Source organism: Ipomoea nil, unplaced genomic scaffold (genome assembly GCF_001879475.1).
Source record: "Ipomoea nil cultivar Tokyo-kokei standard unplaced genomic scaffold, Asagao_1.1 scaffold1509, whole genome shotgun sequence".
Lineage (NCBI taxonomy): Eukaryota > Viridiplantae > Streptophyta > Magnoliopsida > Solanales > Convolvulaceae > Ipomoea > Ipomoea nil.
In genome coordinates, this window is record NW_017617937.1 from 511,302 (window position 1) to 581,524 (window position 70,223).

The window sequence follows — 70,223 nt, forward strand, 5'->3', positions numbered from 1 at the left end:
GTGATTAGTTCGTGATGGTGGGTGCATGTTTAATATATCAATTAACAAGTAATTAATATTTAGGGGCCGTTTGGTTCACGGAATGTCAGATTACCTTAGGGAATGTTAGATTGCTGGGAATGTTAGATTACTGGGAATGTTAGATTCCTGTGTTTGGTTAAAATTGGGGTATGTAATATAATCATGTTTGGTTTAGGGTTATCTTTTATACACACTATAATATCCTTAACATATTTTCATATATTTTAATAAATTTAAAAATTAAAATAAATAAATAAGATAACGGTATCATATATAATTACATGATTTTAAAATATTAACTCTAAAATTTTGAACTTGAGAAACAAAATTATTTTATATGCTAACATAACATAATAAAAATTAAAAAATATATAATTACAAATATATATATATATATATATATATATATATATATATATATATATATATATAATAAACTAACATAACCAAAGTTATCTTACATTACCTAAGATTTTGAAGGGAATCACATTCCCTTCAAAATCCTATGTGGAAGGAATGTGACATTCCTTGGGAATGTTACATTCCCTAAGATAATATGAACCAAACACTGTTATGTGAACTTTGGAATGTTACATTCCCTTGGTTATGTTATATAACCTGAACCAAACGCCCCCTTAAGGTTATGTTTTATAATTAATATATAAGGTTATGTTAATACGTGTGTATAAATACGGCACGTAATCATGAAGATATATATCAAGTGTGTCAAATCCTTGTCCAAGGATCTCTCAAAGGATCCACACTTTTTCTTCAAGTCTACATCCCATGGTCCTTTTGAGCCACCCAAGACAAGCTATCAGCTTTCAGCCCAAAGTTTAAAAAGTTTGGGAGAAGAAAAGTTAAAAAAGTTTTAAGTGAGGTGGAAAAAGAAATAATGACAATATTAATTGGCCTGAGATATATTTTCTTACAACCCCACCCTCCCCCTCTTAGAAATAGGTTCTTTAAGGGGTTAAACTAGTCGATCTTTTAATACATAAATTTTAATTGGTTAGTTGAGATGTGTTAATGATCTAAAACACATAAAGATTAAACACTAATTCATTATTTTTGTATCTGATTTCATGTTGTGTTAATAAGTCATGTCACGAATTACCAGGTTTAAGTCAAGTACTCATTTGAAGAAGTAAAGAAATATGAACCTTTAAATTAAAAGATTTTTGGTTGGTACATAAAAAATTTATGATTGTAACTACATTTAATTTTAACTGTAAAAATTGATAGGTACATAAAAAATAAGGATATTTTAAATACGTAGTCTACGATGATATGACATGGTGCGTGAGGTGGTAAAGTTGTACAAGTAACAAGATACATGAATTGTCTGTCTACATACGATGATACGATGAGATTTGTAATAATCCTTTTTTTTTTTTTTGGAAAAAGATTTGTAATTCTAGATAGCTTAGCTAGTACAGTAGTTCCACTACATTATATATATTGAAAGGGTTGTTTGAAATGTGTGTCGCTGGAGTACAAAACTTATTACATATGTAGTGCACGTGTGGTTAGGTTTGGTCAAAGATGATTCATTGAGCTGTGTGAAGGAACATGCATGGGTAACTGCGATTAGATTAGACATAAAAGACATCATGCGAAAACAACCTACTACGTACTACTACGTACTGCTGCTAGCCTATCTAGGCTGTAGCCTACTAGGCAGTGTCACGAGTGGTCGAAGCATTTGCTGTTCTTAGCTACACTTTCATCCCCATCTCACTCGTGGGCATCTGTCATTTCTCACCTTGTCTAGCCTGCTGGATCCAATACTATTCGAGCATCCTCGATAGTAGTGATTTGTTGTGGTTTTTGAGGTGCAAATTAAGAGAAAGAGAAAGTTAGAAAAGAGAAGAAGAAAAAAACGAAAAAAAATAATAATTAAAAAGTAGGTCTGATGCCAGAAGAAGAAAAAAAAAAAAAAAACTAGAGCAGCGGGTGCGTGGCTGGACACGGTCTGTGCAGATCATGCAAGCAATACCATTCTGGCCGAAATAGAGCAACGGGTGCGCCTCTCCTTTCCCTTTTCTCTTTCCTGGCAGGCCCCACAAAATACCATTCTGGCCTGAAGATCCTAACTCTTCTCTCTTCTCCCTCTCTCCTCCCCACATAAGTCATGTTCTCCTCAAAAATTGGGAAAAAAATCACAGACAAAGATGCTCTTAATGAGTGTAGAAAAGTGGTAAATTTACAAGGGTTAAAAAGGTAGTAACTCTATAGTAAAATTTTAACAATTTTTGTTTTTTTTTTTAATGTTTAATAGTTGATACGAAGTAAATCACACCTGAGGAGTAGATGACATCAAGAAAATATGGACAAAAATTGAACTCATGATCTTTTGATACGATAATCATGTTCTACTCACTTTGTTATCTCTTTCGATACAATTTTTAAATGTTTGAACATTTAATATACAGAAGTAGTTTTTTTTTATTAGTTTTAAGGAAAATAATTTTTTTTGTAGAACCCTAGCCTTATTTGGGTGTGGTGCTTGATCCACACTCAAGAGGTTATTTGGGTGTGTTATCATTACCTAAGAAGAAAGAACAAGGGACCCAATATCACAAGGCCAACACTTCAAGAAATTATTTTAACTCATTCCATAAGGAGTCTAGAGTTATCAAACTTGGAGATCAAGATGGAATCTTATATATAATGCACGAAAATTCTTAAGGGTAACTACTCTCATCGTTCGATAATATTTTTTCCTAATAAATTATATACTTGTATGTTTTCTTTGCATTTCATATCATGAGTTTCTTGTATTATATTTTATTCAGACTACCATCTTTGAGCGGGGCACTGGTAGATATATAATATTAGATATACATATATTATTTTAAAAAAACTTTTAAATTTCATTTCAAATTATTTGACATTAGTGTTTCTGTATTCTACTCATGTATTAAATTTAAAATTTGATTATAAAAATTTATGTTAACTCCATATATGGTATAGAACCATTTCTTTTACTATATATCCTAGACCTATAAAATAATAGGACTGCCCATGATTTTATTGTAACCCGTTTTCATGCTACCTAGATGGTACATCCAAAGGCTATGTGTGTGCTAGCTTATGTATTCACATGGTTACCAAGAAAAAGTGTTGTAGTGATGGAGTTGAGATTGTGTAGTTAGGTGAATTGAGCCACATGCATGATATAAAAATTAGGGTTGAAAATGAAAAGGGAGCTAGCTAGGGTTTACTTTTGATTAGCTCCAATGGGGTTGTGTGCATGTGCATATTGTTCATAAATTAGGGACCTTTTCTTCCCCCAGAAACTTTTGTTGATCCATAAATCAATACCTTAATCATTAAAGATCAAACATCACCTTGTTAGAAAAATGAATAATTGTAGTACTTGCATCTCTAGGTACTTCATTGTCTTTTCCTTTTTTATCAATCAATATCATCATCCATACATGACCCCCTACCCCCTACCCCTAGGCCCTACCCCCATTCCCACCTCAAGCATTTTTTTATTTTTATTTTTTTAAGTAAGAGGCCCCGAAGAAAGGGGCGGTGGCAAGTGCGTAGAGCATGATTCTTATACCAAAATGTCACGATCGAGTTGATTTTTGCAAACATCGTTTTGGTCAAACCTATCGCATATGGCCTTCCTAATGCACGGTACCACTCTTGTATGGTTTGCGAACTATTACAAGGGAGTGGAGTTTATTCAGTGCACACTGATTTACAATGATGGCTAGTTTCTCTTGTCACCCAAAAAAAAATATTGAGGAAGAGCTCAATTTAATGAATACCTCATGATATATTTGCATTGTAAATTGGTTAACCCCAAAAGAAAAGAATCAAATTATTAACACGTAAATAGAATATTAAGGAAATGAAATTAGGAGATGAATGTTGGCATGTTGCATTACTCTAGTTCAATTTCTATTTGCAATATTAATATTTTGTTTACCAATATTTATGATTAGTTCCTATGAGAAGCTAATTGCGCTGTAGATTAGAGGTCTATGCATTATGATCACTCTCATCATGGTCTTAATATTTTTGAGAATCCTCCTAGAGGGCTTAGGCTCGATTCTTTATACTAATATTATGGGCATTTCTTTGCCCACATTCTTGTAGGGCTTTTTTTTTTTTTTTTTTTTTTTTTTTTGCCATATCCTTTGTATTAAAAAAAAAAAATCAAGATCTCATTGTATTTTATTTAAAATGTAATAACGACACCTAGTAATTAAGAAAGTTCACAAAGTGTCATTAGCATAGTTCATTTCCATAGTGTTAGGATAATTAAAAGGTTAGGATCTGATTCTTGTTCAAACATTAATTTTAAACATGAATTCAAACCTCAATTACACAAAATATATTTAAATAAATTTGGAGTGTGGTGGATGTGGGTTTATACGGGTTGGTCTGTGGATGGGAGAAACCTCCATCCCCGCCTGTCTAAAAAAGGAGCTAAAGGGGCCTAACTCGCTGGCCCATTTTGACAACTCTAACATGACTACATACAAGTGCACTTCCTAACCCTAGAATGAACGGTCTAAATGTGCACTTCTCAACCCCATAATGGTCTACATATGCACTTCCTTCTATACGCGACCTAGTGTATTTCCCAACCTGAAGAGTTTGTATATTTACTTATCGACCTCCTTATTAGTAGACTTGTCAACCTTAATATCAATGTACTTTCCAACCATCATTACTAGATAGGTCAACTGCATTGTCACCTCATCAACTTATGTGTGTCGTGATTGACACGAGTGGCCAATCGAAGAACGTACGCCAGTTATGTAAGTATTGTCTCATTGCCACTTAGTATAAATAGAGAACTCTCCATAATGGAGTGGGGGGGGGGGGGGGGGGGGGGGGGAGCCTCCCAACTTGGTGTGGTCAGACCCCTAGTGGGTTTCCTGGCCTCATTACTCTCCCTCAGTTAGCTTATGATCTCATTATTGCCCTTGTATTTAAGTTGTATTTTACTAGTACTGAGTAGATAAGTCGGAATGTGTACTATTCAACAAGACAATAGTTATGCTGTGCAACTGTGTGCACCATGCGATTGCAAAACGACGTCGTTTTGACTAAAAACGCGCGTCCCATTTAAAAAAAAAAATTCAGTTTCGATTCCCCTCAACAACATTATTGTGGATATATAGTTATGAATTTGTGGATATATAGTTATGAATTTATGGATATTTAGTTCATTCATTATTGTGGATATTTAGTTCCTTCATTGTGGATGTTTACTTCATTCATTGTGGATATTTAGTTCATTCATTGTGGATATTTAGTTCATCCATTCTGGATTTTGTGTTATTCATTCACTGTGGATATATAGTTATGAATTTGTGGATATATAGTTATGAACTTGTGGATATATAGTTATGAATTTGTGAATATATAATTCAAATTATGTAAAAAAAAAAAAAAATGCTATTGCCGGAAATCGAACCTGATTTTTTTTTTAAAGTGGAACGCGCGTGTTTAGTCAAAACGACGTCGTTTTTGCAACCATGTGCCACACGGTTACACAACATAATTTGCGTCAACAAAAATAGTGGATTTTGGCATAGCCCAATTTAGAAAGACTTGTGATTTTTTTTTTTTTTTTTTGGGTTTTCATGTAAAATGTCTTATCTCGTCATTCTTTATACTACCATTTAGTTTCACCATGTAGGCTAATCGGAGTCAATTTACGCTATCAATAAATTTATAAGCTTTAATTTGCTAGCAGCTACGTGATGCAATACTCGAATTTGGTGTTATTGTGAACACTAGTGTACAAGCATCTGGAATCCTTGATTAGTTGATTCTGATTAGTTGAGAGAGATACTACATTTTACCTTATCCACTAGTCTCTAAGAATCTTTAAGTTTGTGATTGAAGTTTGAATCTACAATATTTCTTAAAGAAACTAATTAAATTCCTTTTCACATTGTAGAAGTCATTATAACAACCACAATATAAATTTCATATAATTTAAGTTCAATTTTTTTTAGTTTTTTTAGTTTTTTTTTTTTTTTTTTTTTTTTTTTTTTTTTTTTTTTTTTTTTTTTTTTACAAAAACCATAACATGACGTTTGGTTGGAAGGACAAAATTAAGTGGACAAAGAATTGCAATTCCGTGAAGAAAAAAAAGGTGTAAATTTAAATTATATTGTTTGGTAGCTAGGCAGGAATAGAATGACTAGAAATTGAAAAGAAAAAATTAAATAAAGACTAATGTACTCTTAAATAATAATAATAATAATAATAATAATAATAATAATAATAATAATAATAATAATAATAATAATAATAATAATAATGCTGTCAAGCACCTTGTGCTCAGATGACATATAGTGATTTTTCTCATGTGTGAGATCATGAGATCGAGCCTTGTTGACTCTTTGTGCAAGAATTGTAATTCTACAAAATTACAATTTTCTCTAACTAAAATCATGGAATATAAATTCCATGGGGAAACACCCCTAAATAATAACATCAAATCAAATAAACAAAAGAGGGCAAGGTGAACAAATGACTTGACCAACGAATTTTTTTAAATATTAAACAAGGACTAGGGGTTATGATTTCCCAAGCATTTTTTTTAAACATTATTTATGAGAATCAATTGATCTTGTGTCAATAATTTCTATGATGTTATCACATTGTTGAACCGCCATATTTGAATGTGTGAAGTGATGATTGGTTTGCATGAATAGTGTAAAACTCTATGATAATTAAGTATTTTTCTTGATTATTTAAGTCAATTAAGCCATTTTTTTCTACATGAGAAGAAAAAAATGTTTAGATGGTCAAAAAGGCTATTTGATAGTGGAAACAATAGGGCCTAAGTTTTTTTGTTGTAATAGATAATTCACATCGATATACAGTTCAAACTTATTAACAAATTCATAATATAGTTCTTTTATATGCAATGAATAATCCTTGAGGCAGAGTTTAACTTATAGGTTAACTAATTCAAAATGGAGTTCTTTTGTATGCAATAAAGAGCTTTGGGACACTGTTCAAACAGTTGACAAGGTGCTCAGAGAGTTGGTGTTGGCAATAATCTTTTGTATATTATGACCAGGTTGAAACTAGAGCCGTCAAAATGGGTTTTGCTTGCTATCCCGTTTCGTTCCGTCCTCTACTTAGGTAGGGGGTGGGTTTCGAAAATATAAGTTTCTTAAAGAGCATTTTTTTTTTTGTCCGCCCCACCCCACCAGTCCGTATTGACAGCTCTAGTTGAAACACAGCTCAAACTAATTGATCATTCCAATATAGAAATAATAACTATGTTTTGCCGACAATCGTAATATGTAAGGAAAAGTATGAAATCAACTCGACCTAAAGGTATCCGAAAAAGTATGGAATCAACCAGAGGGATCTAGATAGTATCAAATATAGTCTAGCTAGCATGTACTCTGCAAAATTGAGCATAACATGTTGTACTCACACACAAAGTTAAGATCATATCACACCCAGTTCCTATTTACTACATGTACTCCCAAATCTTACTCTTTCAATTTTACTCTTTGATATGGCGTGCTTTAATAAGTTAATTTTTTTATGTGGATCTCAATACAAACGTTTACATCAAAATTTTGTGTGTAGAAGTAAAAAAATTCAAGAGTATAAAATGGGAGTAAACATGCATTTTTGTATTGCACCTATGCATAGTCTGTCCATTCCGGTCCTGGTGCCCACATGGACACCCTCCCCCCCACTGGCTCCACCACGCCATGGACCTTAGCAAAACCAGCAATCCTGAGACGTTTGACTCTCTCTCTCTATATATATCTATATAAACAAACAACAGCCAACCCCAAAGCATTTCCATTTCTCTGCAGTGAGGTGAAAAGCCTTGAAAAGCGAAAACACCATACAATAATATAATGGCGTTCTTCATGGCTATTGCTCTGCTGATTCTTGGCCTCTGCATCCTCAACACAGCTTTGCTGAAATGGAACGATGTGAAGTACAGGATGATGAAAAGCTTGCCTCCTGGAACCATGGGTTGGCCTGTTTTTGGAGAAACCACAGAGTTCTTGAAACAGGGCCCCAACTTCATGAAAAACCAGAGAGCAAGGTGACTGTCTAACTGGTTGTCTGGTTTGGTCATTTTTTGTTTGTTGGGTATTCTTGAAATTCCTGAAAGATTTAATCTTTATTGTTCTTTTAACGTTGTTGTTTCAGATATGGGTGTTTTTTCAAATCCCACATCCTGGGTTGTCCCACCATTGTTTCAATGGATCCAGAGATGAACAGATATATTCTGGGAAACGAAGCCAAAGGGCTTGTCCCTGGCTACCCACAATCCATGCTTGACATTTTGGGGAAATGCAATATCGCAGCTGTTCATGGCTCTGCTCATAAGTACATGAGAGGGGCACTCTTATCTCTCATCAGCCCTACCATGATCAGAGATCAGCTCTTGCCTAAAATTGATGAGTTCATGAGATCCTACGTCAGCACCTGGGATGGACATGTCATTGACATCCAACAAAACACCAATAAGGTTTCTACACATCATCATCATTGTTATTCATTCTTGTACTCCAAACAACAAACCTTAAACCCCCCATCCTATCCTGTTTCTTCTCTGTTCTAATCCATTTCTGCTGCAGATGGCTTTTCTGTCAGCTCTGAAGCAAATTGCTGGGATTGAATCCACCTCCATAGCTCAAGAATTCATGCCTGAGTTCTTTAACCTTGTTCTGGGGACCCTTTCCCTCCCTATAAACCTTCCCAACACAAACTATCGCCGTGGGTTTCAGGTAAAAACTGTCAAATGTTTGACAAATCAAGAATTCTCTATGTCTCGGACAACTCCAGCCAAGTTTGTCAAACCACTCTAAGTGGAAGTGTCATTGGCATTCTTGGTCCCCATGACTATAATGACACTATCAGGATTTATCCATAACTTTCAAACCGTGTAATCTCGGTCCACGACTATTGTATTTTTTGCAAAAATGGTCCTTTCATCCCGCTATTGACGGAAATTGTTTTTACTCCAATGAGAAATTGACAGAAAATGGGCCAAAAGGACTATTTTTGCAAATAAAAAATAAAAAAAAAATTAATAGTACTAGACCGAGATTGCAAGATTTGAAAGTCATGAATCAATCCTGATAATACCACTATAGTCCTGAGACCAAAAGTGCGAAAAACTCAACCAGTGAGCTATGAACAACTTAGGGGTGTTTAACCTTTGTGGTATTTTGCTGGCTCAAGTTACAAAACGATGTTTACTGGGTGCACACCATCAAACGATGGTTGTGGGTTTCTCTCGTCACCCAAAAATAAGAATTATCTGTGTCTGTTTGTCTGCCCAGATATTAATCACCACTGTTGTGTGTGACAGGCAAGGAAGAACATTGTGTGCTTACTGAAAAAACTCATAGAAGAGAGGAGAGCTTCAGGGGAAAAACAACAAGACATGCTGGGATTCTTGATGAATGAAGATGAAAACCGATATAAACTAACGGATGATGAAATGGTTGATCTCATCATAACAATCTTGTACTCTGGGTACGAGACTGTTTCCACCACTTGTATGATGGCTGTAAAGTACCTCCATGATCATCCTAGAGCTCTAGAAGAGCTAAGGGTAGGCCTAAAAACGCAGTCTTTTAGCAGATGATTACATAAATTTGATCAATTTTAGTTTGTCTGATTCAATGCAAAATTCTGCAGAAAGAGCATATGGAGATCAGAGCAAAGAAGGGTCAGAATGATCCCATCAACTACAATGACTACAAATCCATGCGATTCACACGTGCTGTAAGTATAAACATGAATCAAATGGACAACCTAGTCAAGTTGGTCAGACCGCTAACTTAGTAACCCCAAGATTACAAGTTTCGACTTTTTTGTCCTTTTATCCGCCTCTGCCCAATAATTCTCCCTATGTTCTGACTTTCTTGGCCCTACAATTCCCCTTAAGTTCAGACTTTCTAGGCCCTTTATCAGCCTCCGCCAGGTAAATCCCTTCTAAGGGACTTATACACCTCGGGAAACTGGTCGAGATAGATGACAGCACCTTTTTCCCATATTCCTTACTGGGAGGAAAGCTTTGACTCGAAACGCTCTGATACACTTATTAAATCAAGCCCTTAAGAATGTGCAACTTTATTTCTTTATAGACTGTCATCACATTTTTTAGAGACAGTATATTGGATTTGACCTATTAAAGTCATCCCCCAAAAATCTCCCTAGCCACCAATTGATTAATTGACCTCCACCCACCACTTTGCCTCTTTGTGATCTTTTGCTGGTCAGATCACAAAACAGGTTTATACAGTACTCACTTTCAGATAGTGATTGAGGTTTCCTTCAGTCACTTATATATATATAAACCATGAATTAAACACAAATTTAATGTAGGAAAAGAACATCCTAGTAATTCAGGTGTTTGCAGGTGATCTTTGAGACATCTCGGCTGGCAACAATAGTGAATGGGGTGCTGAGGAAGACAACTCGGGATATGGAACTCAATGGTGCGTATGATTTCTGCACATTACAGACTGCAATCTTTTAAGTTATTTATTGGAGGGAGGGCCATGGTTTCTGACTTTATGGTGACAAATTTCTTTGTAGTGAATATAAATATGGGGCATAGGATATATAGTATATGATATGATGTGATTATGATGATGATGATGATAATGGGGATGCAGTTTAGAATGTAGAGATGATCCCCCACAATGAACCATCTGCTGTCAATTATCCACATGGCATACCTACCATTCCAGCCTAGATGTCACATTCATCACCTATCTCTTGCCAAAATCAAATTATTCTATCTGTAGTTTGGGAAAAGAGATGGGAAAGCTCAACTCACTCTCCCCCCTTGTCCCCTTGTGTCTTTCTGTCCAAAAGTTGAGACCCCCCACCCCCCTCAAGTGTGTGAGGGTCATAATAAAACCACATATTCGATATAGTTAAATTAATTGACCAATCAAAAAATTAATAGCTCTATTTTATTGGCAGTTGTAAAATGCAGAGTTTGGGAAACATTTTGGAAACCCTAGACGGACTCTAGGGTAAGAGTAAACACTTTGGGAACCTAGGAACTTGGAAATCGACCTACGATAGGCATTTTATCGTAGGTACTCATGTACGAGCACTTTGTGAACTTGTAGTCAGACTCTGGAACAATGACCTTGTTTTGGAGACTGGTGTACAAGTACTTCGAGAACCTATAGACTGGCCTACGTTAGGGGTCTTATTGTGGGCACTCAATTATAGGCTCTTTGAAAACTTATAAACTAACTTTGGGGCAGGGGACTTGTTATGGACACCGATGTACAAGCACTTTGAGAACTTGTAAACCGACTTTAGAAAAAGGGCAGTGGGACCTTTGGGGTTGGTTTGATGATAAAACCACACCCAACCTAATAATAGTTATGTGTGCAAGAAAGGAAAAACACAAAAAAGTGGGACAAAACCAAACAATTGTGTATAGCTCCCACATGAGCCATCCTGCTTTTCCTAAAGCATTTTATATTGTTTTTGTTGCAGGTTATATTATACCAAAAGGATGGAGAATATATGTGTATACAAGAGAGGTTAATTATGATCCAAGACTCTACCCTGATCCATATTCTTTCAATCCATGGAGATGGCTGGTTAGTACTGTTGTCTGGAAAGCTCAGAGTTTGATCAAACCAATAAAAATAATTATGCATCAAACTAATTACAGTTTTGTGGTGGTAAATGCAGGATAAAGGCTTAGAGAACCAAAATAACTTTCTGGTTTTTGGAGGAGGCACTAGGCAGTGTCCTGGAAAGGAACTTGGAATTGCAGAAATCTCAACATTCCTTCACTATTTTGTAACTAGATACAGGTTGCCCAACAAACAAATTTTCGTTAGAATTAATGACCATTTTGATCCATTGACTATGCTGCCTTGACTATTAATTTTGACCAATTAATTTCTCAATTATTAATTTCGTAACTGATTTGGTCCTCCGTAATTACCAAATTGGTCCTCAACCAGTTTGACGGAGGATCAAATCAGTTATGAAATCAATAATTGAGGATTTAATTGGTCAAAATTAATAGTTGATGGATTTGATAATTACGGCATAGTTGAGGGACGAGAACGGTCATTAATTCTTTTCGTTATTATAAATGGTTTTATTTATAATTGGTTTTATTTATAATTATTGGTTGTGGAATGCAGATGGGAAGAAGTGGGGGGAGAGAAGCTGATAAAGTTTCCAAGAGTTGAAGCACCAAATGGGCTACACATCAGAGTTTCATCCTACTATTAACCATCACTCAATAAATGTACAGCACAAAATTGGCATTTTTTTTTTAAAAAAAAAAAATGGAAGAGCCAACATAGATTTTCCAGCTAACACAACTACAAATTTGTAACCCATTTTTGCAGGAAATCCATTCTGTTATTCTACCAAATTTCCCATTTCAAATTTCTATTGTGTCAAAATAATCCTCATTAGCAAAAACTCGATCACCAATTTCATAAAGTAGTGCCGTTGTCAAAAATTAAATCAAGTCCCCCACATGACAAACGGCAAGTGTGATGATTTGTAACTTACTAGGAGAGGAAGAAACATGATTTTACAGCAACTCACCAACTGTAACCTACTAAAACAAACAAATTTTAACCTTCCTCCTGGATTCAAAAATTTCGACAAGTAGAGGTTTCTGATCTTTGCATATTTCATAGTAATGGGAGTGGGATGGTTCCCCCTCCATGAGGAAACACACAAGATTAAAAACATTCATCAAAATTAAAGCCAATTTGGCAAAGCTACGAGGATGTTTAGGTGGCGGCAGGTTCCTTGTTTATGAATCTGGGGTGGCGGCATCTTCTGTCTTCTTACGCTTGCTTGCAGATTCTTCACCGTCTTCGTGGTTGCTAAATCCATTCACTGCCTCTTGACCCAAAATCGACACGTGTTTGCTGGTTATCTGGCGTCCTGCCCTAAGTTTTGGACCCCAGTGCCGTTCAGGATTGGGAAGGAAACGCGCAACCTTCTTGGCCTGTACCTTGTTCACTGATGCCGCCGCTGCTCGTGCAAAATTCGCCTGGAAAGAAGAAACAAAATCGATGATATCAAGATCAAGAAAGCTCAAATTTTTAGCACGAAACTGAATAACTTCATTGGATAGAACAGAGATACAGATAGATGTGCGATCGTAACCAAATTTATAGCGAGGAGTCAAAAAGCACCTGCAGAACAGGTTCCTTAGCCAGAATTATGCTTCCAGATTGATCAGGTGGTTGAGCTTTCACAGGATGATTTTTTACCTAGATAGAAAATTTCCCCGAAAAGGTTGATATTACATTTTTTAATGTCTTTCCTCGTTGTAAAGCAGGCAAGAGCGTTATTTTACACATACCCAGCATCGCATGATATCCCAAATAACCTCCATTGGTGCATCTGTTTTCAGCCCCAGAGGATTCGCGTGAGTTCCTGATACACGATATCCCGCATTGATAACAGCAGATCGGAATATAATTGCCGATGGAGGGGTGCATTTGAGTGTTGAACAGAGGCTGTGCAAACTCAGAAACAGAGGAACATCGGGTAATTCCTGCAAAGATGCACATTCTGATAATAAGAAACCGATACACAGACAAAACAACCAAGGACCCATAGGGGGAACCTTAATGAAACTGAAACTCAAGTTCATTAGATGTTAATGAGCTGGGAAAATAGAAAGTTTAGGTTTGTAGTCCCCGACTCTCGCTGTACATTTTTCGTCATCAACAAACACACATTTCTTTGAAAATGACGGAGAAGCTTACCTCTGAAATTGTTGTCAGCACAGCACAGATTTTGTCGTAAGCAGGATAGCGCTCCTTCATTGATTTTACGTCAGCAAGAATATCGGCTACCCACTCATGATCATGAATAGGAGCAGACCATATCGGTCCACCCATGTTGAATTTCTTACCACAATCACTGCACTCTTGTGCAACGGCAGGACCAAACCCAGGAAGATATCTCACACTGTTGCCCTGGGAAGAGTTGCCAGACAATAACATGACGTTCGGTTCAAAGAATAAAAATAAAGGGAATAGAATAGAATTCCAGCAGGAATACTATTATACTGTTTGGTTCATAAAAGGAATAAACATGTGATTATATGAGGAATCATAATCTTGTGTTTGGTTATGAAATATACCTATTAAATATATATATATATATATATATATATATATATATATATATAGAAGAGGTCCCTCGTCTTTGGTGGCGATTCCAAATTTACTCCCAGACTATTGTTTTTGCCATTTAACATCCCATACTATTATTTTTTGTACACTTTTAGTCCTTCTCATGACTTTTCCTATTTTTAGGAAGGGCATTTTTGTCTCTTCATATTTTTCTTAGTTCACCCGGTTGAAAAATATAGTTACTAAAAATCAGAGGTTACCTAAAGTTCTTAACCAATTAAACCGGTTGAAATCATAAAAATATGAAAAGACAAAAATGCCCTTACTAAAAATAGGAAAAGTCATGAGAATGACTAAAAGTGTCCAAAAAATAGTCTATAATGTTAAATGGCAAAAAACGATAGTCGACTAAATTTGGAATTGACATCAAAGACAAGGGACCTCAGGTGGAATTAACTCTATATATATATATATATGTATATATATATATATATATATATATACACACACACACACTGTAGACGAACTGGATTTCTCATTCGTGCATAGAATGTGTATAGAATGTGAAATTGAAAAAAAAAAAAAAAACATAACTTAAAGATGGTGGAAGCAGAGAAATTAAATGTTCATGTCAGCTTTTTTTAGCCAAAATTAAAGACATACCTTTGACACAGTCCTCCCAATTGGCTGAAGATGAAATGAATCACAACCAATACATTGATACGCGTACGAAAGATTTAAAGGAGTGTTCTTCATCGCACTAGCAGAACTGCAACAATTATTCGAAAGCGCAGACCTCAAGAACTGATTGAAACAATGAAGATATAATAACTGATGACCTAAATGATAGTTTGATAGGGGCATCCTTCGATGAGAGAGAGGAAGAGATACTTACGTAAATATGCGGACAAAGACACGTATATAAAAATCCATCTGAACTGACAATATGGGAACAATGTATCTTTTATATCGATTTGCATGGCTCTGAAATAAAAAACTTAAAGATGAGAATGTACAACAACGAAACTGAACTCAGTTTTTAACTAAATTAAAAGAGGGGAGGGGGGAGTACTTAACATAAAATTAAGCTAGCAAATGACAGTTTCTTCCTGTCTCCCATAGTAACTTAACCACTCTAAATGAACTAATCAAAGTAAACTTTCAATCCAACCAGCTTGGTTGGCGTGAGTGGCCGTGCACTCTCGTCCCTTAAGAGAGGTCGGGAATTCGAACCCCCTCTCATGGAAAAAACCAATCTGGCCAGCACTCTGCCCCTTAATTGGGCCGGGCCGGTGCGAACAATGATTGGTCTGAGTATGGTACGGGCTTAAAGGTGCATTCTACAATTAGGGTCTGCTCAGGACACCTCGTGGTCTGACCAAAAAAAGTAAAACTTTCAATCCATAATTCCATAGAGCAATGTAATACATAAGCATTTTCTCCAATTAAAACAGATAAATACCTCAATACAGGAAAGAAGCATCCTCAACGCCATTTCATGACAATATTTTCCTTTCAACGGATAGGAGCCATATCTGATTGCAGAGGTGCAGCCAAGTAAGTCCACGTTTAACTATCAAAAGAAGAATTACAGTATAGAACTAAACGCTCATAAACCTTACTTGGAATAGCAAACCTCTCCATATCCTCCACAGAGCACTGGCATATCAGTTGCAGTACACATTAATACTCCTCCATCAGCAACAGATTGAACAGCAGAGTCCAGGAAAACAGAAGGCGAACCATATGGATCAAGATCGACCTGAGACAATAACCAAGCAAAAACATTAGCTTGTTTGGGAAGTCAGTATGAAGCACGTTTAGTGGATAATCAGATATGTTTGATTAATGAAACCTTGTCACTACAAAGAAATAGTATTCAGATCCCTCCTCAAAACCGAATATCAGAAAAAGGGTAAAGCATTCTCACTTATATAATCATACCACATCAAATTCTTTCGGGTGGGTGATCATATATACTCGAGCATCAGCAAGGTGAGATTCCACCTTTGTGACCGCTACAGAACCATTGAACTTTATATTTCTTTGGCAAGCTTCAACAGAGGCTGCAAAGAGGAAAATCATTTCATGTCACACCAAAAGGTGAAGCAGCAACATAGAATTTGAAGGCCTTTGTTAATCAAATTTGTGCATACATATATAAATGAATAAGCCTACAAATATATGGAAGCCTTATCCTCACTAATTCCACTATCAGCATGATAGCATCTAAGGTTTATCTATTTAAGTAATAGGGTCAACAGTACCACCTCGATCTTTTACATCAAACCCAGAGTGCTAGAAGGATCATTTACCTTTATCATTGTCCAAGGCCACAACTTGACCAACCTCTTCAACTTCACGTGCATATCTTAAAGCCCTCAAACCAGAAGCTGATAAAGCCTGTGTAGTATCAATGAATAATGAAATAGAACAGTGCTTTAAGTTTGCTCTTCCTATAGAAAAGATGAAACTACAAAAAGTAACACAAAACAACATAAGAAACCTCAAGAACTCGAGGTGGTTTCAATTCTCTGCCTTTTCCTCCTAGATTATTATTTAGTTCTTCTGAAATGCTACACGGTTCATCTTGAGATGTCTCTTCTGAGACTTCACACCCATCATTAGGTTTTCCATCATGTTGATCAGTATCAACTGGAGATTCTGTCTTAGCACCAGACTCATCTGTAACCTTTGAGGCTGCCTTTGTTCGTCTCGCCAGAAATGCTTCATGCTCTTGCTTCCGTTTTGATATAAATGTCCTCAGAACAGCAATAGACATATCTCTGTTATTAACCTGAGTTCAAGATTTGAATTGTGAAATTTATTTACTTCATAACCCATGATTCATGAAGATAAATATAAAGGCATATATTCCTGTCACCCTAGAAGAAGCACAAGACACAAATAACGAAACACGCCCATACATACAGTTCAAATAAGATTGTAAGGGCTACAGAATTCTGTAACTCCACATCCTGATTCCAGTTATAACCTGCTAAGAAGCACATGCTCCCTTCCACCAGTAAAAGATTGCACATTTGCCCAAAGCCAAGAAAATAAGCTGGGCTAGTAAATAATCAAAGAATGCCAAAAAAAAAAAATTGTGGTCAGATCATGAGGTGTCCTGATGAGTCCCTAACTGTAGGAGGCAGCTTTAAGCTTGTATACTCAGACTAATCTTCATTCACACCGGGCCGGCCCAATTAAGGGGCAAAGTGCTGGTCAGATTAGTTTTTCTATACGAGATGGGGTTCGAACTCCGACCTCTCATAAGGGATGAGAGTGCACGGCCACTCACGCCAACCAAGCTGGTTAAGGAATGCCAAAATTTGACTGGCAAAGATTTATAACAATGGTGTCCCGTATTTTACGCCCATCAGCTGCACCACATAATCCCCCTATAGGGGTAAGCATTAACTACCCTATAAATCCATTCCAGCTCAAGAAGATGAAAATCAACCAAAACCTTAACAAGCCAAGTCTAAGGGGAAGGGGTTGTCTAAACTTTCTATGTCTAACTTTCAAGTTTCAATTAACAAAAAAATAATAATATATAACATTCTCAACAACCCAATTCTCATTTTTCAAAATTTACTTTTACACATGCTTGGTGAATGTTTCACAGCTATGCTGGATTTAACTTTTGACCAGAGTAGCACATCATGCCAAGCACTTGAACTAATAACACAATCACATAAACAGTCATTAGAAGGAAAATGGAATAACGTTATATTTACTTAGGGGGTGAAAAGAAACCTGTGCTTTGTTGTAAAAGACTTCATTTTTGGCGTGCATGAGAATCTCAGCCTCCCCTTCTTTTATAATCTTAAAATCATCGACATTAAACGACGCTGTATTGTTTGCTTCCTGCTGCTTTTTCTCTTCGTCCACTGTTTCTTCATGGCCTCCTCCCATATCGCCTGTTTGATGGGCTTGTCTAGGTCCTGGGTTATTCGCGGCGGATGGCTATGGCTAAAGAAGCTTTTCTTGCTCTTAATGGTGTTTCCAGGCGGCGTTTGTTTTCAGGATTTCTGAAAATACAAAATGCATGAAGCTCGAAGGGCTTTCACAGGTACCCCCCAAAGTACAATAATGGAGCAAAAAAACGTTACCTGCATTGTTGTGTCTCCGTCCCACTGAAATTGAAGCATGTGGAATTCAGTGCAAAATCCGACCCGGGTAAATCTTTGCTCATTCAAACATGAGATTGATTATTAAACCCTAGCCACTTTTAGCAGTTGTAGGGATAACTCCACTTGGACCCATTACACTTTAGACAATTATGATTGAATCCTCTATAATTTCATTAATTATACTTTTATCATTCAATAGTTTTATCATTAAATTTTTGAGTTTTTTTACACTTTTGGTCCCACGACTATACTGGCACTATCAGAATTGATCCACGACTTTCAAATCTTGCAATTTTAGTTCACAATTATTGTTTTTTTGGCAAAAATGGTCCTGTAAACACAAAAATGTAAACTTTGTCTACATTCACAAAACCTGTTGTGTACAGCGTGTGTATAATTCAATGTGCAGGTACAAAATCTCTGTGTAGTCCTCTGATTCTTCACTAACGTTGTCTTCTGAAGTGCCTCCGGGATTCAAATAGCGTAGCCTCCGTGATTCAAATGGCGCGTGCCTCCGGGATTCAAACAGCGTAGCTTCCGGGATTCAAGTGGCGTGGCTTCCAACAACGAGCGTCAAGAATTTAGAAATAATCGACCATGCAATGGATTCAAATTGCCTGCAAAATCAACAAAAAATGCGTTCAAGTCTTCAAGCGTTCTTCAATGCCGTTATCTATTGAAGTGCCTCCAGGATTCAAATAGCGTAGCCTCCGGGATTCAAGTGGCGCGTGCCTCCGGAATTTAAACGGCGTAGCTTCCGGGATTCAAACGACGTGATCTCCAACAACAAACGTCAAGCTCCGAAGCAATCAACTAAAAAGGCTTCAAGATCTTTAAAACCTGCAAAAAATGCCTTCAATGCCTTTAATTCTTCAAGATCTTCAAATGCCTTCAAAAGATCTCTCAAATCTTCAAGCCTTCAAGTTGTCAAACGTTCTTCAATGCCTTCAAGCTCTCAAATCTTCAAGTTGTTCTCAATGTATTTAAGGTGTGATTGAAGAATGGAATTGAGGCCCTATTTATAGTGAAGTTTGTAACTAAAATCCCTCAACAAATTCCACTAATATTTATTTAATTAAATTAATTAATTATCTACTAAAATGAACCTTGCCAAAATCAAGTCTAGGTTCATTATTCTATCATCTAATTCAAATTCAAATTAAATTATAATTATCTAATTCAAATATAATAAAATCATATTATATTTAAATTATAATTATAATTATAATTATAATTCAATTATGAGATGGGCTTGGACCAATTAATTAATTAATTCAATAGCCCAAATCAAATTTACTTGGACTAATTAAATTAATTTAATTATCATAGCCCAATTAATTAAATTGGACTAATGATCAACCCTGAAATTGGGCTCGATAATGATTTAATCGGTCCACTTGTCGGCTTCAAATTTTCTGTGTCTACAAATTGCCCCCTCGAGACTTTCTTGGACATTCCACTTGAGAGCATACAGTGCTTGAAAGTATGTAGTGCATGGAAGTCTCGAAACTATAAGGTCATTTCAACTCGTGCCACGGAGCCTTATGGGATATGAGGCAATTTCGACTCGTGCCGGGAGTCTTGAAGTAATATGAGCGTTTTCAATTCACATAGAGGAAACTTGCAGAATATTTCCCCCGTCACATATTGTGGTATAATGTGTTGAGGCACATTCTTCTCTAGCATATGGGTTGATTTGAGGAATTTTCATCTTCATTCCTTGGTTAGTTGGAGTAATATGGAACCACTTCGGCACGTAATCCGCCAGTGTGATCGGAACTCGTGTTTTCATATGGTGGCCGCAAGCTCTCCCATCAATAGAGCCCTTTAACATTCTCTTCTTGACCCACCTTTTCATAACTTGCTTAGATGGTCGTGTCGCATCATCAACGTGGTGTTGTTTAGCATGCTTAATATCATGCCGAGTATCATACTCGGGTTTGGTATCATAAGACTTGATGTTAAGAGAGAATAGACACTTGTGTCATTTTCTATTTCCCTTCACATCGTTCCTCTCAATGAGTAGCGAAGTAGATTTACCGCATGAGATGGAAACTTGATTAGCACTTGATGTGGCATCTGCAAGTTCAATTCTCCCATCTCGAGCTAACTCCATTACTTTATCCTTAAAGACAAAGCAATTTTTAATTGGATGTCCGACAAGTCTGTGATACTTACAATAACTCGGATCATCCACCATTGATGCCTCGTGTGGTCACCTCATTTCTGGCAAATCAACGAGACTGTGTTTCAATAGCTCATCAAACATATGTGGAACATCAGAATCCAAGAATGGATACTACTTGTTTTGTCTTTCCCTGAAAGAAAGCCTTCTACTACCATGTAATGATCTAGAAGCATCCTTAGACTCACCAGTAACTTTAGTGAATATCCTAGCTGGTTGAATATTCACATGCATAGCATCCATGCTTTCATATTTCTTAAAGGCTTTGCCGCCATTTTCAACGTCATCCTGACTCTTGCCCCCATTGTAGAAGCTTTGAATGGGTATGTTCTGTCCACCATTAGCTGTTATGCTTAACTCCATATCGTGGGCGCGACTAGATAATTCCTCAAAAGTCTTAGGCTTGAGCCCTTGGAGGATGTAGGAGAGCTCGAAGTGCATGCCTTGGATGCACATTTCAATCGCGGAGCTCTGTGATATCTTTTCCTTGCAATTCAAGCATAACTCCCCCCATCTTTCAATGTAAGCTGTCGAGCTTTCACCATTCCTTTGGCGAGTGGTGGTGAGTTCTAAAAAGCTAACGGTTCTTCTTGTGCTGTAGAAGCGGGTCAAGAACTCGCGCTCCATGTCATGCCAGCTATCAATGCAGCTAGGCTCCAAGTCAGTGTACCAATTGAAGGCAGTACCCTTCAAAGAGCGGACGAACTGCTTGACAAGAAGATCTCCATACGTCCCAGCGTCGTTGCATGTTTCCACGAAGTGGGCGATGTGTTGTCTTGGATTGCCTTTCCCATCGAATTGTTGAAATGATGGAGGTTGATATCCAATGGGCATCTTCAAATCCTCTATCCTTTGGGTGTAAGGCTTGGTGTAAGTGTATGAAGGTTTTTCCTCCTCGAGCTTTCCTTTGATAGCTCCCATGATGAACTCGTTAAGCCGATCTACAGGTATCATGCCCCCTGTGACTGGAATGCTCCTGTCCGAACTTGGTATGTGCGAAGTTGATTCCTCGTGCACTGTAGTTCGCCCAATGAAAGTTGGTGAGTGCGAGGCATCTTCTCCTTGAACCTCAGGTTGTTTCCCAGGAGCCCGGCTAGTTTCACCATTCCTTGTGCTCTCGACCTTTTCAGCTAAGTCGTTGATTCTCTTTTCTTGGTTTTGAAGGAGGGTGGTGATCTCTTCAAGCGCCTTAGTAATGCTTGCAAGCTGGTCCTCTATAGTTGTCGCGCTTGTTGTCATAGCCGGCATGCCTGTATAGATGCGTGACCATTCTGGCACGACCTTCCACATGTTAGACGACGGCGATGTCGGAGACGAGCCTCCGGTGTTAGCGTTTCCTTTTGGGGATGTTAGACTCCAATTATCATTACCTCCTTTCAAAGATGTTGGATTCCCGCTATCGGCTGCTTCTTTCGGAGATGTTGGACTCTCGCTACCAGCTGCTCCTTTTGGGGTAGCCGACTTCTCGCTATTATCCGCTCTTTCTGAGGTAGATGACTTCTCGCTATCAACTGCTCCTTCTGAAGAAGTCGGACCTGCAACATAAATAGACTTCCTCGGGACGGTAGGGGCCGTTTCGAGTCTTTGAATCATACGTCGAACAATTGACTCAGGCTCCGGCGGTCGCATTCCTAAGCTCCTTGCACGGCTCCTGGTTAATGGTGTTTCGGTCTCTCGGCTAGCTTCAGAACCAGTTGTTGATGAAGACTTGGAACTAGCAGCTTGGGCATAAGACTTCTTGAACATCGAGCTTCTTGACGCCATTCCGATTGCTAGTACAGTTGCTTGCTGATGTAGGTAGATAGTGAAGAGATGAGAGGCAGAGCTGTCCCACTGGGCGTGCCAAAATCTGTAAACACAAAAATGTAAACTTTGTATATATTCACAAAATCTGTTGTGTACAGCGTGTGTATAATTCAATGTGCAGGTACAAAATCTCTATGTAGTCCTCTGATTCTTCACTAACGTTGTCTTCTGAAGTGCCTCCGGGATTCAAATAGCGTAGCCTCCGGGTTCAAATGGCGCGTGCCTCCGGGATTCAAACGGCGTAGCTTCCGGGATTCAAGTGGCGTGGCTTCCAACAACGAGCGTCAAGAATTTAGAAATAATCAACCATGCAATGGATTCAAATTGCCTGCAAAATCAACAAAAAATGCGTTCAAGTCTTCAAGCGTTCTTCAATGTCGTTATCTATTGAAGTGCCTCCAGGATTCAAATAGCGTAGCCTCCGGGATTCAAGTGGCGCGTGCCTCCGGGATTTAAACGGCGTAGCTTCCGGGATTCAAACGGCGTGATCTCCAACAACAAACGTCAAGCTCCGAAGCAATCAACTAAAAAGGCTTCAAGATCTTTAAAACCTGCAAAAAATGCCTTCAATGCTTTTAATTCTTCAAGATCTTCAAATGCCTTCAAAAGATCTCTCAAATCTTCAAGCCTTCAAGTTGTCAAACGTTCTTCAATGCCTTCAAGCTCTCAAGTCTTCAAGTTGTTCTCAATGTATTTAAGGTGTGATTGAAGAATGGAATTGAGGCCCTATTTATAGTGAAGTTTGTAACTAAAATCCCTCAACAAATTCCACTAATATTTATTTAATTAAATTAATTAATTATCTACTAAAATGAACCTTGCCAAAATCAAGTCTAGGTTCATTATTCTATCATCTAATTCAAATTCAAATTAAATTATAATTATCTAATTCAAATATAATAAAATCATATTATATTTAAATTATAATTATAATTATAATTCAATTATGAGATGGGCTTGGACCAATTAATTAATTAATTCAATAGCCCAAATCAAATTTACTTGGACTAATTAAATTAATTTAATTATCATAGCCCAATTAATTAAATTGGACTAATGATCAACCTTGAAATTGGGCTTGATAATGATTTAATCGGTCCACTTGTCGGCTTCAAATTTTCTGTGTCTACAGGTCCTTCCAGCCACTTTTTCGTCAAAATTCCACCGGAGGAAAATTTCTTCATTTTTAAGAGGACTAAAATTGACATTTCGCTTGCAATAACAACATCAATACTCCAGGTTTGCAATACACTTTATATAAAAACATATTCTGCACTTTTCGTACTAGGCAAATTTAGTCATTTTTGCCCTCCTAAAACTGAAGAAATTTTCCTCCGATGGAATTTTGACGGAAAAATGGCCGGAAGGACTATTTTTGCCAAAAAAAAAAAAAACAATAGTCGTGGACTAAAATTGCAAGATTTTAAAGTCGTGGATCAATTTTGACAGTGTCACTATATTCGTGAGACCAAAAGTGCGAAACACTCTTAAATTTTTTTCACTTGCAACTTAAGAGCATCTGAAAAGTGGATTTTTTTTTTTTTTTGTCAGTTTCTAAAGACGCAGGTGTGTTCGCACAAGCTTAACTTACTTGTCAAGTAGGCAATATTTACATTCAAGGAATTCTGAGGGGTTAAGATTAGTCTATCACTCAATGGACAATGCTAGATTGCTAGTGCGCAATGGGCTTCATTTTATTTTTATTTTTTTTAACAATTTTCAGAATTTGAGGGTAGTGCAACTTGTTTTTTCTCTTTCATTGCATCTCTTCTCCACATTAATTTGTTATTCTTAAAACTTGGAAAAACAATCCCTCGGTGGAAAAGTCCCAAGTAAAAAGTACTTTAACTTGATAATTTTAGATAGTTGGTAAGCAATTGTTAAAGCAATTATGGAATCAGAAGTTCAATCCTTGTAAATGGGTAACTATAGTGACTTAGGTCGAACGGAAACACCGGTACCTAACGACGTAAGGAATTTATTAAATTTAATCATTTTATAAGACAAAGAAAAAAAAAAAACAAGAATAAAAACAACAATGAACAATGTACTTCTCTAGCACATTTCTATATTGTACTTATCTATCAAAATTAAGCAAAGTAAACAAATGAATCTAATTGAAACAAGTCCATCCAGATACCGAATATATGGGACGATCATGCCAACCGATCATCAAGCTTCCTTTTTGACTACTAATCTTGTACCCATCTACACCATACGACTCTACAAACCTTATAGCGTCATCCATAGTGTCACCCCACAATCTTACCGGTCTAAACTTGGCACGCCCCAACCTAACCATCCAATTAGCAAATTTGTCATGCCTTTCTTCTCTTTCTAAACCATCGCATGCCACAATGTTTTCAATTTCTTTGCCAATCATTTCTTCCACCAACAACCTCTCCTCACATAAAGCCCCCTTGAATGCAACATTAATTGAATCAAACATTGCACTGTAATATCGTAACCCCTCAACAAATCTGTCAACTAATTTTTGTAAGTTATGGTTAGATTCTTGCTCCACCAACATTACTAACTTTGGTGACAAAGAACATAACTTTTCTAGGAATTCATCAGCATGTTTGCAATGTTTAATGTTTTTAGAGTCTTTGTTTAGTCCAAATTGTGCATCAATGCGGTCGTCCTCGGCTAAAAGGACATGAAGATTTAGTACTGATATGAAAGCTAATGCTTCGCCTGATGTTACCTTAACGATTGAGCTGAAATTCAAGTCTCGAAGATGGACGTTGACTGGGTTGAACTGAAAGGACATGTCTAATTGCTCAGCTTCTTTTTTTAGGCGCACGCCAAGTTTGTCCAATGCATTCTTGTTGCTACTAACACAAGTGATTCTTAAATGGGGAGGTCCATCGGGTGAAGTTGCAAGGATTCTCATAAATGGGACCCACAATTTTGGGTCACTTGAGCCCAGATCAACTACATGGACTACTCGCTCTCCCAACATGGCTTGAACTAAAGTTCTATTTATAACTGCATATGCAAAGCCCAAATAGGGAAGGGCCTTTGTGAAAATAGACCGTGCACGATCAAGATCGAATTTCATTAGACTGCTACAATTCAAGGCCTTATAAACACCCGGCCAGCGCTTCACTAATCGAACTGCCAAGGCAGAAGCAAACCAAGTTGCCAACCGATGCATGGAATCATTACTGGCAGAACTAAACTGAAAAATTTGTCGAAGACACACATCAGCTTGGTGAAGATCACCGGAAGAAACATGAGAAGCACAAGTAAACAACAATTTGATGAGTTTAATACCATTATTTTCAGATTTCAAGACATCACATATTGCACCATCAGTACTAGTAGTAGTAGGAGACAGACTCAAAGATAAAGACACATTTGATTTTGACAATGAAAGTTGGGAACTCATGAGGGACTTACTCTCTTCAATGTCTAAGATAATAGTAAAGTTGATTTGGGAGCAATGTGTTTGTGCATATGAAATGATGCAATTAGTGGTTTCATTTAAAGGGGTCATATGCAAGTATGCAACCAATCTACATATTGAAAATTCATAGCCTCCCTCTTGGAATATGAAAATCGTCCAAATGGAACAGTACAAAAATGAAAGAGTAATAAATACTCCATTTTGTTTGTTTTGTTTGTTTTCAATAAATACTCCATTTATTTAGTGACGAATTTGAATACATAAATGGATTGACTTTTCCAAGAATCAGCCTATTCACATAAAAAAGGATTGCCACGCCTGGAAAAAAATGGTTAAGTGGATAAAATATGATTCTTGTATTAAAAATAATCAAGAGTCTTTTTAATACGATTTACCTCTTTTAATTGGTTGATATATTGGTGCCATCCAATCCATCATAATCCATCATCCTCCTCATCCTTATAAAAGATATCCAAAGATTCATCGAGAAATTAATTCCACACATTTAGCACAATAGCACGTAAGAGTGAAGATCCTAGCTACAAGTTTATTCACAACTTTGTTTTGTTCTCTAGACCTCTAGAGACATGCGTCGACCCGACTTTCATTGTCTTCCTAGACCGCATTTTTCCAATAGATTACAAAATGAACCTCTACACACTTCCCAACACAACAATCATCACAATAGTCGGTTTCAACTAAGACCCACCAATAATCCTAGCTCCTATGTAAGTTGGAGCCCCTTAAAGATTCGCCAAATCTTAACTTCCAACGCACCATGACTACCAATATTACCAGTGAAGCCACACATCCATTCGTCCATGCCACCTCTGAATCAATCTCCCACATGTCCACACCTTAGAGTTAAGTTATTTTAAATTAGATAGTATATTGTAACATTATAAGATGATAATTTTTACGCACTTAAACTTTTTGTGTATATATATTTGACTATATTCAATATTCATTACTTAATACATTAAAAGAATCGAGATATAGTTGACTATATTTGGCAAGAAACTCTTGTACTTACATACCATGATGAAAACCTACTCCAAGCTAAGACAAGTGAGACTGACATCTAGTAATTGGAATTTGAATATGATTGCATGCCCCTTTCTCTACCTTGTCCGCTTCCTCTCGCATTTGTCATTCTCTTCGACTTTTCTTTACCTATTGTTTTTCTTGTAGTGTAAAATATAGATTATAGTGTTGTAAAATGAATTGAGCTAAACACGAAATAAATAAATTATCATATACCACTAATTAATTGAGAAATTAAATTAGTGTTGTGATTTGATTCCATCCCTAAATCCCTAATGGGCAGTTTGGTTCACGGAATAGACTTGGAATGACATAGCATTTTCAGTAATAGGCATATTCTTCTATTTGGTAACCACTTGTATTCCTAGAAACATTGTTCCCGGAAGTGACATATTCCCCATGCAAGGGAAAGTTTATATTTCCTATTTTACTCCCAATTAATTTATTTCCTATTTCACCACGTCAACACCATCACCATCGCCGCCACCGCCACCACCGCCACCACCCCAACACCGCCACCAGCACCAGCACCAGCACCATCGCCGCCACCACCACCACCACCACCATCGCCACCGCCGCCGCCATCGTCACCATCACATATTTTTATAAGGGTATTTATCTTTTAAAACATATTTCATTTATATTTCTTAAATCAACCAAACACTATAATATAATTCCTAAAGTCTATTCCTTCCACGAACCAAACAATAGAATACAATTTCTATTTTATTCTATTCTTTGTCTATTCCATTCTTTATGTAATAGTATTTCTGTTACCTCAAAATTCATTCTGTGAATCAAAGGTGTTGTAATATTATTTAAGCCAAATACAATGGCCTGAAAATCGACTTTTTAACTACCCTTTGCAAGACTTTAGCCTTTGATGGTTTGTGCAGTCAGCCACATCTACCCTCGTGAGAGGCAAATAAAACAAACAATACAAACAAACATATGTTGTTGAAGTTATCCATAGTCAGCCGTTTGGGATCAAATTGCCATCACAATCCTCTTTTGTATGTTTTCATGGGTTGCCTCGTAAGAGAAAGATTAATTTTATCGAGGTCTTAATTAGAAACATTTGAAACAATTCTTTTAAGAACGTTTTTACTTATGCGTGAATATATATATTAGTTCATTAAGTGAGTGAAACATTATTCTCATATAGAAGATCACCAATTCGATTATTGATAGCACCTTCTCTAATCTTTATTGTTTTTTTTTTTACCTAAAACTGTAGGGTATACACCAGAAAATTGTAGGGTTCACCTATGATTAAAGCTCAAATGGTGAACTAAATTAGCGGACTAAATGTGTTTAAGTTCAGGCACTACCACGACTAAAGTTTATGCGTAAGTCCAACTTAAATAGGAACTAATATAATGCTTAGGACGAATATGCATCAAATTAAACATTAAACTCATATATTCCAAATAAACTGCATAATTTAAAGTAATTTATTACTATATGAGATTTATTGTTTTTTTTTTTGCCTTCTCTAATCTTTATTGTTTTTTTTTTTGTGTGTGTGTGTGTAAATCACAATATGATTACTGCATAATTTAAAGCAATTTATTACTATATGAGATTTATTGTTTTTTTTTTTGCCTTCTCTAATCTTTATTGTTTTTTTTTTTTTGTGTGTGTGTGTGTGTAAATCACAATGTGATTCGGGTCTTTCGGCACAGGAGCTGCCCAAAGAAAATTGTCACTTGTGGGAATCGAATCCGGGTTATCCCAAAATTTTTTTCTACAAAGAGAGCTCATTTGCCACTTGAGCTACCCTGTTGGGTTTGAAAAAATGGTCAAATAAGCCCTTAAACTTTACATCAAAAGTCAATTAGGCACATAAACTTTAAAACAGTACAATTAAGCCCTCAAATATATTATTTTTTGTTAAATATGTCAAATTTTTACACTGTTGACTGGAGAAATTTTTTCAAAAAACATCATGATATCGACCAAATGGTAGCCTTCTCTAGGAGAAGGCAACCAGAAAATGGCGTTTTCTCCGAAGAAGGCAACCATAAGTGGTCATTCTTGGAGAAGAGGATAAAAAAATTCTCCCAAAAAAGATGATTAGAAGTGATTGCTGCCGGAGATTGGTCGAATTTTTTGTTGAAATGAAAATGACTGCTTATGAAAATAACATGATTCAAAGTTTAATTACACTTTTTTAAAAATTAAGTATTTAATTGATTTTTGATATAAAATTTAGGGGTCTATATTTGATCATTTTCCTTGAATGGATAGAAGTTTCATCAAATATTATCCCTCTATGTACATCATTGCGGCACTGATTACTCATTATGCGAGTTCAACTATGCTCTCCTTAAAAGGAAAAGCCAATAATAAAGTTCCAAAACCATTCGCCATTGCCGGGGATCAAACCCGGGTCATCCGCGTGACAGGCGGAAATACTTACCACTATACTACAACGACTCTGTTGGCCCTTGGTTAGCTCTTAATTTATTCTTACGCCACAATATATTTATCTTTGAAGCCTGAAACTTGTTGAGAATCTGTAAAGTAAACCAAGTTCATGCATAGTTGTGCTTTCTAGCTGCAATCTCACTCCCCCATTATAAGGGGTTCAGTAAAAAGCTAGCAATGAATACCACAAGTCCTGAGAGATTTGCACATTTGTGATCTAAGATTCAGGTAGCATTATATTCTTGAGCTTAAATCCACAAATTTTCACTTTTCTAAAATAATACAGTTTAGTAGGATTACAGCAAGAATATCCCCAAGTCAGGTAGATACAATTGATAGTAATACACTTCATGAATGATATATTACACTTCTACTATGTCTGGTTTCATAGATCAATCAAACTCATCGCCATTGTAGCTCAGATCATCCCCATCAAGCATTTGCTCCCTGCAAGTGAAAAGTTGCAGACTTATTTAGCTCCCATGATAAGTCGGGTGTTTGGATTAGCAAAGTGAAAGAGTTTAATGGCAACGTGAGTGAGGATGTTTTCCCCCTTGGGTATTTTTATTACCGTTAAAAGGACAGAAGAAAGGCAGTCGACAATAGTGTGCAGAAGAATGATTTCTGCTAGTCTTGAACTTTACTAGATCTCTATTGTCTGTGCAGAAGAAATAAAGTTCCAATACTAGCATAAATCTTAGCTATGGGTGCAGTATCAATACACACAGTGAAGGTGTGATCGTTAAATTTGGAAGGAGCAAAGTCCTAAATGGTTAACCAAGTACGGTTCCTTGTCACACATGGGTGTTATTATGAAAGGCCGAACAAAATGTCATGACTGAAAATAGAAGCATTGCATATATTATACTAAAAGAGTGATGGTGAAAGAAGCTTCATGCAAACCAATACCTTAATCTTTCACAGAGCCGAGCTAATGCATCAGACCCTGTTCTTGAAGCAACATCCTCAATTTCAGAAGCATTAGCAGGAGTGACACTTTCAGCAAGTCGAAACTCGCATAACTCCTTCAAGGAACATGCATCCGTCAATACTGCAGAATGGCCGCCACCAGCTGCCAGCTTCCTGACTTCTCCAACACACCTAAAACAATGCTTGAAAATTAGAAAATTTATCAACAGGTATTATAGATTTGAAGCAAATAGTTTAGGAAGGTCGTACCAATCAACTGGCGAAGGATACCAAGCATATGTGGATTTCTCATTAGCCGCTTGACCATAGCTATTGTAACCCCATCCATGAATTCTTCCATCCTTGGTAGAAATTAAAGTGTGAGAATGTCCACAGGTGACAAGTTGCACACCAGCTGGGATAACCAGAATAGGTATATTTCTAAGCATCACATCTGATTCATTGAGTTTGCAAGAGAAAGATCCCGATACGGGCCCAAGGCCCAATTGCCCAACTTGACCTCCACCCCAGGTATAAAGAGCTCCTTTAGTGGTCAGAGCACATGTGTGCATACCACCGCATGCAATGTCCTTGACGAATACGCTATCAAGGGAAACCACACGCCTAGGTAGAAGTTCCTTATCACTAGACTGGAGGGAACAATGCCCAAGCTGGCCCATACTTCCTAGTCCCCAAGTGTAGCTGCAACATTGGATTAAATCATTACAAGAAGAAGAATACTTATCTAATATCATATAGCAATTGAAGAAAAATATTCAAGAGATCCAAAGCTCATTTGCTGTCTGTATAAGATTTTGTTTCGCTAGCAAAGCAGCATATATAGGGCTTTACAGAAAAGTAATTGCTTGGATAATTCAGGGGAGTCTTACAAAGTGGAAAGACTAGGTAGCAAGGACCAACAGCAAATTCTAAACAGCGAAACATTACAGTAAGTAAAGAAGGCAAAATCCTCTATTCCCCATCATAAGAAATTTATGCTATCAACATTGTCACAAAAGCTGGGTGCTTTCCTGAATCAATATCAAGTTGCTGATCTTGACCACAAAAAAAGGAAACAAAAGAAAAATCAAAGAAACTTAATAGACTAGAAAATGAGATTGGCATGAGAAAAATATGCCAAGTATTTTCTATTAACTTACTATTAAGTACTCTATCTAGTCTCTACATTAACAGAACTACATACAAATAAGCAACTTCTATTTCAATTTTCAAATTCAGAATGGAACTCGGAGCTAAGCGTATACACAAATCCACTTTTATTAGATATCCAAGTCAAGCTGGGATATGATATGCCCTCTCTCTGATCTGAGCCAGAAAGGTGCTTTGATGATAGATCAGCATGACAAATGTCAATAAAAAACTCTATTGTCCCCATTGAGAATATGATTCTCCACTGTGTTACTAGAAACCATTTCCATTGGGAAGCTTCAACCGAACAAATCTATAGCACAAAATCCAATTGTGTAAAATTCAATGTTTTAGCTTTCCATCTTTTCTTTTTCTTCCTCTACCTTTCTACTTATATTATCTAATGCTTGCTGTCTTAATCCCTATTTGTCAGTTAGAGGGGTTGTTATGCATCTTATGTTATCACTATCTGCCATCCATCAACTATTCCAAAAATGGGGTGGCTAGACTCCAGATTAGTTGGGTATACTGGGGGATCTTTGAACACTTACACCTCGCCTTCTTCTGATATAGCTGCTGAGTGGTACTCCCCACATGACACTTGAGTAATCTTCACAACCTCAGGGGCATCATCGAGAAATTTAGCATACCCACTAATCACACGAGGGCCTTGAAGGCCTTCACTTGTAACACCTCTGCCAAGCTGACCATATTCATTATAGCCTGGTTTGCCGAATCATTAAGAGTTCTAATTAATACTTTCCACAATATCAGAGTCTGATAGTTAGTTTCCATTCTTAAGTTGTAAAACCAAATGAGAAATAAAGTTAGAGTTCAAGCCATGAGTTTCAGCGAATCAGATAAATCACAGATAATAAACTATGCAAGCATAACAAATAATGTTACAGAAGTTACCCCATGCTTGTAGTACACCATCTTCTGATAGAGCCACAACATGAACAGCCCCACATGAAACTTGGCGAATAATCTGTATTGGTCAAACAAATTGGAGTGGTTTGGCAATTGGCACATTGTGGAAATAAATGAAAACTCCATAATATAGAGAGTGTGTTTGTGCTGGTGTTTGAGTGAGAGAGAGATAGTTCCCAAAAAAAAAAAAGAGTATGGTGTCCATACCACATCAGGAGAAAAGGCACCCCAAAATAGACGTGGATGATTGGACCCCTGAGAAAGAAAAAAATGAAACAGCATGTGTGAGTGTGAAGAGACAAAGAAACAAATGAAGAGATCTCAAAGATTCACAAGCATGACCTGGTTTTGTCCCCAGACCCAGAGTCTCCTAGTTGACATGGACCCATCATTCTCACGAGGCTCTGCAATAGCAGCGGTGCAGTGTGCTCCACAGGAAACAGACAAAACAAATTCAGACTGCAATTGCTTCACTTTGGTTGGGTGTTTCCTACCCTCTTCCGTTCCATCACCCAACTGGCCAAATTCATTAGTCCCTATTAGGAATGACAAAATTGCATAACATAAGTAAATCTTTTGATGTAAAAATATTCACAAGAACGAAATTTGCTCAATGCATTCCTTCATAGACTAGTTCTCAGAAGCCATTTTTCTAGCAATGCCCACTCCTTCAACAGCAACCAGGCCAAGTTTACTCTTTTCCCCTCTTTATTTATTTATTTATCTGAAGATACTTAATATGAACTGCTCCATATTCCATAATGGACATGGCATAAAAATGGGAACTTTCTGAATCACAGTGAAAGAATTATTGACGAATGCAATCTTTCCACAAAAAAATTCCAGCTACTAACAATTTCTATGAGGCTTTCAACATACTTATTTTTAATTTTTTATTAAAATTTAAAAGAAAAATAATTAGCTAGCTTTAAGAACAATTAAAGAATGCGAAACCGAAGAAGAATTATCCGAGTTACTCGGAGTGGGGCAAATAGAGAAAATAGTACAATATTAATGAAATGAAATGAAGGGCCAAACCCCAGGTAAAGAGAGACCCGTCGGAGGCGACGGCGGCTGTGTGTTCGCGGCCACAAGCGATATCCAACCACCGCGAATTCCCGCCAGCCGCCGGGCACCCGAATAGGTCGGACGGCAGCTGCCTGGGAATCCGCAAGCTCCTCTCCTTGCCCTTCCGACCCGTTTGGCCCGATTTGTTGTAGCCCCACACGTAGATCGCGCTCTTGGTCGGAAGACTCGTCGTCCTAGACTCCCCGAATATTTCGGCAATATCCATTTTTTTTTTTTTCCAATTTTCGGAACCTCAAATTCAACCTAAATCCAACGCGACTGATCTTGATCGATTCTTGCCCGGGAAATGTAAGCGAACTGAAGGATTGAATCTGAGAGGGGAACGGAAGAGAGTAATTTTCTGGGGATTTGGCGTGAATAGTTGAGCTCCGAAGATTTTGGGAGGGAACAAGAAGCAAGCTCTGCGGTTGCAGCGCGCACCAACGTAGAAATAACAGATAGATACTTTATGGCTAATACTTTTGACTTTATTTTACTTCAAAATGCCATATTGCCATTACTTCTAGTTTAATTTTAGAGTGGCACATCCTTGTAATTTTAATCGACAAATGATCATAATAAATTAGTATATATTATCATGTTTGATAATATAATTAACTTATCAGTTAAATTAGTGATATTATATTAAATATGTAGTGTTTGGATTCAATTAAATTTGTTTATCGATTTAAGAGGTTATATGTTTTTTTTTTCTTTTTTCAGTTAGACGTACAATTAATTATATTAATTGGCTCATTAAGCGATTTTATTTTACTCTCTATTTTTTCAAACACTTGTATACATGATAAAGACGAACAAACAAAAATAACATTTTTTTTAGAATTAAAAGATAAATTACTAACATCTACCAACTTTTACCAAGATTATGTGGTCTAATGGTATCCGGGTTGGACTTCCATTTAGAAGGTTGTGAGTTCAAGTCTCAGTGAAGGTGTTATTAATTCTTCGTGTTTTAGTAGGTTGAAAAAGTATATGAACAGATACGACTCTTCGTGTTTCAGTAGGTTGAGAAATTTTTTTAACACAATTGGGACACTCAAACCTTTAAATATTATTTTACAAAATGAAAAAAAAAAAAAGCTTTTTATTTTTTATTTTAAATAAAATTTGAATATTTACCCCAATCAAGTTGGTAAGACTATATTGTTAATCACAAAATTAGATTCTGGCCTTGTTTGGTAAAATAGTTAGTCTATCAGTCAATTTTGACTTATTTGACCACTATTAAGTGTTTAACTTGGTTAAAAAATTAATATAAGTGTTTGGTTAATTCTTCAAAATGCTAAAATTCAAAAAGCTGCTCAAAGCAGCTTTTTCAATTAACTTTTTGAAAAAATAAATTATATCAAACCGCTATCAGCTAACAGTCGTTTACCAAACAGGACATTTAAGTTCAATTAAGTAATACTATAGTGGTTATGAGTTTCTCAAAGCAGGATTTACTAACTATACATTATTGAATAGAAATAAATGGAGAATTTGGGTGTCAAATTTCGGCCGCAAACGCCACAATAGTGGAGGGATGGGAAGTTTATTAAGGGGTAGTTTACTTGCTTATTTTTAGTTAGAAAGTAATACGATTGGGTGTGAAAAAAAGGGATGCCAAAGGTGCAGGTTCAATGCGATTCAAAGAAGGTGGTGGAGTGGATTGGATTGAAGGGAATGATCAACCAAATGGCTAGATGAGGAACATCATTGAAAGGTGGAGAATGTGGAAAGCAAAAAAATTGAGACATCATTTTTTAGCATATCTATTGAGAGCAGAATAGGGTAGTCGACAGTTTAGTCAAAAAATTTGTCACGGGACAATTAGGTGGATTGAATGGGAGTAACTTCAAAATGATACTCCCTCTATCCCATTTTATTTGTCCTACTTACTATGCATTAGTGAAATTAACTATTTCTTCTTTGTTTATTTTTTTAATTATTTTTTACTTATTTTTAAATTTGAATTTTTTTTTTTTTTTGTGTTTAATAGCATTTTAGTGTAGTTTCTAAATATATAAATTTTGTATATTAATATTGACGGTAATAACGTTACCGGTAAATAATAATATAATAATGCTAAAAGAGGGTAACAATAGCTGTATTGTCTTTTGTCTCAGTATAGAAAGCACAGTCCGTCCTGCTCAGCTGAGGGAAGTTCTATTTATGCTAGGTCCTAACGGTAACAACATGAAGTGACATCCTTGGGGAGCTGAGCTAACGGCAAGAATATGAAGAGTCATGAATGAGGCGTTGATGCTTTAACTCTCTCTCATCAATGGTGGCATCAATGGTGGTTCAATGACAATAAATGTGACACCTGTTGGAATTCTAACCGTTGGAGCATCCATGCGGTGTCGGGTCAAATATGGTGGCAGGTCAGATGCATACTTATGATCCAGGTCGGGTGCCAGCCCTATTATCCTGTCACCAGTCCCCCCTACTCCTGAGTATACGAATGTTTTTGAGTTGACTTGGGAGTAAGGCTGAATCAATGGTGATACTGTGTCATCCTGATTGAGTTAGGATATGCGATTTTGTTTTCCAGATCCCTTCCTGCCTGAGCAATTTGAGCACCTTTCTATCAGCTCTTGTCACCATCCGTCGGTTTCTGCGGTTAACATTACCTTTTTTTTTTTTTTTTTTTTGCGGCGTGGGCCGGCTTCGGGTTGGGGCGCCGCCTCAGCCTGGCTGAGGCGGGTGCCTCGCCTTGTTGCCGAGGCACTGCGCTTCGGCCACGGCCGAGAGGCGTGCGCCTTGGCCGGGTGGCTGAGGCGTGCGCCTCGGCCGGGTGGCTGAGGCGTCGCCTCGGCCACTTGGCCGAGGCGTGCGCCTCGACCCTTTTTTTTTTTTTTTTTTCGAGTGGTTTTTTTTTTTTTTTCGAGTGGCCGAGGCGTCGCCTCGACCAGGAGGCCAAGGCGTGCGCCTCGGCCTTGGGCTGAGGCGCGACCTCAGCCATCTGGCCGAGGCGTGTGCCCCGGCCATGTGGCTGAGGCGTCGCTTCGACCACTTGGCCGAGGCGTGCGCCTCGACCCTTTTTTTTTTTTTTTTTTTTTTTTTTCGAGTGGCCGAGGCGTGCGCCTCGGCCTTGGGCTGAGGTGCGCCCTCAGGCATTTGGCCGAGGCGTGCGCCTCGGCCTGTGGCTGAAACGCTGCCCGCCCGCCCCCCCCCCCCCCCCCCCCCCCCCTTTTTTTTTTTTTTTTTTTTAATCGAGGCACCGCACCTCGGCCTTTTTTTTTTTTATTTTTAGAGTGTAGTGACGGCCGTGGTTGATCGAAGGTGGTTTTGAAAACCTTTTTATTTGAGAGCGAAGTAACCTGGGCGGACCATGATTACTAAATACTGTTTACAGGTCTGGGCGGGCCACGACTTCAACGTATTACTGATAATATCTAATTAAATTTTCTGAGTTCCGTACCCGGTCGATCATCCTTGCAAATGGTGTGGACTTGTGGATTCTTTCCGCCAATCTTTTTGCATGCTTTTACGTAACAACTGCGGGTTGCTCGCTGGTTTCCTCTGACGACCCCTATCCCATTCGGAGTAGGGAACTTCATACACAAGTGTTCCACCGACACTATGGCCTTGAGGTCCTCCAGTGCCGGCCTCCCCAAAATGATGTTGTGCGCACAAGTGAGTCTTACCACGATGAATTCCATGTCAAGTTTCCGAATGTTAGGGCTCGTGCCTATCTCCACTGGTAAGGCCACCGACCCCTCCGTCTCCACTGAATCACCCGTAAATCTAGAGAGTGAGGTACGTACTTCTTTGAGTTGGTTCCTAGGTATCCCTAACTTGGTGAAGGCATCGTAATACATCACATTGACTGAGCTTCCCGTGTCGACTAAGATGCGGCGGACAATGACATCGTTGACGTCCATCTCAACCACCAGGGCGTCACGATGGGTAGCGGGCCCTCTGGGAGGTCATCATCAGAGAAGGTGATGGCCTCCTGTCTCTGTTTCTTTTCTCTAGGAAGACTCACCACTTCTCCCACGTATATCTGTCGGCTCCACTTCTTTTTTTTTTGCGGGCGTGTCGCCCCCTGCGGGTCCACCATAGATAAAGTGTATGGTGTGCTTCTTTTGTCGTCTGGGCGCCACCTCAGTTTCTTTCTCGCTATCACTCTGCTCAGATATTTGGTCGTGGTCTCTTTTTTTGGCGTTTGAGGTGGACGGCTCGGTGCCATCCTCATTCATCCAGACATTTTTTTGTGGATTGTGTTGCGGCTGTTGCTGCTGCTTGGATCGCTTGACGAAATGTCGGAAGTAGCCCTGCTGGATGAGGTCTTCTATTTGTCTCTTCAAAACGTGACACTCATTCGTATCGTGTCCGGCATGCCTATGAAACCTGCAGTACTTTGTTTGGTCTGCCTTTGGGGAGACCTTCATGCACTCCTCGGGGAATTCTACCATTCTCATCTCCTCAGCTTGCTTTAGAATGACACTGACGGGATGGGTAAGAGGAGTTAAATTACGCAAGGGGACCAGTCGAGGTCGTTCGTAGTCTCGGCCCTTCCCTGCGGTCGGGTGGTTTGAGAGTGGTGCCTGGCTGGGCGGACCAGCTTTCCCAGGCTTCCCACCTTTCCTACCATCCTCTTCGTCCTTCTTCTTCCTGTCGACGTCCTCTGTTTCGGCATAGCGGCTAGCCGTCCTCATCAGATCTTCGTAAGAGCGGGGGTGGTGGGCGTTCAGCTGCTTGTGGAAATACCATGATCTTAATGCATGGATAAATATTGGGATCGCGCCTTGGAGTCGAAGTCGTAGACATTATTGACTTCCTTTTTCCATTTGATCAGGAAGTTTTTTAGGCTCTCGCCTCTATCTTGCTTTACTACGCACATGTGAGAGAACAGTTTCTTACGTTGTATGCTACCAGAGAAGTATGTCAGGAAGCTTTTGGACAACTCTCCAAAATTTTGGATCGACCCGTCTGGGATGGTGTTGAACCAATCTTGGGCCGTTCCATCCAGGGTGGACAAGAACGCTCGGCACATGATGGCGTCCCCTGCCCCAATCATCACCATAGCAGCCTTGTACCTAGTCATGTAGACACGTGGGTCAGTGGCTCCTGTGTATGCCTTGATGACGGGTAACCTGAACCCTCGGCAGAGGTACGTCCATGATGCTTGGGGAGAACGGTGCTGCCATTCGTACCTCGGGTTCCGGCGACTGCTCCCGTGCCTCAACCCTTCTTGCTAACTCCTCGATCCTTCTCTGCAGCCTTTCGACCAGGGCTGATTCGTCAGGGTGCCGGTGCGGGGCCGGCTGCCGCTCCTCCATGTGTCGGTGTGGAACCCGCTCATCAACGCGTCGCTTCCCCGCCGAGTGCCGTCGTGGAGCCGGCTCTTCGACGCGTCGCTCCTCCAAGTGTCGACGTAAGGCCGACTCATCAACGTGTTGGCGTGGGGTCGGCTCCCGAGACTCGCCCACCTCCTCTGTGGGTGATCTCTCGGCTTCTCTGTTTTCGTGTTGGCGAGGACCTCTAGTAGAGGATCCCTCGGCCCGTGATCATAATCTTTGCCGCACGGGCGCCCTTTGTCCCAATCGTTCTGGTGCAGATTGGGAAGGGCCTGGTTGTCGTCTGGCTGGTCCACTTCTTTGGGTCTCCACCCTTATTTCCTGGGGCCGCGGCGGGGGCACTTGGCCTTGTAGTCCCACCGCCACTTGGTTTAGTGCCGCCGCCACCGCTTGCTGGATGGTCGCCTGGAGGTTCACGACTTGGTTCGCCCCTCCATTGTGGAGCTGGTCTCGGAGGTCCCCTCCATTGTTGAGTTGGTCTCGAAGGTTTCCTCCATTGTTGAGTTGGTCTCGAAGGTCCCCGGGCCTCCCGTTGTTGAGCTGTTCTCGGAGGTCCCCTCCGCGATTGTTGGTGAGTTGGTCCCGAAGGTCACCTGAGGCATTGCCATTGTTCACGTTGCGGGAACCGTGGGAACTGCGAGACACCATTCTTTCAAGCTTGCTGTTGAAAGAGGAATGAGTTGTGTGTGTCGTAGCCTGCTTGAGTATTGGACTCAGGCTCTCAATGAAAGCACCAATGACGGTAATAACGTTACCGGTAAATAATAATATAATAATGCTAAAAGAGGGTAACAATAGTTGTATTGTCCTTTTGTCTCAGTATAGAAAGCACAGTCCGTCCTGCTCAACTGAGGGAAGTTCTATTTATGCTAGGTCCTAACGGTAACAACATGAAGAGACATCCTTGAGAGCTGAGCTAACGGCAAGAATATGAAGAGTCATGAATGAGGCGTTGAGGCTTTAACTCTCTCTCATCAATGGTGGCATCAATGGTGGCTTCAATGACAATAAATGTGATACCTGTTGAAATTCTAACTGTTGGAGCATCCATGCGGTGTCGGGTCAAATATGGTGCCGGGTCAGATGCACACTTATGATCCGGGTCGGGTGCCAGCCCTATTATCCTGTCAAATATTAAACTAAATATTATGAAAAATTGAATTAAAAATAACTTCAGTCAAGTCTCATTAACCGAATTAGACACATAAAATGGGACGGAGGAAGTATTATAAGTGTGCTCTAGACAACAAGTTTGGAGTGCCATACAGTCAAAATATTAATATATGATGTTACATGTAAGACACCGGGATTGGCCTTCTTACGAGTAAAAAACACAAATGGAGAAACACATTTAAGCAATATTTGTGAGTCTTCCCTCAAAGATATACCTATACAGCTCATGGTGATATCACGGCTTGCGTGGCGAAAGTTCTCACGTGTTTTTTTTTTTTTTTTTTTTTTTTGTGGAAGAATATTATAGAAATTAATAATAATTGAAGAAAAAAAAAACAATGTAGACGTACTTTTGGGAGAAGGGGGTAGTTGAAAGATTTTCTTCTCTGCAAATTTCTCCCGTTCCGTTGGCAGTTTCAGACGTGCTGTCGGACAAAAACGCGGGTTTTGCGGGACGGGCGTGTATATATAGTCGAAATAGGATCAAGAACTTGATACTCGGTTCATTCTTGAAATCTTGAAGTGGCATGCGATTGGTGTCTCTACAGAAATTCCAGGTTTCGCGATTTCCCAGGTTAGGCTCTTCTTGAACTTCTCAGGTTTCGTATGCTTTCTTTCTTAGATTCTTTTGATTTATCCCGCCCTGTAAGGGAATCGACCAGAGAGAAATTAAGGTTTCAGGGTCTTTTAGTTCATCTCTGAAATGTTAATTTTCAAGAACTGGAAGACAGCTCAATCCAACATCCATGGTAGGATAGGTTTGCAGACAAGACTAACTGTTGTTCGGATGATGTTGTTGCTTTCTTGTCTTTGTAGTTTAGGACATATATGCTTAATAGAACATTAAAAACTCAAACTTGGATTAGATGTGTTCTTCTTCATGAATCATGAGTATCTAGACCTTTTCCTCAATGACGAGGAAACCCGTAGCTGCTATTCGAGGGTGTGTACGGGTAAATCTGCTTTGTTATCCTAGCCGACAAAGGACTACAAGAGGTAAATCAATTTAGGATGCTCATAGCTAACTGGCTGAAATCAAGAATGCCAAATAGGCCGCTTTCTTGAATGTGTGCATCCAGATTAGTGTCATAGTGATGGATATACCGGGTGTTATTTATGCAACTGTGTAGTCAATTTGGGTACAACCAGTTTTGAAGTCGCAAAAAAAGAAAAGTTTTTTTCTGTGCCCAAGTTGTTTTGGAGGCTTTAAGGTTTGGTTATAAACTTCTAGCAACTACTGACCCGATTGCTCGTTTTGCATCAGATTCATGGCTCAATCATCTGCTAACAGCAGTGGGAGGAAGCTTATTCATATTGATATTAGTTCAGATAGTGTATGCCCATGGTGCTTTGTTGGGAAAAGAAACCTCGATAAAGCTATAGCTTCTTCCAAGGATCAGTACGATTTTGAGGTGCCGTTCAACTTTTCTTTAAAAAGAAAAACTACTATTTCAACTTGTTCCTTACGGTGATTGGTGAAGTTCCATTTTGCAGATCAAATGGCATCCCTATTTTCTTGATCCTTCTGCGCCCAAAGAAGGTGTTAGTAAGAAAGAGTTCTATCTGCGAAAGTTTGGAGCTCGAAGTGAACAGCTTGGACGGAGAATGACTGAGGTTCAACTTCTTTCTTTCTTATTCAACTTTTTCGATTGTTGTTTAACAAGTATCCTTTACAGTATGTAAATCACTGTTACTCATTATGATTATGTCCAATGTGCAGATTTTCAAGGGTCTCGGGATGGAATATGACACATCTGGACTTACGTGAGTTTATTTTGTTTCTAAACCTTTTCACGGGGACACACGAGAATCACTTATGTTTGTTCTGCTGTTTATGTCTCGACCGGGCAGGGGAAACACTCTGGACAGTCACCGGCTCATATATTTTGCGGGAAAACAAGGCCAGGATAAGCAACACAAACTTGTCGAGGAGCTTTTCATTGGCTATTTCACGCAGGGAAAGTATATAGGTGACAAGTAAGTACAATGTTCTCCCTTCGACAATGTAACTTAGTTATACTTTACAGTCTGATCCAGTCTACTATGTTACATTCAATGCTGTAGAAGGCGCTAGGTGCTAGTCGGGCGCCCGGGGGCACTCGACGCCTAGATGCCGCCTAGGCGGACGAGTAATAATAGCAGTGTTGCAAAAATCGCGCCTAGCGATTTTTTTCAACATTGAATAATAGTAAGAAAAATACATCAATGTACACCTTAAAAAAACACTCGGCCAAGTTGGATGACTCGGGCACCTAGGCCGCCTAGTTGACTGACTAATATCCGCCTAGTACCACCCTACGAGATTTCTTAGGTTTCTGTTTGATGTCAAGTTGTCTGTTTTTTAAGGGAGTTTCTCAAAGAAGCTGCTAGAAAGGTCGGGGTTGAAGGAGCAGAAGAGTTTCTCGAGGATCCAAACAATGGATTGAAGGAGGTATATATATATATGTTTTTCTTCTGGAACTAACCTTTTATCCTATTACCCATTCACTCCATGACTGAAGTGATCTGTAAATGGCTCAAGGTTAATGAAGAACTGCAACAATATTCATCCAATATCAGTGGAGTCCCGTATTATGTGGTATGTTGTACAATTAGTCTAATGACATCATTTGGCACCTCGATACGTTAACGATCACGAGATTAGTGAAAATATATCTATATATATCTATCTGCAGATTAATGGGAAATCCAAGCTGAGTGGTGGCCAGCCTCCTGAGACCTTCCTGCAGGCCTTTCAAACAGCCTGAATTAGCTAAAGTTGTCTGAGAGGTTGTGTTGAGATCAAAGATGCAAGTTCTCTATGTTTGTCCACAACAAATTTCTGGCTTTTTTTCCTGTGAAATAAGCTGTCATTCTTATCAGCCATTAACTTGATGCCAATAAAGTTGATTGTGTATGTAATTAACAAGTTCTTGGCACAGTATTTTGTATCAGGATATTATGATTCTTAGATCTTTACTTCATGCCTTTTTAAATATGGAAAATGCTAATTTTACGAAACCCGATATCATTTCATATGACTTTTGAGTTGTGACACCCGTCATCACGCTTCATATTCACTAGTTATCTATGAACTGATTGATCTTATTGCGTATTAACCAAATGAAAATGTTGTGTGGTCTCAGTTAACTAGTTGAAAAAACCTATGATCAAATCAAAAAATATATTATTGTTGTTTAAGTTTTATGTTCAATGTTTGCTTTCATACATATTCAATATACAAGACACATTATTCAAATATTCACATTGACTTTATATAAACAATTTTCAGATATTTACAGCAACTTTACATAATCTCTCTTCTTTCTCTTTCATTTTCTGGGCTGCATCTTTAGCAGTTACTGGTTTCATCCATGACTTGAAATTCTTTCGAGTAAGATCATATCCTCTCGTCGAATGCCATCACCTACAAACACAAAATCGACAGGAATGTTAGCAGATTCCCCCGCTATGATTACTAGTTTTATTTGCCTTCAAAAACATACATGTGATGTATTAAATTAAATCAACAAATAAGAAAGATTACCTTGCCACAAACTGGACAAGTATCGCTTCTCTCCATCCACTCGTATATGCAACTTAGATGGTAATGATGAGAGCATTTCGTGATTATTCTTGGGTTGTCTTCATCATATTCTGGGTAGAAAAGATGCATAAACACGCGTGAGAACAAGCGTAGAAGAAATACGTGTAGATATTGCAGTACCCTCAAACGCAAATATGATCGTTTATGCTGTTATTAGAGTAAAGTTGGGTTTTGGCAATCATAATAGGACTACAAAGAATAATTGTCTAGTGGCACGAAGTGGCTCTCCCAATTGGGAGGTCATAGGTTCGAGCCTCAATGGGGGCATCATTGTGCTTCAGCTAGGCATGACCACGGTTCCGGTTCCGGTTCTTGAACCGGCGGTTCCAGTTCCGGAATTTCTTTTTTAAAAAAAAAAAAAAAAAGAAATTGTATGGTATGTGTATATTGTTTGTTGCATGTGGCGAGTAGGCCACTGGCCATTTTTTTTTTTTTAATTTTTTTTTATTTTAAATTTTACGGTTCCAAACCGGAACCGTCCGGTTCCAGTTCCTAATTTTCTATAACCGGAACCAGAACCTTAGAGTTTCGGTTTTGGAACCGGAACCGGAACCGTACGGACGGTTCAAGTTCGGTTAGCACAGTAACGGTTACGGTTCGAACCGAACCGTGGTCACCCCTAGCTTCAGCAGGTTGAGAAAGTAGTTATGAACAGATAGTGCATTGTAACAGATTCAGTAGTACTCGGGAAAAAACTGCAGAACTATACCTTCAAGGCATGTTGGGCAGACATCTTCATCATCCGAAGAAGGATAGATATGAGCAAATCCAGTTGTTGGCTCGGTTGTTGAGGGCTTCAGTGATGATCTAGAGTAGTCCTCCTCTTTTGATCCCTTTTTTTCACAAGACTCATCCCATTTGTTTCCTGTACTCGGAAACTCCACATCATCATCACTATCACTTCGTTGTAATGGCTCGGAGTCGGGCACGTGACTTGACCCCTTTTCCCTTCCCGAGACCAATTCATTCTGTTGTAAGTGGAAATATCTATGCCCAGCATCATAAGGCAACGGTCTCGGAGGAGAACAGTACATTTCAGACAGAGAGTTATCACGCGATGCAATAGAGCTCAAAGACGCTGTCGCTTGGGTGGACGAAGATATGGCATGGTGTTCTCCACTATGAAGAAGTGATGTATACTGCAGAAGTTCAATTTAGCTTTAGTTCTTTCCGTTGTGAATCCTATTTACTGCAGGAATATTCAAATAATCAAACGGAGAGAGCTAGTTAACCAAACTATACCACATGGAAGAAATTCTGGACAAAATACTGCAGGCAGAAACAATTCCTATAGATCGAGCTGTTAGGATCTGCAAAATCATCCAAGTTATCTCGCAAACAGCAACAAGAAGCACCCATGATACCGTCTGAAATCTACCACAATCCCCCTCGAAACACTTCCTTCCAGGATCATTCACAGTTCCTAGACGCCATAAGTTAAAAGCAACGCTTACACCTAACGGAACTCAGGGAAACTGAGAGAGGATCCTGAGCTCGCAGCATTCGTGGCTATGCGAACCAGCACCCTCTCTCCAATGGAAACTCTGACCACTCTTTCTTGAACAATAAATATGTAAGTAAAACTATGCTTTATAACCTGCAAAAGTAAAGAGCCCTGCGATCAGAGAAAGACAAGAATACAGATTACAGAACAAAGAGAGAGAATGTGGTAAAGTTGCCAATTCAAGAGTATACTCCAAATAAATCCAAGTAAATAATGAAACTTTTCTTTCAGGGCAAATCAAGCTGCAGAGGACCTATGATCATCATGAAAGCGTGAAACCCGAGGATAACTCAACCAAGTTGGTCAGACTATTGACTTGGTAAATGGTAACCACAAAGTGACAAGTTTGACCCCAGCGAGGGCGGCCTATTGGCCTTCTTTGTTTGAGTCGGTCAGCTATGTGCAACGCTAGCTAGGGTCACAATGCGGGATTTACACAATTCATATTCTCGGGTAGTTGCTGCCGATTTCCTCTCACCCAAAAAAGAGAGAGAGAGAGTGAAACCCCAGCCAAGAAATTTCTGAATCTCCCATGAATTAGGGCAAAATTTTCATTCATATTTCCTCTATTGGAAGCAAATGGTTTCTATATACAGCTACAACAAAATTGGGCATCATCAATCCTCAAACAAAGGCATACAATACAAAAATTTTCAGCAAAAACCTATATTATCTAGACAGATCATCAGAAGATAAAGTTTCAATCCCATGAATAAAAATCAAAGCAAGAAATAGCATACCATCTATCAAATTGACAAAACAAAATCCCAATGACAATATTTGACATTGATCAAATGCAGAAAAGAAAGCAATATACACCGCGGAAAATTTAAAAGCAAACAAAAATGGTACCCGGATTCATCAGAACGATGGATTCTGGCCCTATTTGAGGAACAACAGAAACCTAGAAAGCAAATGGTCGGATGTTTCTAGTACCAGATTGTGCTCCTGTGCTGGATATTTTGTCGACAAATTCCATTAATGCACCGGGAAAAAAAAAAACCATTTTCTGTTTTTACTCCGGTGGTTAAAATCAATGTAATTACAACTGAATTGTAAATTGATATGTGGGTATTGAATTTTGGGAATTTGTCAAGTGGCTTTTGAATCGGACTACAAATGTAATTAAATCACTAATAGCATGTTTGGTTAATGGAGTAGATTAAAATTGAATGAAATTCTTAAAAATATACATTTTCTTGTAGTGCTTTTTGTTCTTAAGAATATTGTTTATGTGAATGAGCTATTCCCATTATAAGGGAATAGTGATTTCATAAAATCTTGGTATTAAGTTATTCTCGAGTTCTTAGAAATAGTCTAAAATTGTTATGGAGTATTTTATAGAGATATGACTTATTCGTGCTTGATCGGATGTCCCCTGCTAGATGATTCGATTTGAATTGCCTATCATAGTCGTCGACTGATTCTTGATCACTCAGTCAGACGGTCACATAAGACTAGAAAGTTAGTTCACAATATAGGAAAATTAATCTCCGACCACCGATCCGCCGCATTAAGGGGGTGTTTGGTTAGATGTAATTTGGGTGTAATTGAATTACAATTCTGTGAAAGGTCCAATTACGCCGTTTGGTTGGAGGGAATTGCAATTCCCTCCAAATGCTGGATTGTAATTCATACCTCCCCCCTATGTATTGCAATTCGGTGTTTTGATGGGAGAAGAAAATATAGTGTGAAGACCATTTTACCCTCCAAAATTATTTTGTCTTATTAACTTTACTTCATTCTTTCCTTGTTTCTTCTTCCCCATTCGTCATTCTTTCCTTTCTTTTTTCTTTTCCCTTCCTTATTCTTTCGGCTGTTTCTTCCCCATTCTTTTTTCTTTCCTTTTTGTTTTCCTTTCGTCCTCTTCCTTATTCTTTCCCCTTTATTTTTTCTTTTCTTTCGTCCTCTTCCTTATTCTTTCACCTTTCTACGTATTATTATTATTATTATTATTATTATTATTATTATTATTATTATTATTATTACTACTACATAAGGGCATTTCAGTCATTGTATCACTTATTCCCTTTCAATTCCATGCCTAATTCCTGCATACCAAACACTGTAATTTGAATTCCTACTTTATTCACACCTGCATACCAAACAGTGTAATTCAAATTCCTACTTTATTTCCACCTTATTCTCTTCCCACCGAATTACAATTCTTTTCCACCATAATTCCTTCCTTCCAACCAAACACCCCGTAAGTACCCAATTACATAACTAGACAACTAGTCAGTAGTCACATCACGTCTTATTTTCCTTTATTTTCTTCAAGGTAATTGGCATTGCCACTCTGACAAATCCACAATCACCACGTGTAATACATGCCAGAGCCCCGACATGTGTCATTGAGCTCCTCTATATAATGTGCATGTATTACTACCTAGAGGGGGAGGACACGAAACTTGTTAATTAATATCCACTTAAGACTTGGATTTGATTTATCGAACAACTATAAATAAAGCTGCAAAACATATCGAGAAGGGTGGTTCTGGGATAGATATGATAGCCTATATCTTTCTAATTTTTGTGCATATTAATCGGGTAACTATGCCAGTACTAGGGTTTTGATTCGTAGATTGAGTATGACTCATTCAAAACCAAGATTGTCATTCAAGTTTAATATATGCAATAACCATAAATAAAAGTTAAGGACGCCCATTTTTTTATGTAAAGTTCTTACTTAAGAAATCAGTATTTATACATGATCAATTATATGTTTTTCTTTCAAATGTTAATAATCTACAATGTCTCAATTTTTTAATTTGTAATGATTTAGAACAAATATATACTCCAACCACTAATATAATTTATAAAAAGTTTTTAATAATCTGTAACATTCAATTCCTTTTATTTAAATATTAATAAATATTTTTATGTTTACTTATTACACATTCCAAATTTCTATTTTTAATGTATTATGATTTAAATTAAATTTTAATACGGAGTATGAAATTAAAATCGAAATCTCATTTGTTATAACTAACAAATAATACTATACTCATTTAATATAACTCTTATAATATATTACTAGTATTGTACATGTGCAATAAAATTTATACAGTGGTAAGTTAAGTAATTTTAACATTAACATGAAGAATATTTTGTAAAAGATATTGATTGTGGAAGTTTACATGTAAGGATAAAAAAAAAAAATTGTGATACTAAAAGAAAAAGTTGTTAGTTAGAAATAATGTATCCAAAATTAGTATAAAAATAGTGCATGTCAAAACTTAAAAAATGTATCGGAGAACTGGACATGTATTTTTCTACAAATACAGAAGATACTCATATTTGAGCTATGTACATGCTACATTTTATTTTATACATATATCGACCAAACCAAATCTAGTTTCTCACCTTTAACACTGTTTTCTTTTATCTTCTTGGAGGCCTTGGTTGAGGAGAATTCATTAAGCAAACATCTCTTCACGGGTCCAGAATCAGTGCCCTATAATGAAAACATAAGTATGCTTGTTAATTTCATATAATTTATATGCAAAATGAAAAATGGCGTTGTTGATGAACTTAAACGTGTTAGATGCATATACCTCTACGTCATGGTAGACAACTTCTATACTCTTTGTTTTTAGATCCATTTTCTTTCCATCACCGCATATGTACATATCACTCTTATCTTGATCGCGTTTATTGTTTTGAAGGTTGACAAATCACGTCCCAGAATATTCTGTGATGTTGTGGTTTTTAGTATCCCAAACTCAAATCGTGTCATCCTCTGATCCAGACACCAATACTGAAAGCTAAGCATGTAATGCCCTTACTGTTTCAATGACAAGGTCAAATCATTTAAAGTAAAATCACGAAAAGACAGCATAGGAAAGTCAAGTATCCATTCAGATAAGACTTTCCAAGAATTTAATAAAGAAAATGAAATACAGAGTTTACCATTCATAAATTTATAGAAAGCAAAGGCTTGTTAAGTTATTTGTGGTTTCAATGTCATGTGTCTGTTTGTTGATATTTCCAACCCAGTTTTGCTTTCGAACAGATTTTATTAATTAGTGAACTCTATACCTCAACAAATTACAAGTGAACTCTATCACCCAGCTTGAGTGCAGAATAATCCCTAATAATTCTTAAGTACTTTTTTGAACCAAAACTCTAGAATCAGGTCACATGCCACTGCAAACAAGAAACGAATATTATTCAAGACAAACTTCTAAAGCATGATTCATGAAACCAGAAGTAGATTAATTTATAATCAGTTAATTTTATCACTTATCTCATACAGTGAACATTGGGTAGAAACACAACTAACTAGGAATACAAGCAAAGAACTAGGAAGACTAAAGATGGACATATACACCAATCAACAGAAGTAAATAAATGATATAAGTGCATATAAACATAAGCTATAGTACATGTATACAACTCCAATATTTGGAGTGAAAATCAGAAACTTTTGCACATGTGGTTAATAAACTGAAGTATCATTATCAAACCATTGATATTCAAAATACAACCAAATATAGTATAAAAAAAATATGATGATGAAAGAAAGACAATACAAATTAGATGGCACATGAGTGTAAAGGTACATAGATACCTACACATATTCTTATATAACCTAGGACTACTTTAAAGGTTCAAGATAATATCACCAAAAATCTAGTTTGGACTATGGTATCACATAATAATAAATAAATAAATAAATAAATAAATAAGAAGAAGAATTATATGGCATTAGATTCATTGCGGGAAGAAACTGTAAAATTGCAAAAACCTAGATCTTATAAATTGAAGAATTGTATGGCATTATAAATCTATGATTTCCTGGCAAATCGAAAAAATTGATCCAAGATCTGATGCAGAAATGCTAAGGTAATTTTATTCTTTCAAGTTCCATATACCGATGCTGGATATGTCTGCATGAATGAAGTTTGATTTATCTGTGTATTGATGTTGGATTGAACCATTTTCTGTTTTTACTCCGGTGGTTGAAATCAATGTAATTACAACTGAATTGTAAATTGATAGGTGGGTATTGAATTTTGGGAAATTTGTCAAATGGCTCTTGAATCGGACTAAAAATGTAATTAAATCATTAATAGCATGTTTGGTTCACATAACTTCTTTAAAACATGCATAGTCTGGTAGTATTTTTTGCAATAGTTATACCGTACAACCGTGTACAACGGTTGTAAAACGAAATCGTTTTGATTAAAAACGCACGTCCCATTTTTAAAAAAAAAATAAATTTATTCATTGTGGATTTTTAGTTCATTCATTGTGGATATTTAGTTAATTCATTATGGATATTTAGTTCATTCATTCTGGATTTTTAGTTATTCATTCATTGTGGATATTTAGTTCATCCATTGTGGTTCTCCATTTTTCTATATTTTCATTTTGTTTGTTTATGCCATTTCAATAATTTATTGAGCAATATCAACTTTGTGTTTCTCTTATAATTTTTTGTTCTCAACATTAAGAACAATGTTTGAAATAAGTGTAGGAAAGAGATTTCTATTTTAAAATATTTGTCATTCTTTTAGCATATATATATATATATATATATATATATATATATATATATATATATATATATATATATATATATATATATATATTACTTTTAAAAATAATAAGTATGAATTTGAGCTTTTACCTAGTAAGCCTTTTGAATAGCCTATGATGAAAATATTGCATGTTTTTGTCAATTCTTAGTGTGTATATTGCATGTGGTTAGTTGTTAATTTCTTTATTTTTATATTTTGAATAACTTTGTAAAAAAAAAAAAAAAAAAAGTTTGAAAATCACAAATACCCTTATATGTTCTATGCATTTTCTTTGATAATTTATAAAGTGTTTTATACATTCTTTGAGTTGGCACTCATTGGTATGGATGAGGCAATAAATTTGAAACGTTATTAGGGTAAAGCTTAGTTTAAAGTTTGATTTTATTTTCTTTTAATTCTATTTAATAATGTCTTTGTTTGAGGGCAAACAAATTAATAAGTGTGGAAAAATTTAATGAATATTATTTTTCATTAATTTAGTTTAATTTTTTTAATTAATAAGTAATATTTAATTAGTTATTGTACATATTCTTCTTTTCTTTCCAACTAATTTTTTTTTTTGAAAACGAGAGATTAATTCATTAAATCACCAAGAATAACGTTTACAAGAAAAGATGGTGGAGAGTCATACCACTCTCCGCAACCTGGCTCAGAAAAGGCCTCCCTAGCAACAGCATGGGCAGCACCATTCGCAGATCGCTTAACATAACAAAATTTAACATCATCTATCTCTAATGCTAAATTTTTAATATCATCAACAATAAATCCAAAAGCCGAATTAAATGGTGGTGAACCAATTGCATGACAGACTACCTGACTGTCCATCTCTACATCCACGGAACCCATTCCTGTATGCTTTAACCAGCTCAAAGCCTCCCTGATGCTCAAAGCTTCCGCTTCTTTCACCATAAAGACCCCGGGCATCACCACATTCTTCGCTGCAAGGAAATTCCCATTATCATCACGTAGCACCCAACCCAACCCCATTACATTATCAGCCTCCCGTAACGCCGCATCCGTGTTCAATTTCAGTCTCCCTTGGGCAGGTTTGGTCCATCGTGTTACAGCCTCCTGCACAGCTTGTCCTGTAACCACCTCATTCACAGCCCTCCACTTATCAAGAAACAACAAAGCTCTCTGGACCACTATATTCAAATCAAAAACAACACCCTTCCAGACACTATCATTCCGGCTACACCACAGACCCCACAACACCATCACAAAGTTAGGCAACAGACTAGCATTCAAAGAATTCACACCCCAAAAAAACCAGTCAGCAAGATAATTACCGTGAAAAGTACTGATATGTGGCATCCCTAACTCACTCTAGAGCTGAACTACTTGCGGGCAATGAACAAACAAATGAAGGCCAGACTCCTCAACATGTCCGCACATATGACAATTCAACGCACAAGCAACATTTTTAGTCATCAAAATATCACGGGTAGGGAGATAAGATGATGCTAACTGCCAGCAGAAATTTTTCACCTTCGGCGGAATGTGTAGATTCCAGATTGTAGACTATGGCCGATCATCCCCAGCCACCATAGTAAGCTGCCTGTAACAAGATTTAACAGTGTAAGCACCCTTCTGATCCCAATTCCAAAACCACTGATCCCGTGGCTTCCTAATACTGAGTGGAATATTTAAAATCAAATTAGCATCACGAGGACCAAAAATATCCCACACACAATCCACATCCCAAGCATTACCTTGCAAATCCATGAGTGAAGACACCGGAGCATCATATACTGTCTGATGTAGTTCAGTCTCCACATACGGGTTAGCATCAACAGGCAGCCACGGATCGGAGCCAATTATAGTATCTTCCCCGTTGCCAATCACCCACCTACTACCTTCTTTCAAACAGCCCTTCACCTCCATCAAACCCCTCCAGATATATGACGGGTTATTCCCTTCTCTTGCATCAAAAAAATCACAACTCGAATAGTACCTGGACTTATACACTCGTGCAACTAGGCTTGCAGGTCTAGTTAACAGCCTCTAGGCCTGCTTTCCAACTAATTTTTAATTAGTTAAGTACGGAGTAATATTTAATTAGTTATTGTATATATTCTAAGTGATGCATGCATGGGTTGTATTAGTATTGTGATGTTATTATTTTCTTTTCTTTTCTTCCCAAATAATTTTTAATATTGACAGCCCAGTATATGGAATCTAATCAACTTTAGCCGAGTAAAAGCCTTTGCCTTCCCCTTCGGCAAATTATGTTGTGGAACTGTGTCCCCCTTACAAAGTAGATACGATTTTAAAATTGTTCATAATTATGAATATAGAGTTCTATAATTATGAATATAGAGTTCTATAATTATGAACATAGAGTTATGTAATTGTGAATATAGAGTTCAATAATTGTGAATATAAAGTTTAAAAATTATGAATATATAATTTTGTAATTGTGAATATATAATTCAATAATTGTGAATATGAAGTTCAAAAATTATGAACATAGAACCGTGTCTATCTTGCAAGATGGACATGATTGCACAGCATAACAATTATTCCCCTTCGACAATTTATATCGTGCACCAGAATGTACATTGCATTGTGCGCCTTGATGCAAAACCACAGGGCAGTTTGACCAGCAACGGTGGTGGCGTGATTTTATGGGCTTCAACTCTAGTAGAACGGAATTTCTTGTAGGCATCAATTTGATTCATTTTTTTTTTTATTTTTTATTTCCTAAACCTGCTTAGCCATTGATTTGTGTGAGAAGTAGTAATTCATTTCATTTTATTAAGTTTGTACACAGAAGCACCAATATGGTCGCCCATGCATTAGCTATGCACGTTGGTGCGGTTCACACACGATCAGTCTGGAGGGAAGCTCTACCTCCGTTTATTTCTGCTGATTTAAGTTAATATATGAAGTTTTTGCAATTGGTTTTCAAAAAAAAAAGCTGAGAAGTGTGCTGCTACTTGACGCATTACTATTGTGCTAATTGCCGTGCTTAGTGCTAATTACCATTAGTTATAATTTCTCTTGATAAAAATATCGATTAGGTCCTTATACTATAGTGTTTTGTTCAATTTAGTCTTTCTATTTTAATTTTGTTTAATTTAGTCCCTATATTTTAAAAAATGAAACAATTAAGGACAATAGTTGATGTGGCGCTGATATTATATCTGTCACGTCATCATACTTACATGTCAACTCATATATTATTTTATAAATATTTAAAATTAATTATTTTTATCACCAATATATTATATTAATATGTCCAAAATAAATACATAAGTATGAACTATTGTCCTTAATTGTTTCATTTTTTAAAGTATATGGACTAAATTGAACAAAATTAAGGTATAAGGACTAAATTGAACAAAATATTATAGTACAAGGACCTCATAGATACTTTGATCATTCTTCTTACATTTTCTTCACTGTAATAGCTTGTTAAATTGCTTGTTTATGGGAACATAATGATTCAACCATGAGTATTTTGCGATAGCTTGATTTTTATGTTGCCAACGAATTAAGTTTTTTCCTTTGATTTGATACTAAGATTAATTGTGTTGAAATCTGGCCAATTTTATTCGTGTTCTTAAGCTTTTTTATTCTGATTATTATTTGATCATCTGGTGCATGGTAATTTATTTACTTAGCTTCTTCTAGTTTGGGTTTAATTATTTTAGCATTTGAATTGGTCTTCATCTTTGATATTTATTCTGAGCATTTTTGTTTAAGTTCAAGTTATTAAATGCATTATTTTAACTACATTGTATCATTTTCCTGTGAGATCGACCCTTGCTAAAGCACATTAATACTATAATTGATTCGTGCCAAGTACATTAATTAAAATTGTCCATAAGGACTACTTTAAAAAATTACAAATGCGTTATGATACAATAAAATTGTAAAAAATACTTGAAAAATGCGTTGACATGTTTAGTCAACCTGAATGTATTATGAGTTTAGTGCGAAACATGTCATAATGAAATCAAATAAAATGAGACCATGTGTAGTTAGTTGTATTATTGACTCGATGTCTAATTGATATCTAAGTACAATCAATCAGTATATAAAATAGCACAATAACAACACAATAGAGGAAATTGGATTATGTTATGATATGAAGACATGTTAGAGCATCCACATTAGTTGGGAAGAATATGGGGATAATGTAAGAGTGATTAGGAGAGAGAATGTGGGGAAGGGAGAAAAAAAAAATTAAAAAACTAAAATTAAAAAACAAACGAAAATAAATAAATAAATAAAAGAACCTGTCAGGCGCGCCGTTCGGCGCGCCTGACGCGCCCGTGTGGGCGGTTTCGCGCACAGCAGCTCCTCTTTTCTTTTCTTTCTCTTTCTTCTTTTTCTGCATTCTCCCCAATTTTGCAGGATAAATATCTCCACAATTATCCCCACCCCATATTTGTTATTATCCCCATCGAGAAGAATTAATACTGAAATCTTCCCCTAATATGCACAAGTGTGGATGCTCTTAGAGCAACCCCAATAAAGGGGTTGTGCACAGGTTTTGAGGAAAAAATGGCAAGGTGGGGGAGAGAGGAGAAAGATGAGAGAGTGTGTTGCAGTAAAATGGAGATTTTGTAAGAAATGTGAGTCCCATCCCTTTTTTTATTTGCGCATCTGGTACGCGGGTTGCGCATAAACAGCGTGCCCAGTGGCCGCGTTAAGCTTTAATTTTTTTTTTTCTGATTTTTGATTTTTTTTCTTTTTCCCTATCACACTTGTAAAAATTCCTCAAAATCTTCACACTATTGAGGATGTCCTTATTCACAGTGGTGCAATCTCGAAATACTAACCTCTAATGATGTGTAATTATTTAACAATGACTTCAAGTCAACACCGCATATTGGGGGTGTTTGATAAATATATGTTAGTTGATTGGATTAGTGATGTTGACTAGTTGATAACATTCGTTGATTGTAGAAATATGTTTAGTGAATTAACTGTTAGCTGATTACATACAAAATGACTTTCTCAAAAAGTTGATTGAAAAAACTGCTTTGAGCAGCTTTTGAATTTCAATGTTTTGAAGCAATAAGCTGTTACAAAAAGTTAACTAATCAAATACTTAACTGCTAATTATGTTACCATTTATCAATCATGGCTATTGTCTATGATTAATTTTAAAGAATAACAATGAAGACTTTTTTGGGCATACCTAGGGTTATCACCCTGGCACTCACTGCAACAATGAAGAAGACACATCTTTTGAGTGAGACAGCTGGCAAAACCAAGAATCAAACACTTGACCTTTGGTTACGGATGAATGAGTCCCTTCCACTCAACTACACCCTCTAGGTTAACATAAAACATTATTGACACAACTTAGTATAAATCTGGATTATTGTTACACTAACGAGGATATACGTATCTATTTGACTAGTATTTTTTATGTGCAAAATTTACAAAAAAATAGATGTCCAATATTAATACTTTACACTGAACTTTTAACTTTATTTAAATTTTAGATATTTAAATTATTGTAAATAATAATAATAATAATAATAATAATAATAATAATAATTTAAATTTGATATTTATATTTTAAGAAATAACTACTCTGTAACATATAACTCCAATATATTATTATTATTATTATTATTATTATTGTTGTTGTTGTTGTTGTTGTTGTTGTTATTATTTTTGTTATTGTTGTTGTTATTATTATTATTATTATTATTATTATTATTATTATTATTATTGTTGTTGTTGTTGTTGTTGTTGTTGTTGTTGTTGTTGTTGTTGTTATGGGAAAATAACATTTCCGAGTTATATACTTATAGCACTTTTCCCCCCTTAATTATTCAAATGGTAGTTTTCCCCCCCTGAAATGTTAAATGAACATATTTATCCTTAAAATAAATATTCAATTTATTTTTCTTATCCAACAAATTATGACCACGATTTAGTTCAAACCGAACAGACACTATAGCAACCAAATCGAAATATTTCGATTACAATTTAGAATCAAAACCCGATATTTAGAGTTTATTAAAATCGCGAATCGGAACGGCCGGTTCATGTTCCGAACTGAAAAAATATATATATACATTTTTTGTTGAATTTATATTATTTTAAAAATAAATAATAAAATTTTAAAATAAAGTTTGAACCAGTAGTTCAAATTGGATCTGGAACCGTGAACCGACGGTTCAAAATAAAAATCAAATCGCAGTCATATATACTTATATGTTTGAATCAGAATAAATGTAAAAAAAGAACATACACTATCTGTAAATGTTATAATTCTAATTTTAAACTAATGCTAGTAGTTGTTCCAATTCGAATCGCCAGTTCACGGTTTAAGATTCAGTTTTTTCGATTCTTGATTTTAATAAACTGAAATTCAAATATTGGGTTCTGTCTGAATCGTAACCATAAACTATCAATTCGATTGATATAGTGTCTGGTTTAGTTCGAACCGAACCGTGGTCATCCCTACGTATAAACAATAATTTGTTGGAGAAGAAAATAAATAAAATGTTTATTTTAAAGGTAGAAATGTCAATTTAATATATCAAACGGGAAAATCGCCACTTTTAAAATAATTGAGGGGACTAATATGCTTACATTAATAATTAAGGGGAAAAATATGCTATAAACATATAATTCAGGGAAAAAAGTATCATTTTCCCTATTATTATTATTATTATTATTATTATTATTATTTTCCCTACTATTATTATTATTATTATTATTATTATTATTATTATTATTATTATTATTATTGTTATTATTATTGTTATTATTATTGTTATTATTATTATTATTATTATTATTATTATTATTATTATTATTATTATTATTATTATTTTCTTAAGCGCATTGCACGATTTGGATAGTGTTGATAAATATTATTTTTATTGTTATTTTAATTAATATTTTTATAGTTAATTTGTAATAATTAATTAATTTATATATAATTTTATTTATTATTTTGATTAAGTAACTTTGTTAATATTTTTCATTTTTAGGTTGTTTTTATTAAATTGATTTTATTATTTAAATTATGTTAGTCCAATAATTTCTTGATCCTAATTTAATGATAATATTAATAATTTTAATAGTACATGTTCAGCGTGAGTTTAATAAATGTAGATTAGTTATATATGGTCTCTAATAAGTTTATTATTATTATTATTATTATTATTGAGAAATAAGGGGATGCAGAATCAGATTTGCGGACGATATTATTCAACATATTCGGTTAGCGGAAAGCCTGCACGAAGGATTTTCGATCGGCGTTCCCGGGTTCACGTTCTTCAACGAAAATCTAAAATAGGAGAAACCGTGGCTGGTGTAGGAGAAGCGGTTGGAGACTAAACAGTATAAAAGAGGGCGATTCGAGGAGGAAAGAATCATCAAATTCACTACGAACCAATTCTGGAGGCGGCAACCGTTGCTGGTGTTCGGCGGTGTTGGACATCAATTTTCGGATTTTGTAACTGAATTGGTTATCTTAATAGTGCTTTGATACCAACAGTGCTCGGATGCCAAATGTGCCCTGATATCAATTTGTTGAAATTAAACAAGAATTCATTAGTAAGTTGATCTATTTACTGTACTTTTTAACCTATCGCACGCTATCATAACGCAAAATTCTGTATTTACTGTACTTTTTAACTTATCGCACGCTATCATAACGCAAAATTCGAATTTTGTACTTGTATTGTTTATCTCAATAGTGCTTTGATACCAACATTGCTCTGATACCAACATGTAATTCCAGTGATATCTAGACCTTTCGGAGACGCTGTTTACCGTCAAGTGTACCCTCATATTTTGTGGCCTTGGGCCCATCATAGAGTGTTGTACATGAACCTTTCCAATATTACTGAATTCGAAATGGTTGAGGTTCCTATTGGCCCCTAATGACAACCTGGGCACGCTTTAGGTCATCAATTGACAAGGTGGTATTTGAACCAGAGCTAGATGGGGATAAAACCTTAATCAATGATGGCCTAGGTAAAAGAGAACTCTACATCTTACGAAAGCACTTGACGGGGAATAAGCTGAATTTTGACAAAGTAGTATGTGTGGCAATCTATACAGTACTTGGGGTTGAGCCACCTCTATTCAGTTACGATATGGTAGTTCGCCAACCTATTCAAGAAGGTTGATTTATACTCCACCTTCTTAATAATCAAGGACAGATTGTAAACTGAGGATTTTGGTGGCTTATGACTGAGCGAGTATTACATTCAATTGTTTGTGTAGTTCTTGGTGATAATGCTTGAATTAGTCTGTTGTATACATTTGGTTTTGATATCTGTAATACGTTACGTTGTTTTCAACCACATAGCATTAAATATTTAAAGTTGATTTGAGTTGATGTAATTAAAATAAAAAGTATTGAAGAGTTCATAGAAGTAATGAAAAGTGAGTTAAAGATAAGTATGTTAGAGGACTTTGTTACTTCGAATTTTGTAATTGAATTGGTTATCTCAATAGTGCTTAGATACCATCATTGCTCTGATACCAACAGTTCTCTGATGCCAAATGTGCCCTGATATCAATTTGTTGATATTAACAAGAATTCATTAGTAAGTTGATCTATTTACTATACTTTTTAAACTATCGCACGCTATCATAACGCAAAATTCTCTGTACCATCAAACTTTGATACTTCGAATTTTGTACTTGAATTGTTTATACTTTGAATTTTGTAATAGAAATGTTTATCTCAATAGTGCTCTGATACCAACATGTAATTCCAGTGATATCTAGACCTTTCGGAGAAGCTGTTGACCGTCAGGTGTACCCTCATATTTTGTGGCCTTAGGCCCCCTTCCTTAGGCCCCCTTCCCAATATTACTGAATTCGAAATGGATGAGGTTCCTGTTGACCCCTGATAACAACCTAAGTACGCTTTAGGTCATCAATTGACAAGGTGGTATTTGAACCTGAGCTGGATGGGGGATAAAATCTTAATCAATGATGGCCCAGGTAAAAGAGAGCTCTACATCTTACGAAAACACTTGACGGGGAATAAGCTGAATTTCTACAAAGCGATGGCAACGGGGCGGGGCGGGGGCGAGGAATGGTGTCCCCGTCCTCGAAATGTCTCCCCATTCCCCGTCCCCACGGGGACTTTTCAGGGACGGAGAATTCCCGCCTTGTTTTTCATTTATTCTTTTAAAAAAAATCAGAATTAGTCAAGTAGTACCAGATAATAGTATTAGTCAAGTTCTTCTTAAATTAACATACTAAATCATAATTTTGTTCTCTAATCTAAGTTAATAATACAAACATCAGCATACTTCTCCAATCTAAATGCATAGAAACAAAAATGATGGAATCAAAGCATTTGGAATTTATGACTATCAAATCCCGCCACATAACATCCCAATATGATAGTATTCACAATAATTTTGTACATATATTTTCATAGAAATCTCACGGAAAATTCACACAACAATCAAAATCTATCAGTGTAAAGCAATGTGAAGAAGAAAATAAAACATATTGTTTTCTTCTTTCTTTCTATTGAATCCAGAGTTAGTCTAGAAAATAGAAATGGAAGAACCTACAGAAATTACCTACAAATTAGGCAAACTAGGAGGAATTGAAGCAGGCAGTAAGAAACTATCAAACTAATTGAAAGAGAAGAGTAGACGACTAATTCACACATCTTAGGGAGAGTCCACCATCATTTAAATACAAGCTAGAGGGCAAATGATATGAAAACCAGTTTCCATATATCTCAAAACCCTAATCTTCAGTTTCCTAATATGTAGGATTTTTAATATATTGAATGTTCTATAACACTCCTCCTCAAGTTGGAGCAAAGATATTGATCATGCCCAACTTATCACACAATTGTGAAAAACTTCTTGTCTTGGTATCAGAGCCAGGTTTGATTTTATGTCTCCTAAAAACTCTGGATACCGAGGTACGACCTTACTTAAACATGATTTGTTCTATAGGCTCGTACCTCTGTATCATTGAGTTCTAAGGAGACAGGAAATCAAACCTAGCTCTGATACCAAGACAGAGAGTTCTTCACAAAGGTATTTCACTCTTCAGTCTATTAACATGGTATCAGAGCCATAGCAATAAAAAAATTGTTACACAATTGTGAAGAACTCTCTGTGTTGGTATCAGAGCTAGGTTTTATTTTCTTTTCTCCTTAAAACTCAAGGATACAAGTGTGCGACCTTAATTAAACAGGATTTGTTCTATAGGCTCGTACCTCTGTATCATTGAGTTCTAAAGAGAGAGGAAATCAAGCATAGATCTGATACCAAGACAGAGAGTTCTTCACAAAGGTGTTTTTCTCTTCAGTCTATTAACATGGTATCAGAGCCATTGCAATAATTTTTTTTTTTTGTTGCTCCCTGTCGTCACCACCAGTCCAGCAAGCTTCGCTGGCGTTCGGCGACCCACTCCAAGAAGTTAGCCACCGATCTGCCTCCCACGTGGCTCTCACGCGCCACCGTCAACCGCTACCACCTCCGTCACGCGCCAGCGCGTGCGGCATCTCCGACGACCGAAAAAGTTTCCGGTTGGTAGTTCTAAGGTCGCCTAAGTCCAGAGTTCTCTGATCTGGACTTAGTTTGGGTCTCCTGAGTCCAAGGGCTCTCTGAAAACCCTTTTGTACAGTAACAAAGGGGACAACCTCGGCGTCTAAGCACCATCAAAAGGTAGCTTACTACAATCAGATAAAGTACTACTAACAAAAGTACTGGTCTAGTATCTACAACAACTAGAACTACTCACTCAACTATCACGTGCGCTCTCAAGAACTGGGCCCACCTGAAAGGGGTTATAAAACAAGTAGGAAAATAAACCCGTTAGCAAATTAATGCTAAGTATAAAGCCACTCAACCCTGTAAAGTACTATAGATATAGATTGGAAAATATTTTGCATTTACACACATTCTCAAGTATGAATATAAGCAATCAAGGCACTTAGTCATAGATCTCAATATATATATACATATATACTTCTATATGCTCGCAACCTATAACTCATATAAACATGTTTTAACTCATAACTCATGCTTGAACACATTCACATGATATAAACAGATATAAACCAACTATAGTATACTATGCACTTCTCACAGTCATACTAATAGATAAAGAGATAACTGAAGCTTAACAAGTAAAATCATGTTTTCATGCTAACACTTAAACAACGATAAAATTGTACTTCTCAAATGATCTAAATGAAACATATGCTAAGTCATGATACAAGTAAGGATATGATGCTATAGATATATAGATAGATATATATACTTATACTCTCGCTCTTATTAAAAGAAATACTTTTTCTATGGAGGATCTCTGTTGAGTCACTTGACTCGCTTTTCTCTTCTTTCTTTCTTTCTTTCTTCCTTTCTGTTGAGTCACTTAACTCGCTTTACTCTTCTTTCTTACTTGCTTTCTTTCTTCTTTTTCAACCTTTCTCATGATTCTCTTTTCTTTTCTTTCTCAATCTTTCTCTGTATGCGAGGCAGGTACTCCGTCGTAGCGAAGCCCTAGCGAACGGTGCATCTCTTGCAACCGCCACATCCGTATCAACGGAACCTCAAACTCGTGGGGAGGTAGGAACTTCACGAATCGTGAATGGACCTATCCGGACTCGCAAACATGGGCGGCCTAATACTCATCTCGCCCACAGAACCGGTACTCGTGGTTCTTAATCTTTCTTTCTCTGTGAAATCAGGTATCGTACTTTCAATGTGCACACCCCCTAACCGAGATTCCAAGCCCAGCGGATAGTGTCAAACCTAGCAACTTGGGAATATCGACCAAGTTACTTCTAGAATAAACTGTCGGTCCTCTGTGACCGTTTCTTTCTTTTCTCAAACTTCTTTCTTTCTCTTTTCTTCCGAAAGGACATAGTCCTAACGGGGGCCTCCAAAACATAGATTTTCCTCACTTATATAGATAGCATATATATCTCATGCAACTTCTTTTCTCATGCAAACAATCTCAATATTATGCAAGCTTCTCAATGCACAAATACATATCAAATAACTTATCTTTCACGTTTTGGAAATCAATTTATCATGCAAACTTCTCAATGCAAAAGATATAGATTTTCCAAAATAGATATAGGTTTGGAAATATGACTTAGGCTTTACTTAGAGCCTCTATTTGTACTTAAGCTTTGAAATATGCCAACATGTTATTTTACTGTAAAGTTTGGAAAACAATGCCTTAAGCAAATAATTCCAATAACTCAGCAAATCATCTATTCAAGGATTTAAACAAGGCAAATAACACAACTACTAAACTATTATTGTAATCAGATGCAACAAACTCCTTCACAGACTTAAAACTCAAAGCCAAACAAATACACAGTAGGCAATTTCTCCTTTGTCTACTAGATATGCTTCTAACCCAAAATCAAACAAGAACAACACATACTAGTGCGTCGTAACGAGCACAAGTGTCCGAGCATCAAGTGCCCACGAATCCCGGTTCGAAACAACACATAGTTGAGCCTCGGAGGGCCCGACCTTCTTGAACTTGGCCTGGCGGGGCTTGGTGACGGGGCTTGAGAAGCCCCGTCACTTGGCTCCGCCAAGCAACAGCTTTGAGTGACGGATCTTGCCTAGATCCATCACTCAGGTCCATTGAGCAACGGTTCTAGCCAACGGATCTCCCCTGGATCCGTTGGCTAGGGCCGCAAGGCCAACCTGGTCCACAGACAGTGTGCACCGCTTGTGCACCAGATGTCTTCTTCTCCAAAAATCCCAACTCAGAGCTCAAACAAACACTTCCAGGCAACCATGAATCAATCATATAACATCATCAACACACAATAAACTCATCAACAGGCATTCTCAAATATTTCTAAGCATTTAATCTCAAGAAATCTAACATTATCAAGCTAAAATAATAGATTTGGGAATCCATAGTTTATACCTTTGAGCCCTAGCCTCACAGACATTAACTTCTCTTCTATGACCTCAAGCTTAGTCTCCTTCTTCACCATCTAGGGCTCCCTGGCCACCAAAACAACAACAACATACACAGACACAAACACACTCTTAACATAAGAGAGGAAAAATCAGAGATGGAAGACGGAATGAAAGGAAGAAGATGAATGGAGAAGATGACAGTGAATGGAAAAGGAGATAGCTTACTGTGCTTTCTTTTCTTCTTTCTCAGATTTTCTCTGCTTAGAGTGAAGGAGGCAACAAGGAAGGATTGAATTCATCAGGTAGAATAGTGTTCTATTTATAGGATACGAAACCCTAGGTAATAAGTGTTGGCTGAGTATGGTATTTTGGTACATTGGCTTATAAAACATCAGGCTCCTTCTTTTAAACCAAGCTAGAGTATTAAAATAAGTTTATACAACTTCGGGGATAAAAGAGATTTCTTATAAGGATGTTTCCAAGTAAAAACATTTGACTCAGATTTCACAGGTTTTTTTTCAGGTTTCACTCAGATTGACTTTTTGGGTCAAAGCTTGGTACATAAATATACCCAAAACTTAGGATTTTCAAAATAGGCTACTACTTGGTGTTGAATTGATAAAATCACGATTTAAAGTATTTAATTCATACAACTATTTTAGAAAAAAAACTTCGAAGGAATAAAAATAATTATTATAATTATTTTGGATATTTATAAAATAGGATTTAGGAAAATAATTTTGGGTTGTCACAAGGCTACGTACGCTTTGATGTGTCGGATCCTGTGCTACACGTAGAATGCCGCGAAGACTCGGTTATCAAACTGCATACCGTTGTCCGTGACTAGCTGCTCGGGCAATCCGAACCTACACATGATGTTTTTTCATATGAACCGCCTGCATTGATATTCCGTGATGGTTGCCAAAGGCTCGGCTTCAGCCCACTTGGTAAAATAGTCTACGGCTGCTATGCAAAAGCGCACTCGGTCGGGCGCCTGGGGAAGCAACCCAAGTAGATCAACTTCCCACTTGGCAAACGCAATTGCGATGTTGATTGGGGTGTAAAAGGTGGCAGGTCGAGTGTCCTTTTTGGTGAACGACAGACAGGTCAGGCATTTCATCACTTCTTATTTGCAGTCTTTCACCATGGTCGGTCAATAATATCCTTGAACGATGAGCTTGCGAGCCAACGTGTTTTCCCCCAGGTGGGCTGCACAGATTCCCGATGAGCCTCTATCATAACGATCTTGGCCTCATCGGGGAGTAGGCAGCGCAACAATGACCCTCCTAAAAAGTTCCAAGGCTTGCACTCATTTTCGTCAGAAATCAAAACAAATTGAGTTGCACAATGAGATTGAGACAAATTGAGTTGCATAACAAACAGATTATGACTAATTTCTGAGAAAAATGAATTGTTTTGGCTGGAATTACAATAAGAAAGACAGTTTTGCCCTTAAATTTCATAGCTGAGACGAAATATCTTAACGGAAAGACTACGACAGGTCGAATTCGAAACTCAGAAGATTACGAGAGGTCGATTAAAATCACCAAACTCGAATGACCTTGGCTGACACTCTTTTATTAAATTTGAAGTACAAATAAACAATATTTTTAAAATAAATTGAGAAATTAAAATATCTATCTTCCCCATCTATGAAATGCACTACAAAAATCAAAATCCCCTTTTTTGAATTTAGGTTGCAATCTTAGAGCACAGAGTATTTAACTTTTATAATTCAAATCCAATCATATCATTTGCCGGCCAGACCCGATCCACATTTCCAAATCGGCTTCTCTTTTACACTCCTTTTCCGCCTTTCTGGTAGCTCCACCATCCAGTTGCTACTGTTGAAAGCATTGAGCATAGATGCATACATATGTTGTTTCGATTCAGGATTTAGGGTTTTGGATTGGTTCGGATTATCAGAAATTTTGAAACCGCAGGTTTGACAATGCAGAGTTCAACTAGCTCGACGGTGGCTCAGCCGGAGGCAATATTAGAATGGCTTCAGAAAGAGATGGGATACCGGCCGCTGGGTCCATACACTGCATCCAGCAAAGCGGCAGCTATGCCGACGGCGGATTCGCTCAGGAAGATTTGCCGTGGGAACATGATCCCCGTGTGGAACTTTCTGTTGAAGAGGGTGAAATCGGAGAAGACGGTGGAGAACATTCGCCGGAATATCCTTGTTCACGGTGGAGATGATGGAGCTGGTGGTAGTAGTAGTAGCGCCAGTGCTGATTCGGCCAAGGTGGTGGAGAAGAGTAGAGGGAGGAGGAAGGAGAAGTCCAGTGCGGGGAAGGAGAGTTCAAGCCTCGGAGCGGGGGCAGGATTAGGTTCTGGTTCTGCTGAGAATAGTAAAGAGATTGCTTTGCAGGAGAGAGACTTGGCTGAGAAGGAGGTGGAGAGGCTGAGGCAAATGGTGAGGCGGCAGCGGAAGGAGTTGAAAGCCAGGATGCTGGAGGTTTCAAGAGAGGAGACAGAGCGCAAACGAGTGCTTGATGAAAGATTTAACTGCAGGTTTGGCTTGAAACCCAATCATCTGTTGTGTTTGTTGCCTCTGTTTTAATACGGTTTATAATTTTATGCACATTCGAAAGTTTGTTCCATGGTTTATCTGTGTATTGATGTTGGATTGAACCATATAGATCAAACTATGTATATTTTATAATCGAAATATTGATACCTGATGTGCAGGCACAAACAAGTAATGCTGGAAGCCTATGATCACCAGTGCAATGAAGCAGCAAAAATTTTTGCAGAGTACCACAAACGCCTCCGTTACTATGTTAATCAAGCAAGGGATGCCCAGAGGTCAAATGTTGATTCCTCTGATGAGATGGTCACTACTTTTCAGCTTAACCATGAAAAGGAGTCTGTTTATTCAACTGTTAAAGGAACTAAAGCTGCAGATGATGTAATTCTCATTGAAACAACCTGGGAAAGAAATATCCGGAAAGCTTGTGAAGCTCTGGCAGTGCAGATGGCTGAAAAGATCCGCATCTCTTTTCCAGCTTATGAAGGAAATGGAATCCACTCAAGTCCTCAGCTAGAGGTAGCAAAATTGGGTATTGATTTTGATGGGGATGTACCTGATGAGGTTAAGGATGCTATAGTCTGTTGCTTAAAAAACCCTCCTCAATTGCTTCGTGCAATCACTGCATACTCCCAAAGGCTTAAAGCTCTGATTTCCAGGGAAATCGAAAAAATTGATCCCAGATCTGATGCAGAAATGCTAAGGTAATTTTATGCTTTTAAGTTCCATATACTGACATATACTGATGCTAGACATGGCTGTATGAATGAAGTTCTATATGAGTATTGACTTCTTTCACTCTTATTCTGTGTCACTGCTATGTGCCTATGTTGTTCATTCCAACCAACATTTGCTCAAAAAGCAAAGTGTATTTTGTAAACTAGCTGTTAAAAAAGGTCCTGTGTTTTTTTTTATATGAGTTTAATAGGATGGTTTAAAGTTTAAACCAACTATTTAAAGTAATTTCCTTGAAAAGGATGCTTGTTGCTACTATTTGCCAAAACTTCTCTCTCTCCTTTTTTTTTTTTTTCAAAAATTTATTTCATGATTCACTGTACCGCACAACCTATTCTTAATACCTGCTAATCTATTCCATCGATCTCTATGTTGTTGCTGTGCTAATATAATTCCTTGCATTCATTTCTGAATCAGATACAAGTATGAAAATAACAGAGTAATGGATGCTTCAACTCCTGATGTTAACTCACCATTACAATACCAGCTTTATGGTAATGGAAAGATTGGAGGTGATGCCCCTTCAAGGGGTAACCAAAATCAACTCCTTGAGAGACAGGTCTGCTTTCCCTACATCTAAAACCAGTTTAGTTTCTTGACTTTCTTCATAAATCCGCTTCTCTCATTTCTTTCCTGTGATCCTGTCCATTCTTCAAAGTTTGGTCCCACATGTTTGGTAGTATGGTTCAAGAGAGAAGGCATGTTATGAAGTGCAATATATATATATATATATATATATATATATATATATATATATATATATATATCAACATTCTTTTCTATCTTCCAAATGGGGTGAGGAGCATTTCTATGTTTAGACTTTAGAGGGAATGGTGTGCATTACTTCTATAGTGGCTCCATGTTTCTCTTTTAGACCATACAAAGTGTGGGCACCTTCTCCTTTACTTCATATATATCCATTTTTCCTTATTTTATATATTTATATATACTCACCTCCCTCTTACCTATGAACACAACCATACAAATGACATTTTGGTTTTTATTGTTTAACAATAAACATTACTCTCATTACTTTTATATCTCTAGCATTTAAAGTTTTAAACTTATTGCACCTGTTACTGTATATTTGAGTATATATGTTTTTTTTGTATATTTGCTCTTGATAAGAAATATGCTTAATTTTCTTTAGAAAGCACATGTTCAGCAATTTGTGGCTACTGAAGATGAATTAAACAAAGCTGCAGAAGCTAGAAAGACAAGTCAAAAGCTTTTGCAGCGCCTTCAAGGAACTGGAGATACAATGCCTTCTAACACACTTGGTATTTGTGGTACGTCACAGAGTATGGGCAGTCTCAGGCAACTAGAGGTATGATAATGCTGTGTAATTTTCTTAGGAATGTGCATAAACTTTGTTAGACATTATGCTTTTTCTGTTTCCATTTTATTCCATGTCAAGTGTGATATATTGGCTAACCCTTGTAAGGAGCCCCCAATGATCAGGAACTATACTTGCATAAAATCTGTTTTCATTGTTAAAAATGTTCACTGCTGATCTTTGTTATCATGATCATGAAAAGTTAAATTAAGAGGCTAGTTTGAGCATACTTTCTTGTGTTTGTAGGGCAAGAAAACAAAAGGAAAAAAGAACAAAGAATAATAGTTGGAACAGGAAAAGAAGAACACATTGGGTTTTCTTGAGACCCAAAACTCCCTTAGACCCTTTTTTGGGGTTGAATTTCTGCTCCCCTTTGGCCCTTTCTTCTAAATAACACTCCCTTTTATAGGGTTGATTACAAAGATTCCTAAACTGAGAATGATCAATTATTTGGTAGTTTCTAAATAATTAATCTACCTAAACTAATTTGAAGACTAAAGTATGTAATAGTAGTTTCTTAAGTATGTAATTTAACTGTTCTAAATAGTCATTGCAGTTAATACAGTCTTCAAAGTATGTAATTTGAAGACTAAAGTATGTAATAGTAGTTATATAGTAGTTTCTTAATATCTAAAGTATGTAATATAATGGTAATAATATAAAACATCCTAAATAATCCTGGCCCAGCATGTATCATACATGTTTTCTTCATCACTCACCAGAATGCACTGTGGTTAGAGGTTCCATTTTGTAAATGGGTCAATTTTCCCTTTTGTCCAAATGTCCAATTTTAATCAGTGCTCATAGCCTCATATTATTTCTTTATTTATTCATATTTTGGATTCAGTATATGTTGACATCAATTTCCCCAGTTGATTTATGAAGATTTTGATATCAAGTCTCTGCTTGTGGCATATGTTTATCAGTTTATGCTGCATTTGCAATCTAATTACTTCTAGCATTAATGTCAAATTTTGCATTATAGGGCAAAGAATATCTTGATTTCAATCCAAGTCTTTTTTTTTTGGGCATCTTGGAATTCACTATATTGGATAGATATGATTATCTGTATTTTTCTAGTTTTGTGCATATTATTGTTTGTTTATGTGGTTTATTTTGTTTATTAACTCATCGTGGGATGGTATATTTTATTAAAATATGGAATGCTGCTTAGTGGATATCTCCTTCATTTTGTAGCTTGAGGTTTGGGCAAAGGAAAGAGAAGCTGCTGGATTACAAGCTAGTGTGAATACATTGATGTCTGAGATACAAAGATTAAATAAATTGTGTGCAGAGAGAAAGGAAGCTGAAGATTCCCTAAGAAAGAAATGGAAAAAGATTGAAGAATTTGATGCTAGGAGATCTGAACTTGAGTCCATCTACAATGCTTTACTTAAAGCTAGCATGGTAGGATTCTATACTATTTCTTGCTCTGCAATGCATATTCTGCACAGCAGAGTCATTTTTTTATTGAGTCTTTTTTTTTTTTTTTGGCTTGGGGACTTTCTGTTGGAAAATGTGGAATATGCTTGTCCAACATTTCTTTCATCTCCTATTGACTAAATTTATACTTTTGATAAGATGAATACACATTTAATAATACAAATTAAGTATTATGAAAAAAAAAAACCAAAAGTATTAAAGAAAATAGACTTTAAAAATTACCCAAAGTTAAGTTGGGTTTACCTTCATAACTAATTGATACAGAGGCTGTACCTTGTAAGGGGCTGGGCATGGTTCATTGACTTGATGCTCACCCTGCGGTCTATTAGGTCATGGGTTCAAGCCCTGGTAACCCCCTCCCCTCCCCAAGAAAAAAAATACTAAGGCCCTTACTGAGTATCTTATTACTTGTAGATTGTAATCATTTCCTTTTTCTTATTTAAATTTTTAAACTGTTATTATAGGATGCTGCATCGTATTGGAGCCAGCAGCCAGTGGTAACGAAGGAGTATGCAGCAAGCACTATTATCCCTTCATGCAATATTGTTGTGGACTTATCAAGCAAAGCAAAGGATCTTATTGAGAAAGAAGTTTCTGCTTTCTATCAAACTCCTGATAATACCCTTTACATGCTTCCATCAACATCCCAGGTCTGTAATTATGGAAGTTAACAGAATTAATGAAAAAAACTTTTATTCTGTACTGCAAGAAAGTTGATAGCTTTTTTCAGAAATATCATATCATATCATACTATCAGCTAGAAAGTTGATAGCTTTTTTAAACTACTGGTACACACACACATATTCATATGCACAGGACATGTTGCAGTTAATATTTGCATAACCCAAACCTCTTTTTTTTCCCTTTTTCATTGTGATCAGGCACTATTGGAGTGTTTTGGTTCCAGTGGATCTACAGGACCAGAAGCTGTGGTTGCTGCTGAAAAGACGGCTGCTGTTTTGAC

At 37.0% G+C, this 70,223-nt stretch overlaps 7 protein-coding genes, 2 long non-coding RNA genes and 1 other non-coding gene across 12 annotated transcripts in view; 3 read left to right on the forward strand and 7 right to left on the reverse strand.

The window, feature by feature from the left end:
* Window positions 1-5,931: 5,931 nt before the first annotated feature.
* LOC109189070 lies at window positions 5,932-21,247 on the reverse strand. The gene is made up of 3 exons (XR_002055536.1): window positions 21,164-21,247; window positions 19,765-19,768; window positions 5,932-5,941 (listed from the first exon to the last, which is right to left on the reverse strand). It is a non-coding gene; the product is annotated as an uncharacterized LOC109189070 (long non-coding RNA).
* LOC109189067 (cytochrome P450 85A1-like) lies at window positions 7,826-12,424 on the forward strand. The gene is made up of 9 exons (XM_019339792.1): window positions 7,826-8,089; window positions 8,197-8,518; window positions 8,628-8,777; window positions 9,365-9,610; window positions 9,697-9,783; window positions 10,421-10,499; window positions 11,524-11,630; window positions 11,725-11,849; window positions 12,189-12,424. Exons 1-9 carry the CDS (start codon window positions 7,896-7,898, stop codon window positions 12,277-12,279), a joined length of 1,401 nt encoding a protein of 466 aa, XP_019195337.1. The 5' UTR covers window positions 7,826-7,895; the 3' UTR covers window positions 12,280-12,424.
* On the reverse strand, window positions 12,588-18,379 carry LOC109189065 (probable tRNA (guanine(26)-N(2))-dimethyltransferase 1). The gene is made up of 13 exons (XM_019339789.1): window positions 18,272-18,379; window positions 17,916-18,190; window positions 16,663-16,953; window positions 16,472-16,559; window positions 16,101-16,222; window positions 15,779-15,918; window positions 15,619-15,691; window positions 15,052-15,140; window positions 14,820-14,925; window positions 13,785-13,997; window positions 13,376-13,570; window positions 13,206-13,283; window positions 12,588-13,060 (listed from the first exon to the last, which is right to left on the reverse strand). Exons 2-13 carry the CDS (start codon window positions 18,072-18,074, stop codon window positions 12,818-12,820), a joined length of 1,797 nt encoding a protein of 598 aa, XP_019195334.1. The 5' UTR covers window positions 18,075-18,190; window positions 18,272-18,379; the 3' UTR covers window positions 12,588-12,817.
* A 3,149-nt stretch (window positions 21,248-24,396) lies between the features above and the next one.
* On the reverse strand, window positions 24,397-25,677 carry LOC109188823 (scarecrow-like protein 3). Its single transcript, XM_019339460.1, has one exon. It carries the CDS (start codon window positions 25,675-25,677, stop codon window positions 24,397-24,399), a length of 1,281 nt encoding a protein of 426 aa, XP_019195005.1.
* A 3,429-nt stretch (window positions 25,678-29,106) lies between these two features.
* Window positions 29,107-29,178, reverse strand: TRNAD-GUC. The gene has a single exon. It is a non-coding gene; the product is annotated as a tRNA-Asp (tRNA).
* A 100-nt stretch (window positions 29,179-29,278) lies between these two features.
* On the reverse strand, window positions 29,279-33,692 carry LOC109189066 (ultraviolet-B receptor UVR8). Of its 2 annotated transcripts, XM_019339791.1 has the most exons (9): window positions 33,196-33,692; window positions 32,500-32,693; window positions 32,365-32,412; window positions 32,143-32,215; window positions 31,779-31,950; window positions 30,349-30,780; window positions 30,079-30,270; window positions 29,536-29,616; window positions 29,279-29,362 (listed from the first exon to the last, which is right to left on the reverse strand). In XM_019339791.1, the coding sequence occupies exons 1-8, from the start codon at window positions 33,449-33,451 to the stop codon at window positions 29,562-29,564; spliced, it is 1,422 nt and encodes a 473-aa protein (XP_019195336.1). In that variant the 5' UTR covers window positions 33,452-33,692; the 3' UTR covers window positions 29,279-29,362; window positions 29,536-29,561. The 2 variants fall into 2 exon arrangements, with proteins under 2 accessions (XP_019195336.1, XP_019195335.1); XM_019339790.1 differs by lacking the exon at window positions 29,279-29,362 and having other exon boundaries at window positions 29,412-29,616.
* A 6,354-nt stretch (window positions 33,693-40,046) lies between these two features.
* LOC109189068 (uncharacterized protein YwbO) lies at window positions 40,047-42,704 on the forward strand. Its single transcript, XM_019339793.1, has 8 exons — window positions 40,047-40,278; window positions 40,969-41,116; window positions 41,199-41,318; window positions 41,425-41,468; window positions 41,556-41,681; window positions 42,051-42,135; window positions 42,226-42,282; window positions 42,380-42,704. Exons 1-8 carry the CDS (start codon window positions 40,232-40,234, stop codon window positions 42,449-42,451), a joined length of 699 nt encoding a protein of 232 aa, XP_019195338.1. The 5' UTR covers window positions 40,047-40,231; the 3' UTR covers window positions 42,452-42,704.
* A 146-nt stretch (window positions 42,705-42,850) lies between these two features.
* Window positions 42,851-45,763, reverse strand: LOC109189069 (E3 ubiquitin-protein ligase At3g02290-like). Of its 2 annotated transcripts, none has more exons than XM_019339795.1 (5): window positions 45,647-45,763; window positions 44,533-44,887; window positions 44,000-44,429; window positions 43,231-43,340; window positions 42,851-43,110 (listed from the first exon to the last, which is right to left on the reverse strand). In XM_019339795.1, exons 2-5 carry the CDS (start codon window positions 44,647-44,649, stop codon window positions 43,084-43,086), a joined length of 684 nt encoding a protein of 227 aa, XP_019195340.1. In that variant the 5' UTR covers window positions 44,650-44,887; window positions 45,647-45,763; the 3' UTR covers window positions 42,851-43,083. The 2 variants fall into 2 exon arrangements, with proteins under 2 accessions (XP_019195340.1, XP_019195341.1); XM_019339796.1 differs by having other exon boundaries at window positions 45,535-45,654.
* A 14,681-nt stretch (window positions 45,764-60,444) lies between these two features.
* LOC109188893 lies at window positions 60,445-63,501 on the reverse strand. Its single transcript, XR_002055511.1, has 3 exons — window positions 63,435-63,501; window positions 63,214-63,293; window positions 60,445-61,089 (listed from the first exon to the last, which is right to left on the reverse strand). It is a non-coding gene; the product is annotated as an uncharacterized LOC109188893 (long non-coding RNA).
* Window positions 63,502-64,916: 1,415 nt separating this feature from the next.
* LOC109189224 (AUGMIN subunit 5) overlaps window positions 64,917-70,223 on the forward strand; it is a 7,547-nt gene continuing 2,240 nt past the window's right edge. Inside the window, exons 1-7 of the mRNA XM_019340029.1 lie at window positions 64,917-65,729; window positions 65,907-66,449; window positions 66,898-67,039; window positions 67,631-67,807; window positions 69,014-69,223; window positions 69,724-69,909; window positions 70,141-70,223. The exon at window positions 70,141-70,223 is cut by the window's right edge and continues 77 nt beyond it. Of these exons, the coding sequence (XP_019195574.1) occupies window positions 65,161-65,729; window positions 65,907-66,449; window positions 66,898-67,039; window positions 67,631-67,807; window positions 69,014-69,223; window positions 69,724-69,909; window positions 70,141-70,223 (1,910 nt within the window). The 5' untranslated portion in view covers window positions 64,917-65,160. The remainder of the gene's footprint in view (window positions 65,730-65,906; window positions 66,450-66,897; window positions 67,040-67,630; window positions 67,808-69,013; window positions 69,224-69,723; window positions 69,910-70,140) is intronic.

Excerpts from the sequence above, each read along its gene's own strand:
- LOC109189067 (XM_019339792.1), top strand. The coding sequence starts at position 7,896 with ATGGCGTTCTTCATGGCTATTGCTCTGCTGATTCTTGGCCTCTGCATC. Across the intron at positions 8,778-9,364 it reads ACTATCGCCGTGGGTTTCAG|GCAAGGAAGAACATTGTGTG; the intron begins GTAAAAACTGTC and ends TGTGTGTGACAG. Across the intron at positions 11,850-12,188 it reads TATTTTGTAACTAGATACAG|ATGGGAAGAAGTGGGGGGAG; the intron begins GTTGCCCAACAA and ends TGTGGAATGCAG.
- LOC109189065 (XM_019339789.1), bottom strand. The coding sequence starts at position 18,074 with ATGGGAGGAGGCCATGAAGAAACAGTGGACGAAGAGAAAAAGCAGCAG. Across the intron at positions 15,919-16,100 it reads ACCCGAAAGAATTTGATGTG|GTCGATCTTGATCCATATGG; the intron begins GTATGATTATAT and ends TTATTGTCTCAG. Across the intron at positions 13,571-13,784 it reads TGCTGACAACAATTTCAGAG|GAATTACCCGATGTTCCTCT; the intron begins GTAAGCTTCTCC and ends GCATCTTTGCAG.
- LOC109188823 (XM_019339460.1), bottom strand. The coding sequence starts at position 25,677 with ATGAGTTCCCAACTTTCATTGTCAAAATCAAATGTGTCTTTATCTTTG.
- LOC109189066 (XM_019339791.1), bottom strand. The coding sequence starts at position 33,451 with ATGGATATTGCCGAAATATTCGGGGAGTCTAGGACGACGAGTCTTCCG. Across the intron at positions 32,216-32,364 it reads GTGCCTTTTCTCCTGATGTG|ATTATTCGCCAAGTTTCATG; the intron begins GTATGGACACCA and ends TGACCAATACAG. Across the intron at positions 30,271-30,348 it reads TATCCTTCGCCAGTTGATTG|GTGTGTTGGAGAAGTCAGGA; the intron begins GTACGACCTTCC and ends GCATTGTTTTAG.
- LOC109189068 (XM_019339793.1), top strand. The coding sequence starts at position 40,232 with ATGCGATTGGTGTCTCTACAGAAATTCCAGGTTTCGCGATTTCCCAG. Across the intron at positions 41,682-42,050 it reads GGAAAGTATATAGGTGACAA|GGAGTTTCTCAAAGAAGCTG; the intron begins GTAAGTACAATG and ends CTGTTTTTTAAG. Across the intron at positions 42,136-42,225 it reads CAAACAATGGATTGAAGGAG|GTTAATGAAGAACTGCAACA; the intron begins GTATATATATAT and ends AAATGGCTCAAG.
- LOC109189069 (XM_019339795.1), bottom strand. The coding sequence starts at position 44,649 with ATGGGTGCTTCTTGTTGCTGTTTGCGAGATAACTTGGATGATTTTGCA. Across the intron at positions 44,430-44,532 it reads TCCAGAATTTCTTCCATGTG|TATACATCACTTCTTCATAG; the intron begins GTATAGTTTGGT and ends GAACTTCTGCAG. Across the intron at positions 43,111-43,230 it reads CTTGTCCAGTTTGTGGCAAG|GTGATGGCATTCGACGAGAG; the intron begins GTAATCTTTCTT and ends TTGTGTTTGTAG.